This window comes from Psammomys obesus, unplaced genomic scaffold, assembly GCF_907164565.1.
Source record: "Psammomys obesus unplaced genomic scaffold, mPsaObe1.curated_primary_1811, whole genome shotgun sequence".
Taxonomy (NCBI): domain Eukaryota; kingdom Metazoa; phylum Chordata; class Mammalia; order Rodentia; family Muridae; genus Psammomys; species Psammomys obesus.
In genome coordinates this window covers 16,895,562-16,966,456 of record NW_026596149.1, presented here as the reverse complement: position 1 = coordinate 16,966,456, position 70,895 = coordinate 16,895,562, and the positions used below count along the sequence as shown (strand labels likewise).

Below are 70,895 nucleotides of genomic sequence, written 5' to 3'. Positions count from 1 at the left end.
ATATGATATGATATGATATGATATGATATGATATGATATGATATGATGCCGGAGACTGAGAGGGAGATGCCAGAGGCTGACCACTCCAGTAAAATTCCTATGACTCGAACTCCCCTCTTCCTGGCCTTGGGTAATTGTCTAACAAATGGCCTTCAAGATAAATTGTCTCCTTGGAGAGAGACAGGCTGGAACTTCCCGAGAGAAACTGCAAGATGTTCCTTTTCCAGGCCTGTTGAGGCTGACTCCCCCTGCCCTGCTTGCTTGCTTCCTGATAAGACTGCCTTAAAAAGAAGTAGCTTTCTTTCAATAAACGAGACCTTGATAAGACTTAGCTTGGTCTCACTCTTCTTTCTCGCCCGTTTTGCCTTTCAGGTGAGGGCCTTCTTGAATCCCCCACGAATAACTAGTCCCGCGGGCGGGACAATATGATATGATATGATATGATATGATATGATATGATATGATATGATATGATATGATATAACAAAAACTAACATATTGGATTTGGACAAAACAGAAAGAAAGAAGAGAGGCCAAGAGAAGACACAAGAATCATAGACCCACTCATTCGCACACCCAGGAATCCCATAAAAACCTAACTAGAATAAATTATATATATATATATATATATATATATGACGTAGACTCATATAGGCTCTGCTCATGCTGCTTCAGCCTCTATGACTTCACATGTGCTTTGATCATGTTGATTTTAGAAGGCCTTGTTTTCTTGGTGTCCTGCATCGCCTCTGGCTCTTACACTCTTTCCACCTTCTCTTCCATGGGGTTCCCAGAGCCTTGAAAGAAGGGATTTGATGGATATATCCCATTTAGGGCTGTGTATTCCAAGGTCTCTCATTCTTTGCATAATGTCTGGCTGTGAATCTCTGTTTGTTTCCAGGTGCTGCAAGAGGAAGCTTCTCTGATGATGGCTGATCTGAGTGGAGCAGGAATGTCATCAGGAGTTGTTTCATTGCTACATTTTTCGTGTTGCTGTTTTGTTTTGTCTTGTTTTAGAACAGCAGTATTTGGTTTTACCCTAGGTCCCTGGGCAATCTAGTCTTAGATTCTTGGTTACCCAAAAAGTGTTGGGCATGGCTTCCATCTCATGGGGTAGGTATGAAGTCAAAGCAGACACTGGTTGATTACTCCCACGAGCTTTGTGCCACCATTGAACTAGTATACCCTGCAGGCAGGACAGCATTGTCTACCTAAGATTTTGTGGCTGAATTGGTATTTATTTTTGGTAGCATGAAGAATACCTTCCCTGTACCAAAGATGCTAGAACATAGTGGTAAAAGACTCTATGTAGGCAGCAGTTCAACTTCTCCGTGTTCAATGAATTGTGTCGGTGTTGTCTTCAATGATGGGGCCTTGACGTTAGTCTGTGGAGAGCAACCTGTATTCTTGGCCTCAGCCTAGATTGTTTGGAGATTCCCAGGGAACCCATTTGGCCAAAAATTAAATAGATGTAACCCAGTCCTGGTACTGGATGCTTCATTTGGTGACAAGAGATCGCTAGTTAAAGCTCTGTCTCCCCCATTATTTGGTGATTTCCATTAGATCATTTCACATATGCATATATTAAAGAAAGAGTCTACTGTGTTGTTTCCATACTACCCCTCAAATGGCCCTTAATTTTAACAGTCTCTCCCCATATTCCCTCCCTGGCCCCTTACCATCTCCATTTGATTCTCCTGTAGCTCTCCTCCTCAATTCATCCATAACTACATATTCTATTTACCTTTTCTTAGATCTATCTGTCCCTCCTAGTCCCTTACTCTATATATAACCTTTGTAGTTACATTGATTGTAGCGTGGCTATCACTGACTCAACAGCTAATGTCAACATATAAGCAAATACATATCATATTTCTCCTCCCCTTGCTCCATATCCTCACCAGCCTGAGATGTCACTTGTTTTACTGATCTTAGCCTTTCTGACAGGTGTAAGATGGAATTTCAAAGTAGTTTTGAATTTCATTTTCCCTGTTGGCTAAGGGTGTTGAACAATTAAGTATTTCTCAGCCATTTTGAGTTTTTTTTTTAAATTTTTTATTTAACTTTTTTTTTAATTCTCATTAGTTACATTTTGTTAATTCTGTATCCCAGCTGTATCCCTCATTCCCTCCCCAATCCCACCCTCCCTCCTTAATTTCCTCCCTGCCCCTTTCCAAGTCCACTGATAAGGGAGGACCTCCTCCCCTTTTATATGACTCCGTTTTGTCAGGTATTTTCAGTACTGGCTGCAAAGTCCTCCTCTGTGGCCTAACAGTACTGCTCCTCCCTTGGGAGGTGGGGAGGTCAAAGAGCCAGTCATTGAGTTCCTGTTAGAAATAGTCATTGTTCCCCTTACTATGGGAAACCAATTGATTACTGAGCTATCATGGGTCACATCCGAGCAGAGGTTCTAGGTTTTATCCTCTCATGATCTTTGGTTGAGTGTCCATCTCAGAAAAGACCCTGTGCCCAGATATGTTTGGTCCTTGTGGAGCTCCTATCCTTTCCACATCAAACTCCCCTTCTTTCATATGATTCCCTGCACTCTGCTGAAGGTCATTTTGAGTTTTCTCTTTTAAGAATTCTCTGTTTAGGTCTGCATCCCATTTTAAAATTGGGTTATTATTATTTTTTTTTTACTAGTTCTTAAGTTCTTTGTGTGTTTGAATATCAGACTTCTAATGGGTTCTAAAAAATCTTTGCCATGAAGCTTTTCAGCTCCATGAGGTCCCATTTATTAATTGTTAATATTAGTGCCTCTGCTATCTGTGTTCTGATCAGAAAGTTGTCTCCTGTGTCAATCCATTCAAGTCTATTTCCCACTTTCTCTTCTATCAAGTTCAGAGTATCCGGTTTTATGTTGATGTCTTTGATCCATTTGGACTTGAGTTTTGAGCAGGGTGATAAGTATGGATCTATATGGATTCTCCTATATTCAGACATCCAGTTTGACCAGCAACATTTGTTGAAGAAGGTCTTTTTTCCAGTAGTTTTTCTGGGCTCAAGTGTCCATATATGTGTGCATTTATATCTGGGTCTTCATTGATTAGTGTCTCTTATTGTGTGAATACATGCTGTTTTTTTTTATTATTATTATTGTAGCTTTGAAGTAGCACAGATACTTCCAGCAGTTTTATTTTTATTCAGGATTGGTTTTGCTATCCTGTTGTTGCTTTTGGTGTGTGTGTTTTTCCACATGAAGCTGAAAATTCCATATGAAGTGAAGAAGTGTGTTGGAATTTTGATGGGGATTGCATTGAATCTGTAGATTGCTTTTGGCAGAATGACGATTTATACTATATTAATCCTACAGATCTATGACTTGGGGAGATCTTTCAATGTCCTGATATCATTTTCAGTGTCTTAAAATTTTTATTATACAAGTCTTTCACTTTTTTAGTTAGAGTTACCCCAAGATAGTTTATATTATTTGAAGCTATTGTGAAGAGTGGTGTTTTCCTGATTTCTTTCTCAGTCCATTTGTTATTTGTATATATGAGGTCTACTGATTTTTGAGAGGTAATTTTGTATCCAGCTACTTTGCTGAATGTGTTTATCAGCTTTAGGAGATTCCCAGTAGAATTTTTTGAGTCAGTTATGTATACTATCATATATCAGCAGCAAATAAAGATAACTTGTCTCCTTCCCTTCCAATTTGTAACCCCTTGATCTCCTTCCGTTATCTTGTTGCTCTAGCTAAGACTTCAAGTACTCTATTAAATAGGTATAGTGAGAGTGGATGTTGCCTTGTTCCTGATTTTATTGAAATTGCTTTGAGTCTCTCTCCATTTAAGTTAATTTTGGCTATGGGTTTGCTGTAAATGGCCTTTATTACTTTGAAATATGTTCCTTGCATCCACAATATATCCAGGATTTTTACCATGAAGGGGTATTAGATTTTTGTCAAAAAAAACTTGTTTTTGTATCTAATGAGATGGTTTCAGTTTGTTTATATGATCTAGGATTACACTTATCCGTTTACACATGTTGAACTGTCTGTGCATCCCTGGGATGAAGCCTACTTGGTCATGGTAGATGATACTTTAATGTGTTTCTGGATTCAGTTTACAAGTATTTTACTGAGAATTTTGAATTAATGTTCATAGGGGGAATTGGTCTGTAATTTTTTTTTTTTTTGATGCAGGAAAAGACTGAGCCTGGGTGTAAAGGACTGTCTTCCTCCCTCCCTCTCTCCCTTCTTCCCTCCTTCTCTCCTTTCTTTCCTTCCTCCGTCTCTTCTTTCCTCCACCTCCCTCCCTCCTTTCCTTCCCATCTTTCTCCCTTTCTTCCCCCGCCCCTTTTTTTGTTTCATGATAGGTTCTCATGTAGATAGGTTACCCTTGAACTTGCTATTTTATAGCTGCAGATAACCCTGAATTCTTGATCCTCTTGTCTCTACTTCCTGAGAGCTGGGATTATAGGTGTGCACCATCACATTCAGCTCAGAAAAGATACATTTTTTTTTTAAAGGCAGAGTTTCTTGGTGTAACAGAGCCCTAGCTGTCCTGGAATTTGCTTTGTAGACCAGGCTGGCCTTGAACTCACAGAGGTACACCCACCTCTGCCTCTCTAGTGCTGCAATTATGCCACCAAACCAGGCTGAAAGAATACATTTTTAATTATTGTCTCACCTATCTGCCGTTTGCTGAACACAATCTCTGTTTTCATGATCTACATTTTCCCCATGTTGTCGATAGGCCTACCTGTTTTATATAGAATATTTTCTGCTTAGTTTTGGACCCTTGTGACCCCCTTAATCTTTATGAAGTAGCTACTATGTGCCAGGTTCATGTTAAGCACTGGCAAAACAGGAGGAAAATCCATATAGAACCCTTGCTATTATCATCACGGCGCTTCAGTGGGGGTGGGGCTCACAAACAAGAAGCAATCTTCCATGGTGTGTCACACAGAAAGTGATGAAAGTAGGCAAACCTTGCCAGGGATAGAGTGGAGAGGATGCCCTTCCAAGTGGGAAATGTGATTCAGGGAAGGTGCCATTTGTGTGGAAATGAGAGATGTCAATGCTTGCTATGCTGAAGTGGAGTAGAAGCTGGTCTGGGTTTATGAGAAAGACATACAACCAAGAATTCTGCTTTTGATATTGACACTTGGCGATTCTGGACGGGGGACATAACTACGTGGACAGAGTGCTCCTGTCACATGCACAAAGCCCTGGACTCCATCCCCAGCAGTTCATAAAACTAGGCATGGTAGCACAATCCTGTAATTCCAGAAATCTGGATGTAGGGGCAGGAGGGCCAGAAACACTTTGAGAGAGAACTGAGTAAAAGCTGGCGTAGGTATGAGATTGGGGGCGGGGTGAGGCAGACCCAGTCATCCTCAGCTGCATAGTGAGATCAAGACCAGCCTGGGATACATGAGACCCCACGTAAAAACGAAACGGAGACACTGTGTGTGTGCTGGATAAACAGCTCATTGGAGAAGTTGTGCTCTGACAGAACAGTGAACATCCCTCTCCAAGGGGAGAGCACCTCTGAGCTAAAGGGTTCAGTGTAACCAATGTCACAAGAGCAATACATGGGCTAGCGGGGTAGAGAAGCCAGGCACATGGGTGAGAGATGAAAGATGAGAATTTTCGCAGGACTAAATTGTTTCAAGGCTAGCAGGCAGGTCAGGTGTGGCATTTTAGTCTGTCCTGGGAAGCTGCAGGTAGAAGAAAACTGATGAAGAATACACTCAAGCTGTTGCAGTTGCCCAGATGCTATAGGGGTCACGTACAGTCTGACAGAGCTGGGAGATGTTGCGTGGTGGCTGTTTGAGGCTCCGTTTTAAAAGCATAGCAATTGCTGGGGTGTAGGTCAGTGTCGGAGTGATTGCCTCGTATCTGTGAGGCCCACAGTCTAAACTCAGCACCCCCAGAACCACCGCCCTCAACTCTCTCTCTCTCCATTCCACAGTACTTGCTTCATTGATCAGACTGGGTAAGAAAAAGAGAAGAATCGATCTGCCACCCCTGGTCTTCATGGGCACCAACACTCAAGTGCACATCCCACATGCATTACACACATGTACACATAGTTAAAATATTTTTTTTCATTTTTCATGTGTATGGGTGTTTTTCCTATGTGTATGCTGTTACAGTTATTGTTATATAGCTGTGATTTTTCTCTTAGTTTCTCTCTTAACCTAGCTATCACACAAATAATTGAGACTCTATTATGTTTGTCTAATAATAAGTGTCAGAGCACAAGAACTGAACAGTTATTACTCTATTCTTAACCCTCTAAACTGATCTGGTTCTCTTCCGTCAACCATTCCAAAGATACTTGCAATTTGTAGCTTTTCTGATCCAGCACTTTCCCTTGATGTTTCTCGGACCTCTCCCGTGGCTCAATCCCCCTACTTCCTCCTCCTCTGGCTGACAGGAAGCCCTATTCTCTCCCCTGCTTAGCTGTAAACTGTAAACTGCTTTACTGACATATCAGGGAACAATTGGGAAGCAGTGTTTACACAAGCTTGAGATGAGAGCTTCTCAGAACAAGGATTGCAACTAGATATGGGGTTACAGAAATCGGGAATTTGAATTACACAATAACCTTATGGCTACATATGTCTCTATACCACACGCCTTCAGAGACCAGAGAGGTTGTTGGATTCCCTGGAACTAGAGTTACAGATGGTTAGGAGGTGCCAAGCAGGTGCTGGGAGTAGAACCCGTGTCCTTTAGAAGAGCAGTCCGTGCTCTGAACTTTGAAGCTATCTCCCCAGCTCATGATGATTGCTTTTTAAAAGATGCTGCTGCTTCCTGAGCAGGAGCTGAGTAGGAGCTGGTGTGTGATGATGAGGGAAATGTTTGGGGCCACAGCAGCTGGCATCTAAATGAAGATGCTGTATGTTCTGAGACACAGTGGAGACATTGTGTTCTAAAGTGGGACAGAGAATATGCAAACAAGAATGGAAGGAGTTGGGGGACTTGCCAGTCTTAAAAAAAAAAAAAAAAAAGATCATATAGTTGTACAGGCCTTTAAACCAAACACTCCGGAAGGCAGAGGCAGGTGGATCTCTGTGAGTTTGAAGTCAGCCTGGTCTACAAAGCAAGTCCAGGACAGCCAGGACTACACAGAGAAACCCTGTCTCAAAAAAAAAAAGTTTATTTTTCAGAGTAGATTTGGGGGAACAGCAAAGTTGAGCAGATGGTACAGACTTCACATCCATCTTTTGTGTATGTATCACACATTCACAGCCTCCCCCATCAGAGTGGGGCATCTTCTGAACTGAGGAGAGCGCATTGCCACATCATTATGTTTCTGAGTTTAATTCTTTTTTTTTTTTTTTTTTTTTTTGAAGTTGAAGTCATTGGCAGGCAAGGTACATGGCAAGAATGAACTCGGCTTTCTGTTATTGAGCACACCCGAGGAACAAGATGTGTCACATGCTAGTGTCCTTCGATCCTGGGTGATCCTTAGACTTTTCTGGGTAACCTTAGCATCTTCTTATACCAAGCTCTGTGCATGGAGTTTCAGACTCAGTCTTCAAGACCCAGGGCGGAGGCATCATCGAGTCCTCAAATACAGATGATTTTAAAGGGAACTCTCCATGGGCAGGATGGCTTAAGTCTTCATTGGCCACTGATATTTGAGATTAGGAAGTGAGAGGAGAGAGAGACAACTCAGGTGGTAACATGCTTGCTGCACAGGCGTGAAGACCTGAGCTGGGTCCCCAGAGCCCACATGACCAGCTAATCTAGCCTCCTTGGTGAGCCTCGGGTCAATGAGAGACCCTGTATTAAAAAACAAGCGCATGACACATCCCGGAAAATGACACATAAGATTGTCTCTGGCCTCTACAGGCACACACACACACACACACACATACATACACACACATACACGCTCACACATATACAGACACACACAGACACATATATACAGAGAGACACACACATAGAGATACACATCGAGACACATACACAGACACACACATACACACACCAGAATGTGAAAGTAACGAGGAACATATGGTTGACTTTTAAAATAACAAATAGGAGCTACCTAGCCTTCTCAAAAGCAGGGCGTTTTAAATTATGTAGTTCTATCTAACACAAATCTACTTAGAGGAGGGGGGAATTTGTGGAAGAATATAGGTGTTTTCCACAAGAACCAAGGAAATATTGGGCTAAGGTAGCTTAGAGGAGTTGAAGGAAAAGAAGTAGAGGCTTTTAATGAATAAACAGTCAGTGGCTCTGTCCATAAGACCCAGTTTTATTCATTCCCATTCTCAATGAGCATGTGGTTGGCGGTAAACAACCAATGAATTTGAATTTCCCCAAGCCAGGGCCCCGTTCCTGATACTTTCTGATGTAGTCAAATCTACCAACATACCATCCTGAATATGCCCACTGTCCTCTCCAGCAGCCAGCAGTGCCAAGGGCTTTAGTCACATAGCCTCATTATGGTTACAGGAAAGTGTGTGGGGGGGGGGGGGGGCGCGCGCGCGTGCACAGTGGGGATAGGCAATTCTTAAGGACTGTGATTCTGGGCTGAGTAAGTACACAAAGAGAATAAAATTAACTAAAAATGTATAAGTCAGGGGGCTAGAGAATTGGCTCTGTGGTTAAGAGCACTGTCCTCTCTTCCAGAGGACCCAGGTTCAATTCCCAGTACCCACATGGCAGCTCACAGTCATCTATAGCTCTAATTCCTGGGGACTGAAGTCCTCTTATGACCTCCAAGGGCATTGTACACACACAGTACACAGATTTATATGCAGGCAAAACACCTATACTCGTTAAAAATAATAAAATAATCTTTAAAGATATTGACATAAAAATCAGACTGTATTTGAAGAATGAAACTATGCATGTTTCTGTATGCCCATAATCCTAGCACCCAAGTCAGGAAGGTCATAGCAACTTAAAACCTAGCCTAGTCTTACATAGTGAGGTTCAGGTTCCTTGGAGAGACTATTTCTCAACCCTCTCCAAATACCAAGGAAAAGAAAAATCAATTAGAATATGTGGCTGCTCCTCCGCAGCTTTGGTTGAAGGAGGGTCATGAGCGGAAGACCAAGCTGATCTTAAACTCAAGATCCCTTCTGCCTCAGCTTTTCCAATTCTAGAATTGCAAGCATGGGCCTATTCCCAAACTGGGTATAAAACTTATGGCCTTGTAAATGCTTGGCAATGCTACCACTGAGCCACATCCACAGCCCTCAACAACTCCTAGTTCTATTTTTGATGAATTGTTTGTAACAATTTTATAATCTCAACTTCTTTAAGCACAATTCTTTAAATCCATATCCCTAGCTGTCAATTATTTTGAGCAAGATATATAAATCCAGTTGTAGACAGCATCTGCATGTTGAATCCTAGCTGCTGGGAGTTTTGATAGACATTTTCATCTTCTTTACTCTCTCCCTACTCTTCCTCCAAGAAGAAGCAGTTAAGCCTAGAAGGCATTCGTCTATATTTCTTCTCTGAAGTGTACAAAGGGTTGTCTAGGCTCTCTGCTCTAAAAGTGGTCGAGACAAACCTCTTCCTCTATAGAGTAGTTGCAAAAGAGTTCTTTCCAGCCATTCAACTCTCCACATATAAGTCTCCAGCCTACAGTTATTTATGCTTCAAATCCACCGTGCATGCCAATCTAGATTTACCACCAGTATAGATGATACTTTAATCTCCATGTTCTTGTTCAGTAGTCAGAAATGAGTGATATGAAATTAATTGCCTTCTTGTCTTCTTTCATTTTCTGTTGCTATAGCCACAAACCTGAGAACATAATAGAGATTAAGCTAGGTGTCATGGTGCATGCCTGTTATTCTAGCACTTAGGAGGCATAGGCAGAAGACTAACCTTTCCTACATGAGACTCTATCTCAACAACCTCCTGATTTACCAGCCCAAAATGAAGATAGTAGAAACTGTCTTTCTAGACTCTATGATTTGGGAGTCTGGAAAATCTAAGACCATGGCTCCAGAGTGTTCTGAGCTTCTTGTGAATGCTTTGACTCATGGGGATAAATGGAAGGGTAAGAGCTGACAAAATAGGGCAACCTACTTCATGACAACCTGCTCCCACGAGAATGGCATTAGTCACAGCTAACGGTCTAACCACCTCTTAAAGGTTCCCATCTCCCAGAACTTCCACCACAATGTCAACCAAACTTCAACATGAGTTTTGGAGAGGACAAACCACATTAAAGTACAGCACAGCCAAGTTCCAGCACTGTGGGTATAATAGAAACAATCTCACACTGACTAAGATGGTGAGGTCTACAGCTGCTTTCCAACTTAACTCTGTGACTCTGTGGAGGCTGCTTCATTCCATCCCCCAATTCTCAATGGTGCAGTCAAGCCGCCTCGTGGTTTCTGACAGACTCCATGGGAGTGTGAAGAAGACAATTCAGATTTGCTTTCTGGAACAATGTTCATGTCTACATAAACAAAATTTCCTCTCTGGAGCACAGAAAACCAATACTCTAAGAGACAGAAACATTAAATTCTGATTTTCAACTTATTTTTTTGTAATAGAAATGACATTTGTTTTAGTTCGAGGAAAATGTCTAAATAGAAAGGAAGTGAAAGAAAGGAAGGAAAGAAGGGGAAAGAAAATGTCTGTTAAGGGGAAAAGTCAAGAAATTTACCCATGCTCACTGTTTCTCTGAAGGTCACACTGACAGATGTTTTGATAAAGACATCCTCTCTAGTGCATGATGGGTAGAAGGTTCTGTGAGTCACAGCATCTCTATCCTACCTTAAACTTCACTGGAAAGTGTCGGGGGGGGGTGAGAGAAACCAAGACACCTTTTATCTGGACTCCATGCTCTTCATCTTGATCCTCAGGCTCCTGCTATGGAGCAATCCGGTTTAATGAAATGCTTTAAAGCCTGTGGCTAGGGAGGTAACAGACCCTGGTGTGGAAGCTCCTTCTCCTTCTCTGCTAAGTGGACATCAAGCTGACTTCTAAATGTTATGTTTGTGCCCACAGACTGGTGCTGATGTCAGCTTTGCTCGGAAACGAGCCGTTGCCCCTCTGCAGTGGGCAGTGCTAACTTCAGAGACTCAGCCTGCAACAGTGCTGAGAGTGACTGTCGGGTACCCAGCCATAAGTGGAATGGCTATGTCACTCTCTCTAAAGCACAGGAAAAAAAATCACAGAAAATGGGTCAGGAAGAATAGAAGAGACGGAAGAAAGGGTGGAGGGTTGTGGAATTCTGCCTTCCAGGCATGGCATTAGCTGTTATATTCTTGAACCCACAGCAGCTATGTTTTCCTGTGTAAGTTTAGGATAGAAAATATCCTGTCATGCATGGGAGAGGGGCCTTTGGGGTAGGGCTCTCCATGGGCATCTATAGTTGCTGGGGAACTGAGAAGCACTTTCTTCAGTAGTGTAAGATGTCTGTGCTCCCGTGACTGGCTCTTCACCCATGCTCCTGTAAGCATCCTAATAAAACACTTTGCATCACCCACAAAAAGGATATGAAAATAGAAATGGGCTTGGAGGGAAGACAAAAGGTGTTAGCCTGCGTGGACTAGGAAGTAAGGTTAAAATACATATGTATACATGAACATATAATGAAGTCTGTTATATATATAATTACTGTGGTTTAAAAAAACTGTTATTCTAAATCTAAACTGGAACCTTTTTGAAAATGTGTTTTTAAATATGAAAGCGGACTGCAAGGCATGGTTATTTGGTCTTAAACTAGACAAAACGAAAAACAAAAAAAAGCCCTAAAATTCCATCCTGTATTCCAATGAGATCACAAAAATCTCTCAATAGATCAGAGACCCACAGGTGAATTTATAATTTGGTATATGACAAATAATAAGAGGTGACTTAAGCAAGTCTGTTGTACATAAGATATTTTTGTCAGACTCTAAATACCATGCACAGGTCCAGCACACAGAATTCTAAACCTTGGACATAAATGACCTTCAAAAATGAAAATTCACAGCGGAAAATGAGGTCCCCGACAGGCCAAATAAGACATGTTTAATATTGTCACTAGTGCTACGGGATATCTTGGAATACATGTCCAATAAAGATGATGCGTGTGTCAATAAAGGCCACAGCTTTGATACTAGAAGTTCAATCCCACGAGGAAGGAAAGAAAGCAAGGCTAAATTTTCTGAAAGGCATCTCAAGATCAAGTCATCTGTCCAAGGGAGAGGATGCTCTCCCCATCCAACGTGATCTCTCCATCATTTTTGTTGCTGAATGAGGCTTGATTCAAAGGTCTAATGGTTAGTGCAAGATAACTTGATCCCTGATTGGCTTTGCCTTATCATTTGCCTAGGGGCCAAATGATTCTCTTCTAAACACTCCTTTTTCATTCCTTTGAAAATCAGGAGAACAAAGGTAGACAGAATCTTCAGTAATCTAGTCCATGATGAAAGGGTCTATCCTAAACCATGTACAGGTCTTTGTCAGGATTGGTGAATGTGGCAAATTTTAGTCACAACGGTCCCAGCATTTGCCAGTTTCACAAATTTGGATAAAGTTATGTTCAATCAAGGAAACGGAGGAGGAGTGGGGGATAAAGAAAGAGTGGATCTGGGGGAGAGGAGAGGTGGAGGAGGAACTGGGAGAAAAAGGAGGGGAAACTGCTGTCAGAATATAAACTATGAGGAAAACAAAACTTTTGCACAACCTATGTTCATATGTTCATTCTTAATGATCTTCATACAGCGATTCATTTGAGAAAAAAGGAAGAAAAATTGCAGCTGATGGCCATCCCTAAAGCTATGCATGGTGTAAGCTTTGGTGTCTCTCAGTGTGCTATACATACCCACTTCAATCACCCATCTGACCTCTTTGGGGTTCCTGCAGCCCACAGAGCCCTTTGTGAGCCTTGTGCCCATTTGCATAGACCATTTCTGTGAAAAAAGAAAAAAGACAAAAACAGCAATTTGGAGACTTGTATCTGACTACCAGGCTAATGCAAAGAGAAGAGCCCCCACCTCTCTTCCATTCAGCTCTAAATATTTCCCAAACCTCTACCATTGGAAAAAAAAAAAAAAAGTCTTGGGGAAGGGGGCTGGGTTTGTGGCTCAGTTAGGAAAGTGTCTGCATAAGCTTGGAGACCTGAGTTTGGATCCCAGCTTTTGATGTGTAAGCCCAGTGCTAAGGAAGCAGAGATAGGTGGATCCCTAGAAGTTATGGGACAGCCAGGCGGGCTGACTCAGGAAGGTCCCGATTAAGTGAGAGACCCCGTGCCAAAGGGTAAGGTAAAGAGAAACTGAGGAAGCCACCTGATGCAGATCTCTGACCTACACGGTTATACACGCACACTCCACATAATAACTCAATAAACACATGTGGTATTTTGAAGTGTCATGCTTCTAATAGTCGACAGCACAGAAAAGGGAGGAATGAGGTAGATCAAGGAGTGGTTGGCTAAAGCAAGACTGCAACCCATAGGCAGATACCCAACCCCAAAGCTCCATGTTTAGCCTCTAGAATTGGCTAGCCATGCCCCTGTGCCCTGCCCCCTGTAGCACACACAAGACAATACTCTGGAGCTTCACTTCTGAGTGGGACTTTTAGTGACAGTGTTTGGCAAACTCTTCTAGTTCTCTTTGGCCAGGAGCTGCTAAGTGGTGTAGGATGAGATGTGATCAGCCTAGGTAGAGGGAAATATGTGTCCCTGGGCTCCTGGACAGCCTCCATGTCTGCTATGCTGGACATTTCACTCAGTGACTACATGCCAGCATTTTGGTGATCCATAACCATGGGTGACTGATGACAGCTAACTCACCATGGCATTTTCTGCTGAATCGTTTTTGCGCCTTTACTGTGGTGGAAGCTTGCTGGAATCAAAGACATGATCCACAGAGATATTCATGCTTCGTGTCCACAAGATCTCTCACCCATCTTCCAATACAATGGCTTTCATCTCCCCAACCAGCCAGTCAAGCTTTCCACACCAATGAGTAGGAATCTGTTCTGTCCTCAAGCCAGGCCTCCTTTCCACACAAAGTACAGCTTCCATCAACCTGCCCATCTGAGGGACTTTCTTCATTGTCCTTCAAGGCCATCCTGGGTGCAACTGTAATACTTCTGCTGTCTACTTCCAACAAGCATCTATATGATAAGCTTGCTTCTCTGAAAGAAGCTGTCTTTTCCTCCTCTGAAGTGGATGTAAAGGGTCCCTCGCTTGCCTATAGGTAAGAGTGGAAGGAGGACTTCATTAGTTCATTTTCCTGTCACTGTGACAAAATACCGGAGAGAAGCAACTTAAAGGTAAAAAAGGTTTATTTTGGCGTATGATTTCAAATAGTCTAGACAATTATCTGGGCATGATGGTGCACACCTTTAATCCCAGCACTTGGTAGGCAGAGGCAGGTGGATCTCTGTGAGTTCAAAGCCAGCCTGGTCTATATAGTAAATAGCCATGACTACATAGAGAGACCCTATGTCAAAAACAAACAAACAAACAAACAATCATCTTAGATAATTGCAAAGCTTTGGATATGATAGTCAATGATAAACCAAGTTCTTAATTTCTGAGCTTCTAAGAAATTGGACTTCAGAATTCTAAGACGAAATTCAATAAAAATCTAAGAAGTCATTCCTGTTTTGCTTGGATGTATGTGTCATGTATGTGCATGTGAGTACATGTGATTGCATTGGGGTGACATGTGTGTGTATGCAGATGCCAGAAGTTGACAGTGAGTGTATTATTTGATTGTATCCCACTTTATTAAGGCCGAGTTTTTAACTGAACCTAGAACTAAGCCCTCCAACACTGTGACGCAAAGCCAGCTTTCTGTCTTTCTGAGACTGTTATCTCAGGTATTTGTTTACAGTGTTAGAAAGCTGATAAATCGCTGTTCATTGGTGGAAAATGGAGTCAAATCCAGGATCTGTGCATTAAGATATTTATGAACTTTGGCAGAAAAAAAAAAAACCTTCCCATTTCTGCATTTGCAAATGGGTATGTAACAGCTAGCTTATATCATTTAAAAGGAATAAATTAGAGTAAATATGGAATTTACTCCTTGTGGTGTTTGGTGTGTATGGAGGGCTTGATAGACAGCATTTTTTATTACAATGGAGATAAGGAGAGAGTTTCAGTAAGACTCTAAACTGGAAACTAAACTGTGCAGGGTCAGAAATACTCTTGGTGGAGGGTTGACTGCTGATCAGTATAGTCAAGGTATCTGGCCTGTCGCAGCGGCTCCTCTGTGACCTCCCGAGTGCAGGGCTTTAGTCAGGCCACCGCACCCACTGAACTTTTACATGGGTGCTGGGGATTTGAACTGTGGTCACTGTGCTTTCCTGGCAAGTGCTGTATCTTTCCAGCCCTCATTCTCCTTATTACATCGTCTTCCCATAAGGCTGCTGAATGTACAAAAAAAAAAAAAAAAAAAAAAAAAAAAAAGACAGCTTCTGCTAGGCAGACCTCAGTTCTCATTACAACTCAGTAACTCACCAGTTGTATAACCTCAGAAAATTGCCTAACTTTTGTGAGCCTCAGTTTTCCATTATGAGAAGTGGGCATAATTCCTGTCTGATCAGGAATAAATGCAGTGGCCGATGCTAACATTTCTATCTGCAATCCTCTTTTACCATCCTAAGCATGTTTTAATGTATGTGCTGAGCCACGTCACTTCGCATCATTTCTGCCCCAGAGAGTGAGAAGAGTGTGACTCGAAAGGGTTACTAATCCCTCGAAACCCTCAGATCACAGATAAACTCATTTCCCAATCGTGCCCCACCTTGACTTACATGGCTTTGATGACCTGATCACACACCCTGGGGACCACATGAAGGTTGCCACTCAGAGCTGTACTCCCCATCAAAGACTTGCTTCTGCTCATGTACTCTGGGGATGAGCTAAAGGAAACAATGGGAAGAACAAACAGCTTTCCAAGCAGACATCGCCAAGACCACGCACTTTCTTTCACTGCTTGAGGTGTGAGGAGCTCACGACTGAAAGGATAAAGACTTTTATCATGTTACTTTATGTGTGTGCATACAGAAACTTGGTATTAAAAATAGCCACGTAGGAGGCACAGAACTTGTGGGAGTGATCAACCAATAGCTGCTCCAACTTGAGGCACAAGAGGGAGCCCATGCCTGACACTGCCTGGAGGGTCAGGAACCGGAGGCTGGACGGCCCAGAAACCAAAGATACAACCAAACACAGCTGGGGGGAAAAGTCAATGAAATGGTTCCTAATGCTATTCTGCTCTACTTGTGCACCCAAGCCTAGCATAACGGTCTTCGGAGAGGCTTCTTCCAGCAACTGATGGGAGTAGCTGCAGAGACCCAGAGCCAAACATTAGGGGAATCTTAGGGGAATTCCATGAAAGACAGGGAGGAAGGGTTGTAAGAGCCAGTAGGGTCCAGGACACCACAAGATGATAGATAGTGCACAGAATCAACTATGCAGGACCCATAGGGGCTCACAGAGACTAAAGCAACAATCAGGGAGTCTGTACACATCTTAGGAGTCTTAGGTCCTTGGAATACATGTTATGGTTGTGCAGCTTGGTGTTCTTATAGGACTTCTAACAGTGGGAGTTGACTCTGACTCTTTTGCCTGCTTTTGGGACCCTTTTTCTCCTACTGGGTGGCCTCATCCAGCCTTATTGTGAGGTTAAGTGCTCAGTCTTACTGCAACTTGCTATACAGTTGTTATCCCTGGGATGCCTGCTTTTTTCTGAAAGGAAACAAGAGTGAATCTGGGGCAGAGGGGAGGTCGGGAGACAGTGACTAGGAGTGGAAGGAGGGGAAACTGGGGTTAGGATATATGGGAAAAATAAATAAAAAATTAGAAAGGAAAGAAATAAGAGGAAGAGGAGGAGGAGGAGGAGGAGAGCCACAGGAAAGCCATCAACCATGCACAGAAATTACATTTTTGTTACAGTGTTTCAGATAAGATCCAGGGACTGACTCATACTAAGCAGGTGTACTGTCACTGAGGGATACCATACACAAGTCCTGGGCTAGTGGTATAGGTAGGGCGTGGTTAAAACCATGAGCTCCAGGCTCAGTGGGAAACCCTGTTTCAAAATAAAAAGCAGGATGAGCAAGGGCTTCTCCTCATGGCAGACCCTAGAGATAAGGTGCTTCCGGACTATCACAAGAAGCTGTCAGAGCACAAGCTGATCGATGACTGTCTTTAAGGAGCTAAGGAAACACTTGGAACTTACCAAGCAGCATCAAAACTATCATAACACACTACAAAGTGTTGGGCAGATTGTGGGTGAAGTGCTCAAACAGTTAACAGAAGAAAATTTCATTGTTAAAGCAACAAATAGACCAAGAGATGCCGTAGGTTGTTAAAGGCAGCTTGATACTAAGCAAGCTGAAGCCAGGAAGAAGAGTTGCTTTGGGTGTGACTACACTAACCATTATGAGGTATTTGTCAAGAGGTGGAGCCATTGGTTTACAATATGCCACACAAGGATCCAGGAAACGTTGCTTATTCTGAGATTGGAGGGCTGTCAGAACAGATTCAGTAATTAAGAGAGGGAATAAAATTAGCTCTTATAAACCCAGGTATTAGTCCAGTGTGTAGGAATAATACTCCAAAGGCTGTTTGCTATATGGACCACCAGGCACTGGGAAAACATTCTTGGAATGAGTTGTTGCCAGACAGCTGGACTGCAACTTCTTAAAGGTTGTATCTCTGTGAGTTTGAGACCAGCCTGGTCCGCAGAGTGAGATCCACCTGCCTCTGCCTCCCTGAGTGCTGGGAAGGGGAGCATTTTTTTAATTTTAATTTTATTTTAATTACACTTTATTTACTTTGTATCCCCCCTAAGGGGAGCATTGCTTATGACTTATTTTATATTTTTCCTCATCCTAAAACAATGGAATAAAATCTGTCTTAGTTGTCCTATAAAAAAAAACACAAAAAGCAGACAGATAAAAATATGCCACACGTATAAAAATCATATACTCCAAGAAACCAAAAAAAATATTACCCTTTATAACATTAGTAGTATCACTAGCTGGACATGATGGCACATGCCTTTAATCCCAGCCTTTGGAAGGCAAGAGGCAGGAGAATTTCTGTGAGTTAAAGCCAGTCTGGTCTACATAGTGAGTTCCAGGGCAACCAGGACTACATAAAGAGACCCTGTCTCAAAACAATAACAAAAGTATCATTATAAACACTACACACAGTTATACTCAAGTTACACATGTATGAAGATTGTCACCTTCACTAAACTGCTTTCCTCTGAGAGCACCTTCCCTCTTCACACCAGCCCCCAGTTTCTGCCCATTTTTATTTTTATGCCGGGGCATTTGATCTACTCATTTTCCTTCTGGCCCCAAATGCCCTTTGATCTTGCTTTCTTCTGGAGCATCTGTCCTGCTAATATTTTGTTTCCAATTAACTAATGTCCTATTGTTTTTAATTAATGCTACCATTTGCTTTCTCCTGTCCCCACTCCAGGATGCTGAACACTGCTGGATAAATCCACAGGACTTGTTTGTGTTGGGATTCCTATGTATGCTTGCTTTGCAGCTCTCCTGTCTCATAGTGTTCCTCTTTCCAGTGGGAAGAAGAGAATTCTCATTTAAAAATGTTGTGTTCGTTGAAGGTTTAGAATAAGTCCTTTGAGCTAAGAGGTTATGTAAGAAGCTATGAATAGAACAAAATAAAAATTTTTAAAAAGCCTGGCATGGTGGCACATGCCTTTATTACAGTATTCAAGAAGCAGAGAGAGGCAGGCAGATCTCTGCGTTTGAGGTCAGCCTGGTCTACAGAGTGAGTTACGAGATGACTAGGGCTACATAGAGAAACCCTGTCTTTAAAAACAGAAACAAAACAAAACAAAAAAACAAACAGCCCCTCCCCCAAAAAAACCAGTTACAACAGAACCCTAGAAGGAAGCCTTTATAAGAGATCTACCAAATTAATTTTATTTTAAAACCTCAATCTCCTTTAATAATGAGTTTGGGCGTAGTGAGAATTCTGGAAATTTGGTTTCTTTTAAAAACACAGAAATATTCTAAGAGTGTGTTTCTGTTTTAATCCCAGGTGTGGGGGCATGGGGCTGCTTCAGACTGTCTGCAGCAGCTTGTGTTCTACAGAGGCGGCGTGCTTTTGCCAGCTGCAGATGGCTTCTGTGATTGTGTGGTGTTGGCAATTCTGAAAATGTTTCAGAGGGTATATAAATGCTAGAGCCCTGTTTAGGTGGATCAGTGGCTGTTGGTCATTCAGGGGGGTTGGTTGGATTTGTTAATAGTCGTGGTCAAGGAAGAAACAAAAGAAAGAAATTCGATTCAAGGGTCTCGGTCTTTCTCTGTCTCTTCCCCCTCTATCCTTCTTTCTTTCCTATCTAGTGATGGGGGTAAAACTGGGGAATAAGCTGAGTCCAGTGGTTCACACCAGTAACCCTAGCATTCTGGGAGGCAGAGACAGGCAAATCTCTGTGAGTTCTAGGCCAGCCTAGTCTGCAAAGTAAGTCCAGGACAAGCCAAGGCTACACAGAGAAACTCTGTCTTGAAAAAAATATAAAACAAAAAACAAAACAACAAAAAAGAAAACTGGGGGAATAAAGGGTGGGAAAAAGAAGAACCCACAAAGTAGCAAAGACCAGCTACATATGGGTGTTTGGTCTGAGTGTAAGTCTGTACACCACCAGTGTTGTTGTGTGCCTGTTGCTCTCAGAGGCCATTGGATCCCCTGGGACTGGAGTTGCCAATGGTTGTGAGCTGTCATGTGGGTGCTGGATATTGAACCACGGTTCTCTGGAAGGGCAGTCAGTGATCTTAACTGCTCTGTCCAGCCACACAAAACCAAAATCTCAACTAGTGTGTGTTTGTGTGTGTGTATGTGTGTGTGTGTGTGTGTGTGTGTGAGAGAGAGAGAGAGAGAGAGAGAGAGAGAAAGAGAGTGTGTATATGTGTGTATTAATTTGTTATCCTTATTTATTAGTTCCTCTATAGTGTTTGCTATACATAATGTGATTGTGGTATTTGGTGCATCCTAATTTTCCTAATTGTCTCCTTCATTAGAAATAGTATGTGTTATAAAATATCATGTAAAACCTTTGTCCAGAATTCAAACTGCACATGGTGTTGCTATCTGACCTCTTATATTTACCTGCTATACTGGCACATCTTTTCCAGTATTTCATTTTCAAACTTTCAGAATTACTTGAGCACTTTCTCGTAAATAAGATTTTAGTTGACTGTGAACTAATGAACAAATGATGTGTTCATTTGTGCTGAGGTCCATCTGATCTTCTACAGTTTTTTTTTTTAATTTTCCACAGTTTTATTAGCTTGAAATAATTTTTCTTTTCTCTCTGTCTCTGTTTCTCTCTCTCTCTCTCATTTGTTTGTTTTGTTTTTGTTTTCAAGACAAGGTTTCTCTGTGTAGTCTTGGCTGTCCTGGAACTCACTGTGTAGACAAGGCTGACCTGGAATGCAGAGATCTATCTGCCTCTGCCTCCCCAGTGCTAAGATTAAAGGTGTGTGTCACCACCTCCCAGCTATAGCTTGAATGAAATATTTTTATTAATTTATTCATTTTATATTAGTCCCCTCCCTCATCTCTTCCCGGTCCCACCTTCACATCCTCTTCCCCCATCCCCATCTCCTTGTCCTCAGAAAGTCCTCCCTTACCAACTGACCCCAGACTATCTGGACCCCAGACTTCAGGACTGTCCGCATCCTCTTTTACTGTGCACTTGCAAGGCCGCCTAGCCGGGAGGGGGGGCGTGATGGAAGAGCAGGTAACAGAGTTCATGTCAGAGACAGCCCCTGCTCCCCTTACTAGGTAACCTACATGGAGACTGAGCTGTCTTTCGACTACATCTGAGCAGGGGCCCTGGGTCCTCTCCATGCATGATGCTTGGTTGGTGCATGCTTGAAATAATTTTTTCACGTAACTAAAGATGTGAAAAACATGTTTACACAAAGCCCAGGTTTCTCTGACCTTTCTTTTGTCTCTAGCTTCATTTTTTTTTTTAAAGTGGGCATGCTTTATAGATTTTTACATTTTTCTCTGAAGACCTATCTCACCGTGTTTTGTTGTTTTATTTGTTTGTTTGTTTGTTTCGAGTGTGTAGCACTGGATGTCCTGCACTCGCTTTGCAGACCAGGCTAGTCAGTGTGTTTTTCAATGCTATTCTGCAACATCTCGCCTGCAGAGATTTATTTCCAGCTTCTAGTTTATAAAGGAGTGATTGGGAATAAATAATTAGAGCCTCGTAGGGCATTCTCATCGATTCTACTCAAAAAAAAAAAAAAAAAAAATGCCACAAGGAATTTCGAAACCTTGCACCAATGGCGCCATCTCTTGGTGAAGTAAGAGGCGGGCAGAGGGAAGGTGCAATGCAGTCCTCCCGTCAGCAGGGTGCAGTGCGAGTCGGGCAGTGCTGCTTAGCTTCCGCGATCACACGCAGGCGCAGACGTGTACTCCCGGCAGCCTCCGCGCTCTCACCCCGCGCGGCGGATCACCCTGCGGGCTCGGCGGAGGGTAGTCGCCGCGGCGGGCTCGGGCTGTCGGCGGGCTTCCGCGCAGGGCGGCCGGGCTCCGCGCTGCCGCCGCCGTGGCCCATGGGCAGAATCGTCTCGGAAGTCCGGGTGAGTGGCGCCGTGGCGGTCCCGGGCAGGCGGGCTGATCCGGAACGGGGACTCGGGTGAGCGCGCCTCCACGGATGCGCTGAACGCGAGGCCGCGGCTCTAGGCCGCGCCGTGAGGGGCGCGGGGATGCGGGCGCGGCACCCCGAGCTGCCAAGGGGGTGCTCAACCCTTCACGGCGGGCCCCTTCTGCTTGCCATGCTTGACCGGGCCACCGAGATCTTCCCTCCACCTGTCTTGATTGCCTTGACAGTAGAGAACGTACCTTTCTCCTGTTCATGGTCCATGTCCAGACCAAGTTGTTGGCTCGCTGGACTCCGGTAACCCAGAGTGCGTCAGGCCTCAGGGATGGAGCGACAAAAAAAAACCCCAAACTTGTTTCCTTCCAGGATTCCAGAAGTAAGGGTTGAGGGCGTTGTCTCACCTGGACAGGTAGAGGCAGTTGTAACCCCCAGTATGTTCAGCTCCGTGTGAAGGGGAGTTTTAGCGTTCGTGTCCAGCCCCTAGTTCTTGAGCTCCTTTTGCTTGGACTAGGTGTGTTATAAATGCGTGTTGCAAGTTCAGTGAGGTATTTCTTCAGAGGTTAGATCTTTAAGAAGCAGGTTTGGACATCCAGGCCCAGATTGATCTGAAGAGCCAGCATACAACCTGAAAAAACCTGGAAGAGCAGCTGTCGTTTATTAAGTTTAGAGGAACTTCATCAGAGGCGCAGAAGTGGGAATGCTGCAGTGATGATTATGTGGGAAGGCAACAGCAGTGAAGCACCGTAGGGCATTCTGTTGTTTAAGGCCTTGTGACAAGGGATGAGGAGAGATTTAGAGGGGTAATCAAATCTTGACCATCCGTTGGTAAGTCAAGAAGGGAGGACCATTGACCTATAAATTCTTCTTGGTAAGGGCACATGAGGAAGGGATGCATGATTTCCTAGATAATTCTGCTGTGCTCAGAGTAATCTCCCTGCAGCTTTTTTAAATCATTCAATACAGTGCGCACGTACTGGGATTAGCCGTAAGCCTTTCTAGATAAACGAATGTTAGTAAATATGAGTAACCTAGCCCAGGGTGATGGCATATGCCTGGAACTTCTGTACTTGGGAGGTGCAGGCAGGAACATTCAGGATTCAAGAACAAGCCACATGTAGAAATCAGAGGACAGCCTGTAGGAGTCAGAGTTCTCCTTCTACCATATGGACCCTCATTGACCCTGGTTTGTTATTACATAGTTTTCCCTGAGCATAAATTTTTCACACAGCCTTCCAGCAGAGAAAGTTTACAGTGTAGTAATTCTACAAGTGTTTCAGAACAGTAGGGAAACCTGCTCTGCTGGATACTTACATTTCAAATTATTTAGTTTGTTTTTGATAGGCTCAGGCCTGTGGTATTTTGATAATATCGATGGGAAATTTAAGCTGTCAGATAAGGCATAGCTACAGATAGAGGGAAATAAATGATTCTCTTAAAAAAAATTATCATTATATTCGAATATAAGATGTGATTGTATGTCAATCTAACAAAGGGATAGGCTTGTTATAGTTACTCTTGGTTGTCAACTTGGCTACAGCTAGAATTAACCAAAACCCAAATGGCTGGCCATACCTGTGAGAGATTGTTTTTGTTTTTCTGTGAGACAGGTTTCTTTTTGTAACAGCCCTGGCTGCCCTTGAACTCACTCTGTAGACCAGGCTGGCCTTCCACTTACAGAGGTGCACTTGCCTTTGGAGTACTGGAAATAAGGGTGTGCTCCACCAGTCAGCTCAGGGATTTTTTTTTTTTTTTCCAATCATTTTGGAAAGACCTCCTTCTATTTGGATCTTAGAGTTGGGAATATACTTTTTTAATCTGGGCCACACTTTCTGCTGACAGCCTTTATAAAAGACATGGAAGAAGGAAGTTTGCTCTTTGCTTGCTTGTTCTTGCTCTCGTTAGCAAGTCCTTCCCTTCACTGACCATAGAGCCTACTTCTTGGGGATTCCAGAGTATACTGAGGATCAACGGAGACACCCAGCCTCATGGACTGAACAACTGCTGGATTCTTGGACCTCCTGTTTGTAGGTAGCCATTGTTAGATGAGCTGGACCACAGCCTCTAAGCCATTCAAATAAATCCCCACATATATATGAAATTTTGTAAGTTCTATTCATCTAGAGTCTCGAGAACCCTGACTAATAAAATTAGGTGATCTGACCAAAGGGTAACATTGCCATAAAAAATAAACTAAGGGCTGGGGGAGGGAGGTTAGGTTAGGTTAGTGGATTGCTGACAGGTAAACATTAGGCCTTAAGTTGATCCTGACACCCATGTAAAACTTTCTACACAGAGGTGCATACCTATAACCCCAGCTCTAGGGAGGTCAAGAAAGGAGGGCCTCTGGGGCATACTGGCTAGCTTGTCTTGCCAAGTCAGTGAGTTCTGTATTTGATAAAAGACCCTGTCTCAAAAAAAAATAAGGTGGATGGAGAGTGTCCATGGCTTCTGCATGCATATACATATACATACAATCCAGTTCTATGAACAGAAAGGTCAGTGAAAAGCAGAAAATTAAAATAACATTTTTACTAATAACATGTCTACTGAGGTGTAAAAGTGATTTCATGATCTGTTATAAAAAACTACCAAATGCTGGAGCGATGACATGAGTTTCTGATACTTAAAAAAAGTGTTGGTTTTTTTTTTTTTTAACATTTTAAAGAGAAAAAAAGAGCTAGTCGGATCACATGGAATTGTCAACTGACCATCTTCAATTTAGAAATGAAATAAAATCACAGAAGTGTCGTGCATTAATTCAGCAGTAAAGATTGAATTAGCCTTGAGTGGTGGTACGTACCTTTTATCGAAGCACTTAGGAGGCAGAGGAGCTGAGTTTGAGGCCAGCTTGGTCTATGAATCAAGTTCTTGGTCAGCTAGAGCCACACAGACCCTGTCTCAAGAGAAAAGTGGTGTATTAAATAGGAATTTTCAGGTGGAAGGGCTCTGTTGGAAGCTGAGATTCTCTCAGTGTTTGATTTTATTTTTAAACCTAAAGGTTATGAAAACACATCTGTCAGAGTTAATACTTTTTCGTAAGGCAGTACACCACTGTTTGCTAATATTAGCTGCCTCTTTAACTTTTTATTCTTAGATTTATACATGGTACAGGCTGACTTGGAACTCTTGTTTCTCAGCCTCCTGGTGAGCTTATCCTGTGGTAAACAAACATAACACAGTTACACCATTTTAGGTATTTATAAGTGTACATTTATATGGCAGTATGCTGGTTAGTTGTGTTGTTTTTTTTTTGTCACCTCAACACAGCTAGAGTCATCTGGGAAGAGGGAAACTTAGCTGAAAATTGTCTCCCATCAATTGGCCTGTAGGCAAGTCTGTACATTTTCTTGATGTGGGTGGGCCCAGGCTGTTGTGGATGGTTCCTCCCTTTGCAGGTGGTCCTGCATTATATACGAAGCAAGCAGAGCCAGCCAGTAAGTAGTACGCCATGGTCTCTGCTTCAGTTTCTGCCTCTAGATTTCTGTCCTGCTTGACTTCCTGCCTTGACTTTCCCTTAGTGATGGACTATGATGGGACATGTAAGCCCAGTAAATCCTCCCAGATTGTTCTAGGTCATGGTGATTGTTACAACAATAGAAAGCAGACCAAAGGCAAGTGATAAATATACTCAAAATTGCTCAACTTTTTGCCTTTTTTAAGGAAAAAAATGTTGAGATAGGATTTCATGTAGCCCAAGCTGGCCTAGAACTCACTGTTTAGTCAAGGGTGACTGTGAATTTCTGATCCTCCTGCTGCATACAATCAGACCCAGGGCTACGAGTGTGCTCTGCACTCTACTACCTGAGCTCTATTCAAAGCCCCACAGGTCAGTGTTGATAAACAGGAGAATTTAACAGACAGTTCATTCATTACTCTTCCCTCAGTAGTCATGTTTTGTAAAACTACAGAATCATTCTTAACATCTTTTTTTTCCTGTGAAGTTATGTAATTAGGCTCTCATGTCCTAGGCCAGTCTCAGACTCCTTGTGTAGCTTGATGGCCTCATGCTCTACATTGTCTAGTGTCCACTTCCCAAGCTGAGATAACAAGCACATGCCCCACAGCGGGTGGGTTTACGTGGTTTCTTATCAAAGAACAGCTGCCTGTGCTGATCCAGCCTACCAACTGCTGCTGTCAAAAGACTTCCACTTTCTGCCACTGAGATGAACAGTAAACTGGATCTTATAGTTAATAATGCCCCAAATGGAGAGCTTCCATCTTACCTCATTATCTGTTCTAGAACTGAAGGATTTTACTCGTGAATCACTTCACCACAGTCTTGTAGATTGAGAAGTTAATTCTAGGCTGGGCATAGTGACATATGCCAGGGCTTAGGAGAATAGGAAAGAGAATCACAAATTCAAAGCCAACCTCATTATTGTGATGAGTTCAGGGCTGGCCTGAGCTACATGAGAACCAGTCTTAAAAGAAAAATGAATTCTAGAGAACTGTTTTTAAAATGGTGCGTGGGTGTAGTTTTGCATATTAGAAAGAACCTTGCATTTGTGACAGCAGGGGTCCCTGGAGCCGATTTAACAGAGACGATCAAAACTTGCTTGTGTTTCACATTATTTCATCTCTGCTTTTGCTTGTCTTTCAGCTTTAATTTAAAAAGAAGATGTCCCTATATGATGATCTGGGAGTGGAGACCAGTGACTCAAAAACTGAAGGCTGGTCTAAAAACTTCAAACTTCTGCAGTCCCAGCTTCAGGTGAAGAAGGCAGCTCTTACTCAAGCAAAGGTAAGAATAGGCCCAGAACAGGAATGGGAAAGCCCACAAGGAACTAAGTGAGTTCCTTGAGAATAGTTTCGTTTAAGCTTGTTCCTTTGCCTCCTTGATGGGTACACATAAACTAGTGAGCGGGAAGAAGGATGGAGAGTTGAGATTACTGTACTGCTTCTGGCTGTAGTGAACAACTGGACCATTTCATGGCATAGGAATGAAAAAAAAAAGCACTATTCTCAACTCCTAGTTGAGTTAGGAGGCTGGCTGTAGACTTCAGCATGTTGGAGACTGACTGACAACTGTTTTCAGATGCTGCTTTTGTAGCTGTAGTCATGATATTCTGGTAGTTCTGCTCTAGGCTGGCCCCAGCGATATACATTCCTAAGTAATATCCTGCTTGTTTATATAGGAAGCTTGGAAGCAGCTTTGCAGAATAATCAGAGCCACAGTATGGATGACAATAATTGTGAATATGTCTGCATGTAGAAATTTCTCTCGTCTGTGTTGTATACCCATACATGGGCACTGTCTTTGAAATATGGCAACTTTTTCTTTGTTTTTGTTTTTGAGGTGGTACTCAATACGTAGTCTAGAGCTGGCTGTGTAGACCAGGCTGGCCTCAAATTCACAGAGATCCACCTGCCTCTGCCTCTCAAGTTCTGGGATTAAAGGCGTGTGCCACCACAACATTTAAAGTATGGAAGGTGTAATAAGAATGAAAGTACTTTGCTTGCTGTTTGATGTTCCTTAGGTTTTAGAGCTTGTGTCCTCAGTGGAGGCTTTAGCCCTCAGATGGAACTAGTATTGTTTTTAGGGAACAAAAAAATCTTGTTCTTGTATGAAGCACAGATAGAGACAATGTATGCTGTATCTGTACTGTGCTCCTTAAAGAAGAAAATTATAAAGGTTGACCGTGGTGGCACAACCCTTGTAATCTCAGCACTTGAGAGGCTGAGGCAGGAGTATTGCTCATAATTTGAGGCCAGTTTGGAATACAGCATGAGATCTTCTCTTTAAAGGGGGTGGGAAGGGGATTAGAAAATCTACTTTGGAAATAGACACTGAAAAGTTGCTAATACAAGGATTTCATTGGTGGCTGGAGAGATGTTCATCAGTTAAGAGCATTTATTGCATTTGTAGAGGACCTTAGTTCAGACTCCAGCACCCACATTAAACATTTTACAACTACCTCTAACTCCAGCTCCAGGGAGTCTGATACGTGTTCTGACCTCTGTAGGCATGCGTGTGGTACATAGACATACATATAAGCAAAACACTAAAACATTAAACTCATGTATGTATACACACACATATATCTGTTTCTAAGCTGAGGTATACATATAGCTCAGTGGTAGAGTACTTGCCTAGCTTATGTGAGTCTCAGGTTCAATCCCTAGAATCCCCCTCCTCCAAAATAGTCTTAACAGATAAAAACACCTACATGTACTTTTAATCCCAGCACTTTTGAGCTGGAGGCACAAGGCATGCTCAGAAATTTGAGACAAGCCTGTGCTACACTGTAAGACCCTGCCTTCAAAAAATAAGCCAACTTTGTAGATTATGTATAACTGAGTTTTTAAAACCCATGTCTAATTTGTAATTTTCTATATCTGGCCAGTTCATAAATCTCTTCATAAGCTAAAGGTTCAGACATATAGTTTTGAAACCAGCTTATATATTAGCTTGGAAGAGGAGGGGGTTTGGTATGAATGGGAGAAGGGAGAATGTAATGCTGGATGAATATGATGGAATACATTATATACATGTTTGAAATGTCATAAAATCTGGTATTATATGTAACTTATAAACACTAGTACATTCTTAGTGGCTTGTTTGTTTGTTGTTTTTTAGACAGGATCTCATTATGTAGACCAGCCTGTCCTCTTAACTCATAGAGATCTTCCTTTCTCTGCCTCCCAAGTGCTCGGATTAAAGGTGTGTGCCACCATGCTAGCCACTACTATATTTTAAACCAGCTTATACAAAGTAGAATTGAGAAAGTCTTTTTAATAATAAGTACATTAAAAACTATAATATAATTCCTGGGACATGTTAGGTTTTTTTCTTTTTTAATAACTGTGTGTGTGTGTGTGTGTGTGTGTGTGTGTGTGTGTGTGTGTGTGTGTGTGAAAAATAAAGTTAGTTTTAAAAAAGTTGCTTAGGAGCAAGGAAATAGTATTTTCTTAAGAAATTTAGGCTCTTGGTGGCTCTCTACCTCAGTCTTTATGCTTCTTTTCTTTTCTTTTTTTTGCTTATTTTCTTTTTTCTTTTCTTTCTCTCTCCACACACACACACACACACACACACACACACACACACACGTTTTTTGCCAGTCATGGCTGTCCTAGAACGCAGGGATCCATCTATTTTTGCCTTCAAAGTGCTGGGATCAAAGGTGCACACCACCACTCCCAGCTATCCAGATATTTAATGTAGCTGTTAGCAAATATCTTGAAATTGCATATAGATTTGAGTCAGTCAAAATAGAACATTACTTTAGAAAAACCATCTGTGCTAACCTGACATGAATTTCAAAGATTCTCTATGTGGTTGATTTCTTAGGAAGACATGAAGATGCACTGTATTGTTTCTCTTGTGCTCTTTGGTGAATTTCTCAGAGTACTAACCAAACTTGTAAAAATATTTGGTAGAAAATTTTACCTGTATCTGAAAGATGAAGTGTAAAAAGAACTTTTATTTGCCTGATGTAATTGTTGTATAGAAGGCTTACTGCCTCCATCTGCTAACCTAGGCCTAATCCTGGAAGCGTCTAGCCTCTGTACAATTTAATCTAGACCTAGAATGTTTTCCATCTCTGAGCTCCTAGCTGACTGGTTCAACTCAGCTGTTCTGGCTCAAACTCAAACCCAGCTGACTTGTTCAATCTGGCTTTTCTCTTAGCCTCTATATTGCTCTGCTTGGTCCCAAACTAATTCCAGCAATCTGCTCTAATTTTGTGGCTTCTTCTCATTCTCTGGCTCATTCTGTTTTCCCCTGTATCTAGTTTGTTTTCTCAATCAACCTCTCTTCATAAAACTGTACAGGTGAAACTGCCTCCTCTCTCTGCATTGCCCTTTAAGTAGCTTCCCTTTCCTCTCTCTTCTTGTGAGAGTTGGGGGCGTATCTTATTCTAGCAACTCTTTCTCTGTTTGGTCACGTTTTGTACCACTCAATTAGACATCACAATTTGATGATGATCACCCATCATCAAACATGGGTTCTTTCTTCTGCAAACTAACTTTACCATCATTGTTTGGGATTAAAGGCGTGTACTAAGCCTGTACCTAAGCTTTTCTACCTGATACTTGCTCTATAGACCAGGCTGGCCTTAAACTCAGATCTGCTTGCTTCTGTCTCCTGGATTAAAGGCTATTCCAGCTGGATCACATAGACCTAGAATGTCTTTGGATATGATCTCTTTCCAGAGCAGCCATGTTTTGAATTAAAATTTCTCTGCAATGAAGCTATGGCTTCATATTAAATTTAAAAACGAGCAAGTAAATGATTATCATAATCCCCATTGTAGAAACCTTAGGGTTTATGTTGTGGTTTTGTATTTGATACCTGAATATATGTTGTTTGCTTGTAGCACTGTCCAGAGAGCTCAGATTAAAAGAATGAAAGTTTATACCACTTTTTTTATAGTAAAACTGAGAAGTTAAACATTCATGATTACTATCATTCCATGTGATTGATCAGCCATGGCATCTTAGCAATCTGAGAACTTGATGTAGTTCAGCAGCTCATGGTGAGAACATTCTTGCCTTCAAGCTTTACCCTCAATCTGACCAGGTTTTAGAAATGGTAGAATGTAGAAGTATAAGTTAATGAGACTTGGGTAGAATAAGCATTAGTAAGAGCGGTGTCCCAGGGGAAAAACAAAGAAGACGGTGATAATGTCAAGGAAGAGGGACTGCTAAAAGTCTGAGACACAGATGACAAGTATATTTTGGAAACTGGCAGGGTCTTTGCTTAAAAACAAAAAAACAAAGACCAGCTATTTAAAATGCACTTTGAAGCTGGTGGCACACACCTGTAATACCAGCACTTGGGGAGGCAGAGGCAGGTAGATCTCTATGAGTTTGAGGATCAGCCTGGTCTACAAAGCAAGTCCAGGACAGCCAAGGCTACACAGAGAGACCCTGTCTCAAAAAACAAAGAAAAAGAAAATGCACTTTGAGGATGGTGAGATGGCTGCGTGAGTCAGCCTGATGGCATGAGTTTGATCTCTAGATCCCCTATGGTGGAAAGAGATCCCAGTCCCTCCGGTTCAGGCACTGTGGTACTTGCATGCCAATACACCTGTGTGTACACACCAAAGTACACAAAACAATAAGTAATTTTTAATTGGTTGGGGTAAGGTCATACTAAAAGAAGTAGGGTAGGGTTTCCTCTGGAGGCAGAAGTGGATCTTTGTGATTTTTAAGGGTAGCCATAAAGTGGTAGCATTTACTATAAACTTTATAGAAAAGTGGAGGAAATCTGTGCTTTTAAAAAGACCTAAAAAAGGGAGGGGATGAAGATATAGTTTAGTTGATAGAGTGTTTGCCTGGTTTTAAGAAGTCTGTGTTAAATCCCCTGTGTATAACTAGGTGTGGTGATAAACCAACACTCAGCAATGTGGAGGCAGTAGGATCAGGAGTCCCAAGTTAATCATCAGCTATGTAGGGAGCTGGAGACAGCCTGGGTTACATGAGACCCTACATCGGAAAACACTTAGCACTGATTGTGTGCTATTGTTTTAAGACTATGATTTTATCACAGCCAAGGGCTTGTTACAGAGACCAGAAAAAAGTGTCTTTGTGGCAAGTAGCATAAATTTTAATTTGGAACTTTGTATATTTTTCTTGTTTCTGATGTCAGAGCCAACGGACAAAACAAAGTACAGTCCTCGCCCCAGTCATCGACCTGAAGCGAGGAGGCTCCTCAGATGACCGGCAGATTGTAGACACACCACCTCATGTAGCAGCTGGGCTGAAGGTAAGCCTACACCTGCCTATGGCTTTGAAGCATTTTCCACTTTTCTTTATTTACTCGAATGTTCGTGTGTGTGTGTGTGTGTGTGTGTGTGTGTGTGTGTGTGTGTTTGTACATATGTGTATGTGCACCCATGGAGGCCAGAAGGGCACATTAGATCTTTTGGGGCTGGAGTTAGCCATTTTTGAATTACCTGATAGGGTGCTGAGAACAAAACTCTGGTTGAATGTACTCTTAACTACTGACCATCCCCAGCCCTGCACAAGGCCAGTAAAAAGCTAGTATTATTTCAACTCGAGTTTTACTTCATCACCATCAAAACCTTTATTACCTAAAATAGTTTATTATGGAAACATCAGGAATGAAAGATGGGTAAAAAGAACAGCAGATATATTTTTAGTCATACCCTCCAAACATTAAAAATGACATAATTTTAGAATATCTTTCTTGTATGTGTTCTCTGCCTTCTGCTCTAGTTTGTGTTTAGTGAGTGTTCATCCATCTTTGTCAAAAAATGTGATCATTTAAAAATATTTTTATGTGTATGAGTGTTTTTGCTTGCATGTGTCAGTGCACTTCATGTGTGCCTGTTGCCTGTGAGGATGCGTCCCCTAGGACTGGAGTTGGAAACAGTTGTGAGCCACCATGTGGGTGATGGGAATCAAATTTGGTCCTCTGAAAGAACAGTCAGTGCAGCTAAGTACAAGGGCATATCTTTAGCCCCTGTATGGTCATTTTTAATGGTTTCAGTGTGTTGCCTTGTATGGATTACCTGTAATTTAATTCTTCTAATGTAAACTATATGGTTGTTTCTAATTAGCTAGTAGCAGCTTATTTTAGAGAAAGGTGTAAAACGTAAAAAGTTGGGCAGAGTGCTGCCTGTTATTAATAGGACAGGGCTTCAGGGAAGCAGGAGTCTTAGAAGTTGTTCAAGTTATCCTTGGACATAAGTCTCGTTTGTGGCTCAGAAATGCAGAGGGAACAAGGGAAGTCTGGAAAATGATACTTCATTGTCACATGTTTTTTTCTACAGATGTTATTCAAATGATGACTGTGGTAGTTTAAACTTCCACTGAAGAGATGCTGTGTTCATGGATTTAGTCTTTAAGTTCATCAGTGCTTTTCTGTAAATAAGCTTTTGCTCAATTGCGTGGTTGTCCTACCACCTGGTGAGGTTCAGCCTTCTAAGCAGTTGTTCATGCACCTAGGAAATAGATCTGGAAAGCCTCTCTTAGCTCATCCTTTCACCTTGATTCTGTGATAACCCTGTAAGATATGAAGATACGACTCACTTGGATGTTCTTACTTCGTCAGGACCCAGTGCCCAGTGGGTTTTCTGCTGGGGAAGTTCTGATTCCCTTAGCTGATGAATACGATCCTATGTTTCCTAATGATTATGAGAAAGTAGTGAAGCGTCAGAGAGAAGAGCGACAGAGGCAGCGGGAGCTGGAAAGACAGAAGGAAATAGAAGAAAGAGAAAAGTAAGCTTCATCTTGATTTGGGAATACATGTCTTACAGTTATGGTTTCAATCAACAGGAGTTTACTTATTTCTAAGAATTTATATTTATTCCAACCCACTGTGATGGCACACTTAAGAAAATTTATTTATAGACTCTGAAAATGTTAAGTATGGACTTTGCACAAGTTAGAAAAATAACTTAGAAACCCAATTTGTAGCAAGTGTGGTACATGCCTGTAATCCTACATACATAGCCCTGTCTGAAAACTAAAACACAACAGAGACCCATGCTGAAATGTTTGTCAGGGTGGTGACTGCTAGAATAACAACTATATACAGTATTTACTTTTACTGTTTTGTTGTTGTTGTTTGTTTTGATTTTTGTTTTTAAGACAGGATTTTTCTGTGTAGCTCTGGCTTTGCTGGAACTCTAGACCAGGTTGGCCTTGAACTCACTGAAATCTGTCCGCCTCTGCCTCCAGAGTGCTGGAATCAAAGGTGTGTACCACTGAGCGTGGCTTCTTTTCCTATTTTTAAGCCAGGTGAAATTTGCATTTTTCCATTTACTTCTTAAAACTATAGGTAATAGAATTTATTTCTTAATTTTTTATTTTGATTTATTCTTCTCTCATATATTACATCCTGACTGCAGTTTTTTCCCCTCCTACCCTCCCAGTCCCTGAAATCATATGCCTTAAAATCAAAAGTTAGATGTCACAATTTTTTTTCTATGGATTACACCCATGTATCTGTTAAACTTGTTCACTTTTTCTTTTGAGTTTTTCTGTTGTATTTGTCCCCAGCATGTGTTTGTGTATACAAATTAACTTTATACTCAAAAGAACATTTTTCTTTCTTTTTGTTTTGTTTTGCTAAGAGGAAGTCACACTGACATTTAAGCTTCATGTTCTATATTAATTTATCTGTGATGAGCATTCACTGCCTTGTCATTACAGGAGGCGTAAAGACAGGCATGAAGCCAGTGGGTTTTCAAGACGACCAGACCCAGATTCTGATGAAGATGAAGATTATGAGCGAGAGCGGAGAAAAAGAAGTAAGGCATAATCAGAGCTAAAGTATGCTTTAGACTTAGCACTTTCCCAGACTTTTCCTTTCATCGAGATGTAGTTTGTTCACATTGGGTTAGGTAATGGGGGCAGTTCTCTAGGTTCCGCCAGTCCACATTCATAGCAGCTTTGGTTAATGTTGTTTACTTACATACTCCGCTCTGAACTCTCTAAACACTTTGAGACATCTGTTGTACATTTTGAAAATAGCATTAGTTCTACTTGTGTGCTTTTCCTTATTTGCCTTGTGAGGTCATCTTTTTCCTCCTCTCAAACCTGGTGCATTTCCAGTCAGCACAGGGTGGAGAGGAAGACACCATATCTAAAGCACATTTGTCACTGACTCGACTGGATTTGAAAGTCCATCATGCTTCTTTGCATGGTCACCTGCTTCCTGAGAGAGCAGGGAGATGAAAACCTGTACTGGGTCTTTGGACCACTCCTTCTGTCTACAGTTTTGTGAGAAGAGGCTTATTTGTGTTTAAAATAAATTCTTAGCAGCAGTTATAAGCATTTGCTAATGGCACTTGAAAGAACAGAATACAGAGTAATCTTTTGACTTCATGGTGGTATGCTTGCTGGACTTTTATTTGGCTGGCTTAGTTGGCAGATCCTCTTCTTGTCAGGTGCTGCTTTAGCGTCTCAGTCCTTCACAACTCTGAGCAGGTTCTGTGAGTTGAGTCTTGGGGGGCTCAGTACATTCTGGATATTGTAAGCCCACTTTTGGTCTTAACCTTTCATTTTTATTTGCCTGAAGCCCTCATTGTAATTTGCTGTCCTGAATACAAGACCTAAAGATGATGTGTCATGATACTTGATAACTTCTGTATATGTAATTTTGTTTTATGACAGGACTGATCTTCCTAGATATATGCTGAAGCCTGTTGTAGAGTATAATTTAAATTTTTAAAATACCTGCTAAGTGGAAAATAACAAGTTTATGATTTAAAAATTTTAGTATTTAGATGGATGTGTGAGTTAAATATAGTAGTATTGGGTTTTGTGGGTTTGAGTTTGGTGGTGGAATTGGTAGTGGTGGTGTTTGAGACAGTCTTACTATAGATTCCTGAAACTGTGACCCAGTTATACCTTAAACCCAGACCCACCCTCCTGCCTCAGCCCCCAGAGTGCTAAGATTCTAAATGCTCACTAACAGAGTTCAGTTGCTTTTCTTAGAATAATGTTAATGTTTATTGAATGCACCCTGTGTCTGGTAGTGTGTGCACCTGATACTCAGTATCAACCACTGTTTCATTTTTATTAACATGTTTTGTGTGTTGAATACTTGTAAGTCTTATCTTTCCACCCATAAAGTGACTGCTATCTTTTTATAAGGTATAATTTCTGTATATTAAGAAAATTCCCTTTCTTAAATAATAACAGGAACTATGCAGCTTCCAGTGAGGAGGTTTGCATTTAGACTTGGAGATGACAGAGAAATAACAGCATTCTGTCTGTGATGTACACAGTAATTCCACCTTCTCTCAATGGCTTTAAACTTTTCAGTGTTTCCATTGCCTACAGTCTACTAAAATCTGAAAATACGGAATAGTCCAATAGAATATTCTGAGACGAGCCACATTCACAGTTTTTATTGGTATATTGTTAATGATTGTTGTCATTCTTTTACTGTACTGATAAAGTAGACTCTCATCAGTGGGCACAGTGGTGCATGCCTGTAATCACAGCACTTTGTAAGTGGAAACAAGAGCACAGGCTCAAGGCCAGTCTGGACAAACAAAACAGAAAGTGATTTTTAAAAATGTCCAAAAATCTCTTAAGAAATAAAAGGTTTTTATGTGGGCTCATATTTCTTGTTAGTTACGTCACCTAGTCTGTTAATCATAATGCATCTCTCTACTGGCTTTTGTAACCAATTTCAGTTGCTCTTTTGTTATTCTTACTATTTCACTAATGAAGTTACAATATATCTGGGTGGGGGCTTGAGACAGGGTGTCCTTCTGGCGCTGAAAGTCACAGTCTCTCCAACCTTCCAGAGTACTAATGCTAGAGATGTGGCCAGGACACTGTGTATTTTGGGATTCATATAATGAATTTCTCACAGTCTCTATTTGCAGTATCCCAGTTATTTTTTTCTTTTGGTTGGTGTCCACATTGTCCAGTAGACACAAGCAGGAGTGGTGGTGCTGCCTGACAGATTCCTAAGAGCTGGGATTCATGCTCCCAGGAGATGTCAGGAGCATGCTTGATGGAGCAGTGGCTTTGGCATCACAGGAAGCTGGATTTATTCCATTTCTTCAGATTTATTCTGATTGTTTTTTTCATTTGGAAACAGGAAGCTGTAATCACTTTTAAAAGTTTATGAAGCCAGGCTAAGGCCATAAATACACAGGTGCCAAGTTGGTGTGCTAATTCTAAGGGTTTTCGCTTTCTTCTTCTCCCCCACCTCCCCCCATCAAGAGGCGGTTTCTCTGTGTAGCCTTGGCTGTCCTAGACTTGTTTGGCTGGCCTCACCTGTCTCCCTAAGGGCTGGAATTACAGGCATGAGCCATTGCACCCAGCTTTTGCTTTTTTTTCCCTCAAAATGTACTTGGTAACTATATTCTGTGGCCCTTAAATGCCTTCTATAAAAATAATTTTGCTTAGGTATTGTCTATATTTTCTAATGTATGTTTATTCTTTGAGAATTTCATATATAAATACAATGTAATTTGGTCATATTTGCTTCTCCCACATTAACCCCTACTCCCCTACCCTCTTCCAACTTTGGCATGTCTTCCTTTATTTAAAAAAAAAAAAAAAAAAAAACCATCAAGTCCAATATATGCTATCCATACACTCTTGGGTATGAGCCCTTCCAGTGGCGTATGGACGACCTACCAGGGTCATATTCTTAAAACATTCTCTTAGCTGGTCGGTGGGGTGCATGCCTTTAATCCCAGCACTGGGAAGGCAGAGGCAGGTGGATCTCTGTGGGTTTGAGGCCAGCCTGATCTACAGAGTAAGTTCCAGGACAGCCAAGGCTACAAGGTTACAGAGAAACCCTGTTTTCAAAACACTCGCACACAAAAGGAGAGGGACAGAGAGAGAAACACTCAGCTGTTAGTTGTTAATAGCTACTCAGTCAGGGGTTGGAGCTCGTAAGCCCCTACTTTTTACATTTAAGGGTTAAGGGGTAGGTGTGTGTGTTTGTCTTTGTTTTTGGGTTTGCTGTTGTTTTTGTAGAGATACAACAGATTGGCAAGTACTGAACAGCAGTCCTTGTGAGTGTGTTGTCTTTTAATCACAGTGCTTGTGTTTTTACAGGTATGGGAGGAGCTGCCATCGCCCCACCTACTTCTCTTGTAGAGAAAGACAAGGAGTGTATGTACATCTCTTTCTTCTTTTAGGAGATCCTAAGCTTGAATCTCTAGTTTTCTGAGTTTAGAGCAAATAAACCTGGTTCTCCCCCCTGAAATCATAGTGGCCCTTGCTACCTGCCACACATGGGGTGCTTTTCTTTGTCTTGTTTGTTTTGTAGCAAGGTCTTAACTCCATAGTACTGGCTGCCCTGGAACTATGTTGACTTGCCTCTGCCTTCTAAATGCTGAGATTAAAAAACACGTATCACCATGTCCAACCCTACACTTGGGAGTTTATAATACCAGGCCCAGAAGTATAGAGATTTCCTTCTTGGGGGGAGGGCTTTCTGTGTAACCCTGGCTGTCCTGGTACTCACTTTGTAGAGCAAGCTGGCCTTGAACTCAGAGGTCTGCCTGCCTTTGCCTTCTGGAGGCTGGGATTAAGTGCCTAGCCTGAAGTGGAGGTTTTTATACAGGAAGATAAATTGATTTGTGTTATTATTTTTATCAAGATTTCATGTTTGTGTTAGGTTCATTTGAAGTTAATAAAGCAGCAGTAGCTCATGCCCCTTAACTAGCATGAAGGACAAAGGCAGGAAGTACTCAAATTCAAAGCTAGTATGTGCTATATAGTGAGTTTCCAGGCTAGCTTGTACTGTAGGAATACATGCAGGGTAAACATCCATAAGACAGAAATAAAATAAATGAAACAAAATTAAAAGCTATCAATAATCTTTTAAAAATATTTAGTGTTCTAATTTTATATGTATGTTTTGCCTGCCTCAAAAATCTGAACTAGCTAACAGATTTTGTAACTCAGGGGTTTAGAGCCTGTTGTATTTTGTGACCTTTCACAAGAAGGCCTTTCTTGGCTTAAATTTTTGTTACTGAGCAGTGTTTGTCTACTTACATTCTAAAACATGCCCACCCACCTGTGATTCTCCCCTGGAGTCTGGAAGTTGTGGTTGGATTTTGTCCCATGCTTTGTGCTGAGCCATGCCTAAACTTACTAGTAAAAATAATGGCCAGGCCTACAGCGATGGCTCAGCACTTATGAGTACTGGCTGCTATTTCAGAGGATCCAGGTTTAATTCCTAACACTCACACTAGTGGCAAACAGTCATCTGTAGCTCCAGTTCCAGGGCATCTGACACTTTCTTCTGTCCTTCATGGGCGTCAGACATGAATGCACATAGTATACAGGGATACATGCAGGCCAAACACTCATAACATAAAAATAAAAATTGAAAAGTTGTCAGTAATCTTTTAACAATATTATTTATTCTAATTTTAAGTATATGAGTGTTTTGCATTATACCTGGCACCTGTGGTGGTTAGAATAGGGTATTGTGTCCCCTGGAACTGGAGATTTAAAGGTTGTGAGCCACCATGTGATGTTGGGAAACAAACCTGGGCCCTCTGTAAGGCAACCAGTGCTTTTAACCACTGAGCCACCATTCCAGCCCCAATAGTCTTTAATATGCATTACACTATTTATTATGTTTTAAAGGAAGATAATTTAGGAAGATGATTAAATATATATTGTTTAGACAAAACACCTGATAAACAATAAAATCCAATGAAAACCAGTTTCTGAGAGGAGGGCCCATGTATCTGATATCTTTAGAGCTTCCTGTTGATGCTAATGTGTAACTACATATGGTCCTGATCGCAAGAAAAAAATTTTAATGGTCCATGCAGCTAGTTAAGTTAGAGTCTAGAGCAGGTGCTCTGATGTTGTGGGACTCTTGGGAGTTACAGCTCATCTCCTTGCAGCACACAGAAGTCTTAGTCAAGCAAGAGTGTCATTTAATGGTGAGCAGCATTTCGGTAAGATGTAAAAAAGGCACCTGGGGGGATTTGAGCAGTAGAACTGTAAGTGCCCTTCCACTTCTGTTTTTAAAAATCTATACAGATCCTGTAAACCAAAAACATTAGAAGGACAGAAGAGTACCAAAGCCCGGGTATACAAATAATGTAGCCCACTGTTCTGAATGTTAATTATATAATTTTTATTATTTAAGTGTGAAGAGATGGATGGCTCACCAGTTAAGAGTGCTTCCTACTTCCCAGAGGCCATGGGTTAGTAGGTTCCCAGCATCAGCCACCTGCCCATGCGTACACTCTGGTATACACATAAGATAAATGAATGATTCTAAAAACGTAATCTCAACAATTTATACAGCCTTGTGAAGACTGCTGAAATAGGGACAGTGCTTTTTAGGGAAAAACAGAACATAACAAAAAAGTAGGTTCAGTCAGTTCAAAGTTGACAGTTAAAGCTAGTGAGGCCTCTGGTATTTTGTGTAGAGCTGTGGTGATCCTACTTTACTTTTCTCCAACAGTACCCCGAGATTTTCCTTATGAAGAGGATTCAAGACCTCGATCACAGTCTTCCAAAGCTGCTATTCCTCCCCCAGTGTATGAGGAGCCGGATAGACCAAGATCTCCAACGGGCCCCAGCAACTCCTTCCTTGCTAACATGGGGTAATGCTTCAATTGTCCTATCAAGCTAAGAAAAACATCGAGGTGGCTTAAGACTCTGTTTGGGGGTATGGCTCAGTCCTGCACTCCCAGAACTTTGAACATAGAGGCAGAAGGATCTGAATTTCAGGCTAGCCTGGGCTACACAGTGAGACTGAAATACAATGTGAAGTGCTTGCTGTTTTTTCTTTCCATAAGCGGAACTCATTTGAAAGTAAAGCCACTTGAATTTCTAGAGAAATACTTGTATTTGATCACATGTTTCTCTATAAAGGATTAGTGTTCAAATCAGGTTGAATTTTTTTCCTATCCACTGAAGGTTTGTAAAAAGCATCCATCTAGTGCAAGTCATGGATGATTTAGACACATTTCTTTACATAGACGTTTCTGATAATTACATCATTTTTGTTGTTTTTTGTTTTAAAAGCTCTTTGGGGGGTTCTTTTTTTATTTATTTATTTTTATGTGCATTGGTGTTTTGCCTGCATGTATGACTGTGGGTGTCAGATCCTGGAGTTAGAGATAGTTGTGAGCCACCATGTGAGTGCTGGGAATTGAACCTGGGTCCTCTGGAAGAGCAGTCAGTGCTCTTAACCACTGAGCCATCTCTCTAGCAATTACATTGTTTTTTATAGCATGCAAATAGAATGGCTCATAGGAATTAGACATGGTTCAGGTTATCTCCAAAGGGTGAGGGACTGGATTTTCCTGAAGAAATGTGTCATTTTGTCTTAGATTGTGGTCGTACACCTTTGGTGTTAAGAAGCTGCTTATGCTGGGGAGGCAGCTCAGTGGTGGAAGGCTTGTCTGTGGTGCACTAGCCCTGAGCTTTGTACCTAACCACTCCTCTCAAAACAAAAAGCACCTCTTGTCATTCTAACTATAGAGATGAGTATTTATCATAGAATGGAAAAAAAAAACAATTTTAAGATTAACATTTGAGTAAGACAGGTGGGTTTTATTTGTTCTGAGATAGTATCTCCTGAGAGCCCAGCGGGGCCTCAGACTCACCATTCTCCTGCTACCTGCCCCAGTTTTTCTAGAGTGCTGAAGTTAGGATTACAGGTGTGTGCCACTGTATTTTATCTTTGCACTGATGCTATGAAAGGCTGCTCAAGTGGCATTGCCTTAAATGTTTTGTTCCATGCTGTTAAACGGTATGCTGTTTGCAGTAGAAATGCTGCTAGTGAGACAGCTGAGGGCCCTTAGGAAGTACTAATGGAAAAGCTGGAGTAGATAGCTGGCCTCCTGCATAGCAGGACTTCTCAAATACTGAAAATTCTTCAGTCACACTAGTCTAAACTGCTGTTGACCACATGCTGTGGTGGAGACCACAGTTAGGGCATTTCCAGCACCACTGTCTACCCAGACACTGGACAGCACAGTGCTGGAGGGCGAGGAAGTGCTTCTCGTTCTTGTCCTTCCTGCTTACCATAAAAATCATCGCTTTGTTTGATTTTCACTTAAACAAGAATTGGACTTTTAATTTCACTTAAGAAGGATCCAACATGGTTTAGTTCAGTCTTTGTAGTAGTTTGCTTTGCCCTGGAATAGCTTGTTCAAAAGAAAATATGAGAGGAATTACAGAACATGAGAAGGTACAGCTATAGTGGAAGCTGGGCTTTGTAATCCAAAGCCAAGCAGATGGTGTCACTAGGGGCACTCTTGAGATCCTTAGACACCAGGAGAGAATTGATGCCTTCTTGCAGAAAGTAGCAGACTAAGAATCCAATTCCATTTGTGCCCTTAACACCTGAAAAAGGTGTTACAAATGTTTTTTTGTTTTGCAATTACCCTTAAGCTAGCCATTCAATATCAACCTTGTTTTACTTCCCATCTGTTGATTAGGCGCTTCCTGAGGTTTTTTTCATTGAGTTTCTGCTATGCCATGAGAAAAATACAGTCTTTATTATCTGAAACCTCATACTTAGAATTTGACAGGCTGCCATTTCCAGCTGGTCTTAACCCAGGTAGTGGTGCAGATAGGGAGCTAACAGAGGAAGTTGTTGTTTGTTTGTTTGTTTTTGTTTTTTTGTTTTTTTTTTTTCTCTTATACAACAAAGGTGTCATCAAAAAAGCTACCATTCACTGAATGGTGATGCCACATGCCTTTACTCCTAGCACCTGGAAGGCAGAGGCAGGTGGACCTCTATGAGTTTAAGGCCAGCCTGCTCTACATAACGAGTTCCAGGACAGCCAGGGCTGCACAGAGAAATTCTCTCTCGAAAACCAAAACAACAAAAAAAGAAGGAGCTGTCATTCCCCACAGAAATACTCAGGCTATCTTGGGTTGTAGTTACCAACATTTGGGGGGGGGGGGTGAGACAGGGTTTCTCTATATAGCCTTGGCTGTCCTGAAACTCAATCGTAGACTAGGCTGGCATTGAACCCAGAGCTCCACCTCCCTTTGTCTCCCAGGTGTTGGAATTAAAGGTGTGTGCCCCCACCACCCAGTTGTTATCAACTTTTTATATTTCTTCTATCCTGTGCATCCTCAAAGCTTCCATCTAGAAGCATCTGTTAATTACTTGTCTTCATTAGGACTTACGCTGTGACCAGGGCATTGCTCCATAGATCCAGTGTGTTCTGATATCAGTGGCATCAACTGTAAGGATCCTTTCTCTTTCCTCCTAGTGGCACAGTGGCTCATAAAATCATGCAGAAGTATGGCTTCCGGGAAGGACAGGGACTGGGGAAGCATGAGCAAGGGCTGAGTACTGCATTGTCAGTAGAGAAGACCAGCAAGCGGGGCGGCAAAATCATTGTGGGTGACGCAACGGAGAAGGGCGAGTCTCAGGGTAAGTTCACAGAGCATTGTGGATGTTTAGCCCAGAAGGAAGGTGCACCCTCCTTTCTGGAAGCAGTAATTTCTAGTGATGACATGTTTTCCACTTCTGTCTTATGAAACCAGGGAGCCTTGAGACTCATTTTATTTTTCTAGAACCAAGACAGATAAAATATGCTTGTAGGAGCCAAAATTTTTCAACTGCTTTGATTAGGCAAAGAATCTTCATAACTTGGTAAAATATCTAGTGATTATGTCTGCTTTATCCACATCTTGAGTGGGTCTCTCAGGGGTTTTTTTTTTGCCCTTTCAGTATAGATGAGGATTTTGGTTCATTTACTGATCATTTGGTGAGGTCTAGTGCTGCTCTGTAGTGCCTGGTTGCTATTTTATTTTCATTTGATTTTTATAACCTGTTCTGTATGTAGGGAAAATAGGAATGAGGCATATCTTAACCTTTTAAATAGAAAAAAAAAATGGTTTAATTGTAAGTCAGCTTATCTGAATTCCCTTCCCTAAATTACTTTAACAACTCAACTGTCAGCCCTCCCTGTTAATGCACAGTCTCAGCAACAGCCAGCTGCCTGAATTCTGAGTGCTGGTTACAAAAACAATTAGCAGTTTTCCCAGTTTACAGTCGTATTTAAAGTCAACTTAACTAGTGGCTAGACAATTGTCTGGGCCAGCAACTTAAACTGTCATTCCAAGACAAGGATCATCAGTTAATGTTATAAACTGTTTGCTCTGCCAGCCCTTCAGGAAATGAAATGAGCAAAAGATGGTAGGTAATGGTGGAAGCGAGAAACTTTCAAAAAGTACCATAAAATCATGTATCAAAGAAAAACATGTTTTTATTTCAGGGACTGGTTTTACAGATGCCTCTAGGACACAAACGATGACATTGCTATTGTAATTGAATTAGGCATGTGGTGGTGCTCAGGTCTATAACACTTCTGTCTTGCTTTCATTTCCTGTTGCTGACAAAAGCAACTCATGAGAGGAAGGCTTTATTTGGCTCAATTCCAGGTACAGTCCAATACTGAGGGGCAGTCAGGGCAGAAGGAACTTGAAGCAGCTCATCAGGTAACATGTAGTAGGGAGCAGAGAAAGTGAATGAATGCATGATAACTAGTTCTTAGTTAACTTTCCCCAACCTTGTATAGTCTAGGCCTTCAGATTGCAGGGGTCCTCCCATTTCCATTATGTAACTAAGATAATATCTCACAGACAGTCTCAGAGACCTGTCTAGGTGGTTCTAGATTGTGTCTGGATTTAATTGTGACAGTTAAAACTAACCATCGCAGTGTCTGATATGTTTTGATACAGATGCATCCAAGAAGTCGGATTCAAATCCATTAACTGAAATACTTAAGTGCCCTACTAAAGTGGTCCTGCTGAGGGTAAGAAGTAAAACCTGTGCCCTTGATTCTGTGTTACCCCAATCTTTACCTGTCTCTGAGGCTTTCACAAAGACTCACTGATATCCTCAAAGTTAAGAATACTAAAAATAATGGGCTGGAGCAATGGTCCAGTGGTTAAGAGCATGGGATGCTGTTGTAGAGGACCAGGTTTGTTTCACAGCATCCACATGATGGTTCACAACCCTCTATAACTGCAGTTCAGGGGAGCCACCCTCTTCTAGCCCCTGAGGGCACTAGGCACTCATATGGTACACAGTCCTTACATTCAAGCAAAACATTCCTACATACAAAAAAATCAATACTTTTTTTTTTTTTTTTTTAAAGAATAGTGAAAATGATACTTTTGCAATAATTCCTTTGGGTAGATGCTTATAGAAGGGTTTTACGTTACTCTCAGTGAAGTGTTACATTGAGACTGCAGTGACTACTTAGTTGGAAATTTCTGGAACATTCTCTTAGGTGTTGTAATACTATTCAAAGTTTCCCATGTGTTTACAGAAACCACTGTGTCTTGGAATTAGAACACATTCCACGTCTGAGATGTGGCTCAGTATTGGAGCATTTCCTAGTGTGTGCAAGGTTCTAGTACTGGTGGGATTGAGGGGAGAGAACGTTTGTCATTATGAAAGAAAATAATATTCTGAAACCCTTACACATTTGAAATTATGCTCGGTGCTTAATTGTTTCCCTGTATAGAACATGGTGGGTGCAGGAGAGGTCGATGAAGACTTGGAAGTTGAAACCAAGGAAGAATGTGAAAAATATGGCAAAGTTGGAAAGTGTGTGATATTTGAGGTAGGAAGATTTTCTTTTGATATAATTTTTAATTGGCAGATTATAAATCCCCCTCCATAGGTAGCACTGGCATTGATCCAGTAACATTGTCTTACTATAGACACCAATGCATGTTAGTTACACTTCTCATATGTGCTAGGTTGTTGTTACGTAATGGGTTTTGTTTGTTTAAGACAAGGTCTCACTTTGTAAATAGGCTGTCCTTGAGCGAATAGAGATCTGCCAGCACTTGCTTCCCAAATGCCAGGATTAAAGGCATGAATATTCACTTCCAGCTTTGTGTTAGGGGTTTTTGTTGTTGTTGTTGTTTGTTTTTTTCTGGAAGACAGGGTTTCTCTGTAGCCTTGGCTGACCTGGACTTGCTTTGTAGACCCCACTGGCCTTGAACTCAGAGATGTGCCTGCCTCCGTCTCCCCGAGTGCTGGGATTACAGGCGTGCACCACTGCACGCAGTGCTAAGTGTTAGTTTTAAATGTAAAAACAAAAGTAGATTTTATTTGGTAATATAATACAAATGTTTTATTACGTTATTTTGCAAGTATTTAGTGCCTCTTATGGAGCCCATTCTGTATTGAATATTTAAGGTATCAGCAACGTTTGTTTTCAGGGTATGTTCAGTTGAAGAGACAGCACATCAAGAGCCAGGAAGTATAAAATAGAAGGCCTATAGTGTTGGCTGTGAGGTCTTGAGAAAGATGTCAGCATAAACAAATGAAGAAGGCCTTATGACAGTGTCACATGTGAACTGAGCTTTGCATAGGGAGTGGCAGAGGAAGGATATTTAGACTGAGTGAGGACTCCTTACGGAAGAAGTTGGAATTGTGCTTTACATACGTTACATGAAGCTATATTGTGGAAGGTTTGGACAGACTGCTAAACAAAGCTAGTCAAAGTGCAGACCGATGTGAAGACAACTGGAGTAGGAGTATGTAGCCGGTTCTGCTTTCACAGCTGTTCCTGCTGCTGCTGCCCCTTTATCCTGTTGTTAGCTAACTGTATAATCACTTGATTGCATGCTAGTTGCCATGGGCAGCTTCCTCCCAGCAAGACTGCATTGCTTAGCTTTAGTTATATGTTTCCAGCCCCAACATAGTTCCATCAAAAACCATTAGCAATTTATATTTATTTCCTTGATGGTTGGCCACTTTTGTCATATGTATGTGCACACGCAAATATATGTGTATGATTATAATTAGAGTATGTGCACAGACACAAACTTTACTCCTACGTTTCTTGCCATTTTAGATTCCTGGTGCCCCTGATGATGAAGCAGTACGGATATTTTTAGAATTTGAGAGAGTTGAATCAGCAATTAAAGGTATGCTGTACTATTAAAGAATTTAACAAATATTAAAGTTGCTGTTTGGTTGTCTTTCAGGACACCTGTATTAACTGTCTTTTTGTTTGCTTTTTAGCTGTTGTTGATCTGAACGGGCGGTATTTTGGTGGACGGGTGGTTAAAGCATGTTTCTACAATTTGGATAAATTCAGGGTCCTGGATCTGGCAGAACAAGTTTGATTGTAACCTAAAGTCACCTCCATGATCCTTACATGAGCTGCAGACTGAGCAAGGAAATAGAGATCAGCCTCCATGGCTGTTGGACACTGAGACTCTTGGATGGACTTCTGAGATATATGTTGACGGATCCCTTTTTTATTTTGTGTTTTTTTTTTAATATAGTATAAAAACCCTTTAAAAAAATTTGTGTGCTTCTCTGGTTGTTTTCTCACTACTGCCTCTGTTGATTGATTCTGCTGGGATTTCATGCCATGCAATGAATCAGGCACTGAAGAGTAAGTCATCCTTTTCCTCCTTCCTTAATAAAGCCTTCCAGTTATGGAGCTGTAGCTTTATACATACATAATAAACCTGTATTTAGCCAGTATTAAGATTGAGGAATCAAGAGCTCATGTGATTTGATGGATTGAGTTACCTGGTATTTAAGCTAAGCCAGACTGCAAGGGTTGTGATGGGTTTATGGAGTATCTGGGTATAGAAATTGTTTAGGGTGGATTAGAAATGTCAGGTTAACTTAAAGCCTAGAAGGTGCTTTATAAGTGTGTGCCCAGCTATGTTTGGGAATAGCTGGAGTTATGTATACTGACAAAAATCTGAAACTGTTAGTGCTCGTATGTGTAGTCTTAAAAATTCACAAAATTTAGCAAGTGTTAGCTACCTTAACTATATTGCCAATTAATGTAATTGTGGAATTGTTGGAAATTATACTCTTGAAGTACAGTAGTGTAAGTTGCTTAAAAAGCATTAGCTGGACTACAAGAAAAAGAAAACAAAAATGTTTAGTACTGAGTTCATTGTCAAGGAAGTACTTATGTCTGAGTTCTTTCAGGGTAATTAATACCTAAAGGACATGAACCTGTGTTCTGTGTCAGATTATGACCTGGGAGGAAATAACTCATCTGCACACACACACACTATATATATACATATTATATCCATGAGAACACATAAGGATCTGTTTTAAATTTTTTTTCTTGTAGAATGGGATTTTATGTTTTAGAGTAGTTCATTTAAAAAAGTGAATTAAAGTGTGGGGAGATGGCTCAGTCAGTAAAGTGCTTGCTGGCAAGCGTGAAGACCTGCGTTAAGTCTGTAAAACATATGTAAAAAGCCTAGATTTATGTGCCCCTCTAATCCCAGCCTGGGGGAGTGGAGACAAGAGGATCTGTGGGGCTCACTGGCTAGCCAGTGCAGCCTTATCAATGAGCTCCAGGTTCCTTGAGAGATATGATCTCAAACATATGACAGAGAGCAAATGAGGAAGACACTGAGTCAACCTTTAGCTTCTACACCTATGTGCACATTAGTGCACACACAAGTGAATGTAAGAATGTATACAAAATAATAAAACTGAACTAAGATGAGTTTTATGATCAGAGTATATACTATATAAGTTTAAATAGTAAAGTGAAAGAATTTTGTATTTGGGACATTTTATAAGGTAGTAAGTGAGCAGCTGTGAAGTTTATGCCAGCTTTCCCTGTGGAATCAGGCAGGTGAATATTAATGTAAACAGCTCTGAAGCCTCCAAGTACCTAGCTGCTGAAGGATGGCTAGTTCATGTCGTCTCTAATGTGTGGGAGGTACACACTCCAGTCTGCTTTGGTTTTTGAGACAGGGTTTCTCTGTAGCCTTGCCTGCCCTGGAGCTTGCTCTGTAGACCAGGCTGACCTCAAACTTAATAGAGATCCACCTGCCTCTGTCTCCCACCACCACTGCCTGTCTGCAAACTCCAGTCTTGAGTGCTTATCTTGTGCACTAGTGCCTTCCAACACTGAAAATCTGGTGACCCCAGTTACTTGGTAAAACATTTAGCCAAACTTAATTCGAGTTCAGAACAGTGGTGTTGGGGAAATGAGAATAGAATGTTGGTGTGTGTTGAACTGCCAGGTTCAAATCTGCCTTACCCGAAAATGGAAATGATAGCGGTGTCCATTTAAAATTATTAGGAAAATTCAGTAAATGATGTATTACAATAATCTGTTCTAACAATTTGTAAAGGTTTTTGTTTTTTTGTTTTTTATTTCCTCATGGTTCTAGAGGTTGGAATATAAGGACAGTTTGTTATCTGTGCCCCTTCCCCCCACACTTTCTTCATCAGTGGCTTCTTCGCACATGTGTAAAATATTAACATTTGTATTTCACACTCTCCCTTCCATCTTGGGATTCTCCAGCCTTCATTCACTCACATTGAAGTGCATTGGATGTCCTGTGAAGATCTAATGGGTACCAACAAATGTTCAATTTTGTGTATTCATCGTAATACACAGAATCATTTCAGTACCCTAAAAATGTCTCTACTTCACCTGCTTGTTCAATCCTGGTAATGACTGAGGGCTTTGCCATTAATAGTTTTGCATTTTCCAGGGCAGCATATAATTGGAGCCATATAGCATATACCTTTTTTTTTCAGACTAGTTTCCTAGCATTGTAAGGGCTTGGCGCATGTCAGTAATCCCATCACTGCATTTAAGAACAGCCTGGACTATGTAGTGAGATTCTGTTTGTAAAGATTCATCCATATCTTTTGTGGCTTGATAGCTTGTTTGTGACAGTCTAATGTAACCGAGACAGGAGTTGTTTCCATGCCCAGAGCTAATTTATCATGAGCAGTATTCCTTTCTGTAGCCTTTGCTGTACTCACCTGTTGAAAGACATTTTGATTATTTCTAGTTGTTGGCAATTAGCAAAAGCTGTAGGTTTTTAGGGCTGTGGTTGTCAGGCAGTATAGTTAAGACTGGTTCTCTTTTATCTGTTTTTACTACAGGTATGTTAACATACTCATTTAGGGGGAAACTCTTGAATTTTTAGCTTTTTTTTTTTTTTTAGTGTTTTCTCAGAATCATCTATTCCCTGTCTCTTCATTTTTTTTTTTATTGCTCTTCTGTTGTATTTAATTACAAATTAACTCTTCTTCTAGGCCCCCTGAATTGCTGTTGAAAATTAGTATGACCCCTGTCTAATGGAGCCCATTCACTTTAGACAGTTTATGGTGATTGATACTCTTGGCTACTCCTCCCTGGAGGTGACCTCTATTCCTGTTACTGTGTGTGTTACCATTCACCCCCTTTCCAGTGCTTGGACCTACTCTCCTAACCTTCAGACTCATTTATCCAGTCCTCCCTATAAAAGGTCTCATTGCATAGTAGACTTCAACCCCTTATTAACTGTATACTTCATGCCTCGCACTTGGCTAAGCATTTTCTTTATAAGCTTTCGGATAAACTCTAATTTAGAGAAAAGCATCCCACACTTCTGAGAAACCTAGGAATCTTCCTAACCGCCCCCCGCCTTTATCCCATTTGTCTCAGAAGATCAGTCTGCACTCAGTCCTTCATTTCCGTTCATGCTTCCACCTGCTACAGCCCAAAGTAAATCCAGAAAGGACATTGACTCAAGAAATAGAAAAGGTAATCCCCAGCATTATGACCAAGTTAATTTGTTCATTCCAGAAAATGATCTATGAGTGCTGAACTTTTTGAATTAGTGAATTTGTTAAGTATCTACTAGGCCAAAGTAAAAGAATAAATGACAAGTAGTAGAGAGAGAGCAGACAGCAAAACATCAAATTGGGTACTCAAAACTACCTGGTAGAACGTTCCAGTAGAGCCCTAGGCAGAGAAAGGCAGGAGATTTCATGATCCACAACAGAGACAATGTGTTTTCCAAGATGCCCTGTGAAAGGAAATAAATAAATTGTGCTCATTTGGAGCCAGATGATGCCTTCCTAGAGAACGCCCATCTAGGATGTCAAGCACAGTGAGTTCTGTTTACTTGGGAACAAAATGATATCTAAACTTAAGTTCGTGGCAGCCCCTGCCCACTCTTGGACCACCTCTCTTGAGTTTTACCTGGAAAATGCTTTACTTTTCCCAAGAGAGTAGTGTTGCACTCTAGCTGCTGCTCAGGCCATATCTGTATCAGTCTTTCCCTTTCATGGAGAACCACAGGCACGCGTTCCTGAGTCCCTGGCTCACAGACTTTGCAGTGCCAACATGTCTCATTGGCAAGTGAATTTACATCCAAGTGGGTATTGGTGATCACCCTCCTCCCTCCCCCCTCACCTGCCTCCTGCAGGGAATCAGCCTGTCTGTAGGCTTGTGCCATAACACCTACTTCTGCCTTGGTGCCCTGACTCCTTTCCTCATAGGGCCCCATGCTCTGTCTATCCATGGTGTTAATAACTTATTTGAGACAGGATCTCACTTTGTAGCTCTGGCTGGCCTGGAACTTAGATCAAGTGCCTCTGCTTCCTAAATGCTGAGATTAAAGGTGTGTGCTACCATACCCCACTGATTAGCAAAGCTTCAATAAATTTACCTCCAGCAATCTTATTCCCAACAATCTGCCTGGTATTCTCCTTGAACACTCCCCACTGCTTTCCCAGCATCTAAAGCCTTTCACATTTTTTTTTTTTAAACCTTGTTACAAATTATATTCTTGAGCTGGAGAGGAGACTCTGGTTAAGAATGCTTGTTCTTGCAGAGGTCCCAGGTTCGGTTCCTACTGGCACCCACACAGTGGCTCACAACCATATGTAACTCCAGTTCTAAGTAATCCAGCACCCTCTATTGACATACACAAGCAATACAGATACGGGTAGTGCACATATGTGCATGTAGTCAAGACATTCAAACACATAAATCGTTTTTTAAAGACTCCTTGTCAGACAGAGGCAGGCAGATCTCTGAGTTTGAAGTCAGCCTGGTCTACATAGTAAGTTTCAGGACCTTGTCTCATAAAACCCAATAAATAAATAAACACATTTTTTTGGACCAGGTTGGAGGGAAGGGAGGTGATTTCTTAGCCTTTAGAGAGATAAGCGCCCCCAACAGCCCATATGTATCCACCTATGGAAACCTAGCTATGATTCCTTTTATCCTGTCAGGTGGTTTTACTCTCTGTTAAAACGCCTTTTTTCAGTAAACCTAACTTGGCTTCATATTGGCCTCATTCTGAAATTCATTTCTTTCCCACAAACCTAAGTTTTGCCTGGAAAAGAAAAGAGCTCTTCAGGTAGGTTGGATGTGGTGGCATTTAATCCTAGCACTCAGAGGCAGGAGGATCTCCTTGAGTTTCAGGCCAGCTTGGTCTGACAGTGAGTTCCAGGCCAGCCAAGGCTACATAATAAGACCCTGTTTTTTGTTTTGTTTAAAAAAAAAAAAAAAAAAAGCTCAGGCAACTGCCTATGTGCTTTGGAGCCGTGAGCCTTGCTGGTGACATAACCTAAAATTTGTTTTAACCGGAGAAGGGAAAGATTAGAGAAATCTTTTGTGTGTAGGATACCTTGGTCAGAGTTCTTTTCCTTTATTAATTAAAGAGCCAAAAGGCAGGCCAGAAGGCAAAGCAAGGGATACAAAAACTCCTTGAGCCAGGAGGGCTTCAGACTTCAAATCTACTGACTGTAATGGGGGATCTGGGTTTTTCTTGGGTTTAAGTTCCCACTCCTGATGACCTACTGGTCCAAAGGTGTTCTGACCCCCCTCTGGCACGGGGATTGTGCCCCCTGATTGTGGCTGTTTAGCTGCTGATATAGCCCCCATCTTGGTGCATGAGTGCAAACAGCTCTGGTTGGTTGGGTTTGATACCAATCAGGGTGGGCCTCCAACCCCCTTTTTCTTTGTGGTATAAAGGGAAAAGAAATTTGCTGCAAGCTAAAGGAAATGACCCACTTTCCCTTCCCCTCCTTTCCCTGGGGCCTGCTGCCTCAGAGTCATGCTTATTATAACTGAAAGACTATTATACATCCTTTTAAAAGTTACATGAGCTGTGATACTTTTAATATGTTTTTAGAGTACAGGAACTTCTGGATTTGATAGTTTTTTTTTTCCCCTTTTTTCTGTTCTTACACAGTGTTTGGAATACCTCTTAATAAATTCTGTTTTCCTGTTCTCGTCCTATTGTGTTTGTCTCAGATACTTAAGTTTCCTTTCGAAACAAAGAACATGTGTCGATTTAAAGTCTCTGAAAAGCTAAGATAGTATCCACCTCTCTAAGATAGGTCTGTGGTAAAGCTTCCTGGGTCCGTGGCTTGCCAAAACCTGATCTTACCTGAGAATTAAGCTATTAAGACTGGAGTCTGTAAGCTATGTGCATTGCTGCTTTCTCTAAGAAAACAAAGGAACAAATGTAATTAAGTTCTGATACTTGCCCCTTTTCCCTGGAAGAAAACTAAACTAGCAAAGACATACTTCATAGTAACTTGCAATCCCACAGGCAGAGTCAGGAACCAGGAAACAAAATCATGATGACATTAAAAGTCATTTCAGAAGTAAACGGATGACAGTTCAGGCATTGAAACCTCTTCCTCAGCACCTGTAGAAACCGGGACTGCAGGAGCATGCCTCCACTCAGCAATACACCTTTGTTTAATATTTAAATTTCAATACATAGTCCAAGTTGAACTTGTGATCCTCCTGACTCAGACTCTGTTATCTGTGATTATACGTATATACTATCATAATGGATTTACTTAAAGAGATAAATAATTTTTATTTTAACAGTTTCAGGTGGTGTCTCAGCACTCAAGGCAGAGACCAAAGGACCTTGAGCTCAAGGCCAGCCTGGGATAGTCATGAGACCCTGTCTCAACTCTTCCCATAAGAAGGGTCTCAGGTTCCCTGTGGTCCTCATTCTGGAGAGATGCTTGTGATGCTCAGTTCACATGCTGTGTGATTTGCACTTGCGCTACAGTTTACCAGCCATACTATTTCTCTAACAATGACTGCAGCAAGAGGCAACACTTCCCACTGAACACTTGGACAAAGCGTGCGTTTTAAACCGAAGTAAGTCTTCATCCTCACGTCCTTTCCCGCTTCCCACCAGTCACCCACACAGCCTCTTATTCAGCCTCTTATTCTGCACAGCATTAGCATTCATTCTTGCTAATGACAGCCGTCAGGGCAACCCAGATCTTGCATCCAAAGACTGAAATAGCATTTCTAATTGAGCAATATCACCACATTTGCTGTGTTGTTTAAGGGCCCAGAGCAAGCTTAGGTATGCTGAAATATTTCATCTTTGCAGGATACAAAGGGGAAGAAGAAGTTGCCATAAGACACCAAATCAGTTTTTAAACAAACTTGAAAATATTGGGTCTGTAATTTGCTTTATCTAATGTTAGCAGATGCAGAACTGAGGACATATTTCAATTGTAGAATTCCTGCCTAGCATGTATGTAGTCCTGGGTTCAAAACTCTAGGAAGGGAGGGGGAAAACAAAAAGAGAAGCTAAAGACTATAATTTTGGTGCAGAGTGAGTAGAAGCACTTGCTATAAAATAATGAGGTCCTGAGTTTGAATCCCTAGCACCCAAGTAAAAAGCCTGGCAAGGCCACACATGTGTGAACACCTGTAACCCTGACAGGGAAGGTAAAGGGATGAACACTAGTTCCTGCCACCTGCCAGTCTAGCTTTAGCTTCAGTGAGGGACCCAAGGGAAGAAGGTGGAGAGTGACAGATGGGACACTTGAATGCGCGCATGCACATACACCACACAGACAGACAGACAGACGGATGGCGTCGTCAGCCTGTCTATGAAATGAGTTCAAGGTCATCCTCAATTATATAGTGAGTTTAAGGCCAACCTAGGCTATCTGAAATTTTCTCAAAACACCAATAAACAATGCAAAAACAAAAGAACAAAAAAGGCAAAAAAATAAAATTGAAGAAATGAGTTTAGAAAGAGAATTGAGTTGGGTGTTTCACAACCGTGTCTCTATCTACCTCTTGGTATAGAACATTGTTTCTCCCACTGTGGAAAAAACAGAATCCAGTGCTCAGCTTGTTAAAAGCACTGGCTGTTCTTCCGAAGGAGCCAGGTTCAAGTCCCAGCACTCACACTGAGGCTCCTAACTTTCTACAGCTCCAGCTCCAGGGGCCCAGCATTCTCTTCTAGCCTCCTTGGGTATCAGCCATGCATCCATACACAGTTTTAAAAAGTCTCAGCACATGCTCCCACTCAAAATCCTGCCTGTCCAGGGTCTGTGCCAGCTTCTCCTGTAAGCCCTCACGATCCAGCCAGTCACAGGTGAGAGGCTGTCTGTCCCCATCACAACAAATAGAGAATGATGATCTATCATCCGCTCTGCTCAACTTGCTCCATATAGGACATTTCAAGTGGCTTTTCTCACTGCTTGCAAGTCTCCATATCAGTTGGATTGCAGACCACCAGCAAATACTTACTGAATCAACCAGGAAGCTTGGTGGTACACAACCGGATGCCAGCACGTGGGAGCTGATGTAGGATTGCTGTGCATTGAAGGCTAGCCTGGGCTATATTGCAAGGCCCTGTCTCGAAAATAAGTAATAAAATAACCATGCATGTACATTTTTCCTATTTTTATAGGAAAACTGTAATGCCTTTGACGTCCTGGTCTTTTAGGAAATGATAATATAAATAATTGTTTACCATCGAGTTCCCAGGGTCCCTGATTTTCCAGTTGACTGCCTCCACTCTACCTCCTCTACAAAGTCAATTCCACACTTTAGAGTCTGTTCTCTGGAGCCACTCATTTACTACATGTATTCATTTTGCTTTTTTTGCAGGTGTGTATACCTGTGTGCTGTGGTGTGCATGTGGAGGTCAAGGACAGCCTGAGTGAGTCTGTTCTTTTCTTCCACCATATGGGTCCTGAGGACTGAACTCAGGTAATCAGGCTTGGCAGGCAAGCACCTCTACCAACCTGTAGGCCTCCACTCCTTTTTCGATACCGGAGTTCTATTACCAGCTAAGGAGGTAACCAAATCCCCGTTTCCTGTTACCTAACAAAAAGGAGGTTGTTTTTCTTGCACAGGAAGTCCAAACTGGGCGTGGTGGTGCATGCCTGTAGTCCCAGCTTTTTAGGAGCCTGAGATACAGGGTGACACGTTCAAGGGCAGTCTGGGCAACAACACAGTGAGACGCTGTCTGGAAATCAGTAAGTTCAAGGCAAGCAGACCAGAGCTGGTGCAGGGGCTTGGCAATGGTCTAGCCCACCGCAGTGCCAAACCACTAGCTACCGAGAGTTTGAGACCACTGCTATAGGGAGTGCAGCTGGCTGGTGAGGAGGGACAGTCAGGAAGATGGCAGGCAGGAACCCTGCATCTTGCTAGAGGAACTTGTGGGTACTACATAGCCACTTTGACCGAGAAGGAATGTTCTAGCACCTGATACTGTACAGGAGGGTGGGGGAGATGTCTTATTTCTTTACTCTTTTCTCTTTTTCTTTTCTTTCTTCTTTCCTGCTAAACCTGCTGTTTCTTGGAGGAAAAAAAGCCAGTTTCTTGGCCTAGATCATGAATTTCAAGATTACAAGAGGTATGAAGGGCACTCATTCAGTCCCTTGCACACTTCATAGCCCTAGTCTTCATGCTTAACGTCATCTCCTTTTACTGCCTAACCCCTGTCTTCTTACACTGTAGACATACAAGGCCTGTGTAACTGAATGTAAGAAGTGCAAAAAATATCGGAGATAAATGGCTGCTGAACATGCAACAACCAAAAAATGTATTCAAAGTCAAACTTGTAAGGAATCCAATGGGCTTCTAGCAGGCTCACTGGTGCCACACAGCTGCGCTGCAGGCTTGATTCTGAACACGCAGTGTGCTCAGTTTGCACAGCATATGCCCTGACACCATGCAAGCCAGCCAGGGCTGCCTCAAACACTGTAGCTTAGAGACTGTTGTATGTTATGAATTGTGGTGTTTACTGTACATGGGAAAATTCCAGCTCTTACAGTAACATAATCACTACATTACAGCTGGGTCATCTTCAGGAGCAGACAGTACTCTTGACCTCTGTGCCTCCTCTCCCAGCCCTCTAACCATTTCCGAAATGGCCCTAAGCTTTCTTCTGACCTTTTGTACTACACATTCATGCAAAGTAGTTTTCTTAACATGTCTAATTATCAAGTCAGAATATTAACTCTAAGAGTCTTTGAGGATGCTCTGCTTCCTACAATATAAAATGTTCAGATAATATTTCAGTCTTCATGTGAAATTAAGTTGAAACTAGCACACTGGTCTCATTGGAATGCAAATTTACTCTCATTTTTAAAATAAATGATGGAATTATATATATATATACACAGTGTTTTATAAGTGTTTTAAAATAAATCTCTTATGATTTATTATCAGTAAATATTTGATTTAATGTCCATTTTTTTTAATAAACCTATATAGTTGCAGTTGTGTGAAGATTTCTCAGGTGAAAGGGGTTGTGAGTGGGAAAGCTTAAGCGGCCTTACAGTGCAGTACAGTCAGTGGAGAAGGGTACTCTCCTAATTCCTGATTAAAACACAAGAATATTTAGACAGAACTCAGCTTGCCTAGAATTTTGGCAGTGTCTTAATTATGCCAGACTTTATTACAGGTCTGTGGCTACTGGAGAAAGGTGATTGATGTGCACCAAAAAAATAGCCGTGGCAAGCAGGGTTCAATGTGAGCCTTCTGTGCTCTCCAGAGAGTTGCTGTCAACAGTTCATTGCTTGTAGCCTGACACAGCCCACACTGGCTCAGACCTGACCTAGTGCCTGGTGAAGTCAGCCAGCCTCAGGACATGGATGAAGGGCAGGAGGCCTTGAACTCTCAGTATGTAGGGTGACTTGCCTGTACCTCCAGAATGCTGCCATGTGGCACCACACCTGCTTTTCTTCTTGTTGTTCTTTTTCTTCCTCCTCCTCCTCCTCCTCCTCCTCCTCCTCCTCCTCCTCCTCCTCTTTCTCTTTCTTTTAATGTACGAATGAAGATTGAATCCAGGGCTTAGTGCATTCTAGCCACAGGTTCTACCAGTGAGCTACATCTCTATTTCAGATTTGTTTCTTTATTGGGTCAGGAGTTGCTTTTGACCCTGGAAACATTTTCTTTAGTGGAAGAATGTGAATGTGAAGGAAACTCACAGGTTTGGGGTTTATTTTGTTGTTGTTGTTGTTTTGTTTTTGTTTGGTTGGTTTGGATTCTCAAAACAGGGTTTTTTTCTGTGTAACAGAGCCCTGGCTGTCTTAGACTCAGTTTGTAGACCAGACTGGCCTCAAACTCACAGAGATCCACCTGCCTCTGCCTCCCAAGTGCTGAGATTAAATGCGTTCACCGCCACACCCAGCTGGAAACTCATAGTTTTGATATTTGGGGGCTAAATTTAAATATCCCCCCTCTGTGTCTGTGTTTAGCATTTTAAGAGGTTTTAATTTTAGCCAGGCATATTTGTTCATACTTGGAGGCTGAGGCAGGAGGATTGCCATAGATTTGAGGCTAGCATGGGCTACAGAGTGAGACCTTATTTGAGAGACAGAGAACTTTAGTATGCAATGGAAGGCCTTGTAACTGATGTAGATTCTCAATAAAGCTGGAAAGTTCTGATAAACAGTGTGGAAAAATAAGGAGTTAGACTTCCCTGTAAATATTTCAGAATGCTTTGAGAAAAAATATTTTGAAAAATCAAGTTTATAAATGTGGATTAAAATTTTAAAGGAAGCTTGTTGACTAGTCATCTGTCTATCTATCTATCTGTCTATCTATCTATCTATCTATCTATCTATCTATCTATCTATCTATCTATCTATCTATCGTCCCATGTAGCCCAGACTCATATGAACTTGCTTTGTAGCTAAGGCTGAACTTGAACTCCTGATCCCCCTGCCTCCACCTGCTGAGTGCTGAGGCTCTCTCTCTCTCTTCCTCTTCCCTCCTTCCCTCCTTTTTCTTTTCTTGCTTTTGTGATGGGGTCTCCTGTCGCCCAGGCTGATCTGAACTTGCTGTGTAGCAGAGGATGACCTTGAACTCCTGATCGTTCCACAAGGTGGAACCTCAGGCATGCACTACCACCACACAGAACTAAATAACTACATTTGTGAATAGGACTAGTCACTAATGTTTCTCTTAACAGTGACTCTTAAAGTTGATTTAATGTCCTGGGAATTGAACCCTGGGCCTCACACATGCTTACTAAGCCTCTGAGTGATATCCCTTAACCCTAAAATTCTCCCTGTTTTCTAGTCAAGTTATAGATAGAAACATGGAATCTAAGTCAAATATAAAGGCTTAAAAATAATACTGCATTGAATTTGAATAAGATGAATGTTAATTGGATGGAAGTAATCCTGAGCAATCTTGTCTACATAAAAGCCACCCTCCATTATAATGAAAATTGTAAGTTGACCTATTTTAGTGTTTTAAAAATAACCTGCTCATGACAGGTGGCCAGTGACAAATACTCTCTGCATCTGACAAGGAAGAAAACGCTGGAAAACTTAGGAAGAAGTGACCACAGCAGTGGTTCCAGCAGTACCCCTAAAGCAGTAATTCTCCACCTTCCTATGGCTGTGATCCTTTAATACAGTTCCTCATACAAGTTGTGGTGACCCCAACCATAAAATTAATTTTGTTGCTACTTTAAAACTGTACTTTTGCTACTGTTATGAATCATAATGTAAATATCTATGTTTTCTGACGGTTAGGCAACCCCTGTGAATGGTTGTTGGACCTCAAAGAGTTAGTGACCCACAGCTTGAGAAGTGCTGCCCTAGGTTATGCTGGTCTTGTCACCAGAATGGGCTTGGTTACAGCACACACACACCACTTTGGTTCTTTTGTTTTCTTTCTGTTTTGTTTTGAAATGGTCTCATGTAGCCCAGGCTGACCTTGAACCCCTGATCCTTCTGATTCTACTTGCTGAGTGCTGGGATTACAGACATAAGCCACATGCCAGGCTATTCTAGTTTTCATCTGTGACTTAGTTTGGTCACTGCAGTATCTTTGTGGAGTGAAACTTCATCATGAAGAATTGTCTTTTCCTTCTGGAAGTGATACGGTGATAATGTGAAGCCTCCCATGAGGGTGGCATCACGTTCTAGGGAGCCATGCAGCAGAGAGGAGCAGCCACTCCACCGCAGAGATGGTGAGCCTGATTTCTGGGAAAAGGGCAGTCAGGCTCCTTAGCTGTAAATAGGTCATTAAGACTCAATTTGCTAAGGTTGAAGGCTCTGGGTTCCCAGGTGAACTAACCCCAAAGGACTGTGACGTCTGTACCTTAGCATGTGGCTGGAGGAGAGGACAAAGTGCCCCGGATGCTGTGGTAAGAGCAAACAAAGAGACCTACATGTGGGACTCTGCTCTGCCCTTGTCTGGCTGAATCTTCAGCTCAAGTCACTCCTCTAGCAGGGGCCAGCTCTGTTGTAAGTGAAAATAGGAGAGACAGAGGACCAGGAGTACAAAGCCTGCCTGAGTGACTTACCAAGTCTCTGCCTCAGAATTTAAAAAGGAAAAGAATGTAGAGGATGTATTCTAGCACTGCAGCTTGGGTCCTCAGCACCTTGGGACACACACAAATACACACACACACACACACACACACACACACACACACACATATACCACAACCACCACCACCAACAACAAAAACAATAATAATTTTAAGTTGTTGGAATTCTATGAGAGAAACTCTATGAAGTCTCTCTGCAACTTTGCACAACAAAGAAAACAGCCAAAAGAGAGGCTATGCAATGAGAGGAGGTATGTGCAAATGGCATCTCATCAGGAAGTAGGTATCTGAATATATAAGGAGCTCCAAAAATTCAACAGCAAAAACAAGCGAGCAAATAGTCAATCAACCAACACTGGATAATAGAGCTAAATAAACACTTCTCAAAAGACAACATACAGATGGTCCTCAAGTAGATGCAGTATGTTTATCACCTTAGGGAGATGAAATTCAAAGCCACTAGGAGGCACCATCTCACCCCAGTCTGAGTGGCTATTACCAGAAATGAACAATATGTGCCAGTGAAGACACAGCGAAAAGAAAACCCTGTATGCTGTTAGTGGAATTATGTGTCAGCCATTATGGCAAACAGTGTAGAGGGTCCTTAAAAACTAAGAGTAGAACCATTTGATCCACTATTCCCACTACCAGGTATATGAAAATGAAAGCAGTCTGTATGTACCACATATTATTTTATTTGTTGTTGCTGTCGCTGTTTTAGACAGGGAGGGATTCATGTAGCCCAGCCCGGCCTCAAATTCCTTATGTAGCTGAAGATGACTTGGAACTTCTGATCCTCCTGCCTCTACCTCCCAAATGTTGAGTATAAGCAGGTGCTACCATGTTCCATTTATGTGGTATTATTAGGGTTCAAACCCAAGGTCTTGTAAGCTAGATAAGCTAAGTTATATTTATTTTGAGACACTTACACTATGAAGTCCAAACTGGCCTGGAACTCCCTACACAGTCCAGGCTAACCTCACACTCCTCCTGATCTTTCTGCATCAGCTTTCAGAGTGTTGGGATCACATGTGTACTGTCCCTGTTGAAATCAGTATTATTTTTGATGTTGTTCTCTGTTGTTGGTGATTTTTTTTTTGTTGTTTTGGACAGAGTCCTACTCTGTAGCCCTGGCTGGTCTGGAATTCATTATGTAGACCAGGTCGGTCTTAAACTCACAAAGACCCATCTGTGTCTGCCTCCCAAGTGCAGGATTAAAGGCATGTACTAACACACCTGGATCTTAGTACTGTTTTTTTTTTTTTTTTTTTTTTTTTTTTCTTTTTGAGACAGGGTCTCATGTAGCCCAGACTAACCTCGGACTCAATAGGCAGCCAAGGACAGCCTTGAACTTTTTATTCTTCTGCCTCCACCTTCAGTGCTGTGGTTACAGGCACATGTCACTACAGCTAGTTGAAATGAATATTTTAATTTTTTAAAGAACTATTCATTTTATTTTTTGTATATTGTTTGCCTGCATCTATAAGTTACAGATGGTTGCGAGCTGTCATGTGGATGCTAGGAATTGAACTTGGGTTCTCTGGAGGAACAGCAAATACTCTTAACCACAGAGCCATCTTTTCCACTCTTCAGTATGTAGAAGAGATAACAGCTCTCACACTCCTGTGTTCTCTGCAGTCCCATCTCCTGTAGACATTAAATGGAAATAGCTTGTCGACTGATGAACTGATAATGAACATGTGGTACATTCTACAGCTGAATACTTCTTAGACGTAAGTGAAGGGATGGGGAAAGCTCATCAACAGGAAAATAATAGTTAGAAGCAAGGGGTTCTGGGCTGCAATCAGATCAGTGCAGTGACAGTGATGGACTTCCCATAATGCTCGAAGAAAGTTTTCACCACTAAAAAATGGTAAGTGGCTGGGCATACAAGCCCATGCCTTTAATCCCAGCAGGAAGGCAGGGGCAGGTAGATCTCTGTGAACTCAAGGTCAGCCTGTTCTACAAAGTGAGTTCCAGGCCAGCCCACAGTGCTAGTGGAACCCCAAAGAAAGAAAGGAAAGAAGGAGGAGGAAGAGGGGGAGGAGAAAGAAAAGGAAAAGGAGTAACCAAATGTGGAGGTGTATTTCTGTAATCCTAGCACTCGGAATGCCAAAGCAGAAGGATTGCCAGTTATTTCAAGATAGCTTTGGCTACATAGTGAAACATATTCTCCAAAAAAGAAAAACAAAGCCCCAAGGAACAGGCAAATGGGAAGGGAGACGTTCATGTTAAACCTGAGGTAAGCGTCACACACTGTCTATGCGGGTCAAAACGTCAGGTGACCCCATTAATACATGCAGTTTTTATGTGTCAGTTAAATGTTAATTCATGAATAAGGAAGAAAAAGAGAAAACTTGGTTACATTCTGACTAAGGCAGGTTTCCTAGGAATAGATGGAGTGCAGCGTGAGTCTTGTATGTTCTACTCCTCTCAGGGGCTCCATCTTTACAGTGCTCCATCCTTTGGTTTGGTGAAGGTCAGAGGTGCCACGGAGCCCTGTACAGAGTTCTCAAGAGCCTTCTGTACGTGCTCTTCCTTTCTGAAGCAAGGGTGCTGGTCAGGGGCACACATTCCCACCAGCACATAACACCAGGCAGGCTACACCCGCTTCCACAGGCTCCCTGCATGCACATTAAGTCATAGTGGACACACACCATACATATAAGTGAATAAATCTTCAAAAAAAAAAAAAAAAAAAAAGCTTGTCTCTAGAGACTAAATCCTAACTTCTTAAATTTCAGCAGAGTGGGGAGGCGGGAAGTGACAGGATCATTAATCACCTTCCACCAGTCAGGGATGTACATAAAAGTTGATATGGATGGCTGGATGGATGGATGGATGGATGGATGGCTATAATGAGGATGAATTGATTTACTGAGACAGAGTCTTAAAATGCTTCAATCAGACCTTGAACTTGCTGCTCTCAAATTCATGAGCCTCCTACCTGGCCTCCTGAATGCTGTCGTTACAGGTATGGCTGGGCTACAGCACCTGGCTCAGGGTTTGAGTTACACAGGAGGATTTGAGAGAAAAGGGATGTGCTCTCTGTGAAGCATTGTTAGGCCAGCTCAGGCTGACTGAGGACATAGAGAAGCCTACAAGCAGTCAGTACATAAGGCCCATTCCTTCCCAAAGTAAACCAGCTGCCAACTGATAGCTGATTTTTTTTTTTAATAAATCACTATCAGAAGACGGTAGAATTCTAATGATCATCACATTCCGAGCTCTTGCATACAGTTACCCAAATGAGCTAATCTAAAGAATCGTGAAGACGTAATTAAGGTACTAAGCAATTGACTTTATGATTGTCTGAGGCTGTATGCTAGTGAGATAAGAGAAAAACAATGTCTGACAGTAGACTGGGGATGTAGCTCAGTTGGTAGAGTGCTTGCCCAGCATGCACAAAGCCCTGGGTTCCCGCCCCAGCACTGCATAAGGTAGGCATAGTTGTCCACACCTGTAATCTCAGCACTTGGGAGGTAGAGGCAAGATCGGAAGTCAACCTTGGTACAGGAAGTAGAAATGAGTTGGAGGCCAGCCTGGGCTAGAGATGCCATCTCAAAAGAAGAAAAAAAAAAGTTGAGGGGAAGGCTGCTTCCCTTAAAGCAAATTTTCTCTAGAATTTAAAATGTGAAACACTGGATGACTTCTACACCTATCCCTTGCCACCAAAATTCTACGTGGCAAGCACCACAACTTCCAAGGTGGTGTCGGGCTGCTAGCAAGGAAAAAGAAGGGTAAGGGAAATGAGGGGCTCTCTAGTTTTGTTCACGTTTGGCCAAGCAAATCTCAGGGCTAGGATCTGTTGTGTGGATAAGTCCACCCAAGTGAGGATCATGAACCCATAGGTTTCCTTCAGTCTCTCGGTGTGGCCTAGAAACAGCCATGTCATAAGCTAGAACTGTGTTGGAAGGCCAGGAATGCAGATTCCTGGAGTGAGATCCAGCTAGCTACCTGTGTACCTGTTTAAGGGCGCTTTAGGGAGATAATACAAATGTCCACCCTGATTGCAACCCTTTATCCTAAGGGTCCTAAGTGTGGTTCAAGGGGTGGAGGCAAGCTAATTAGAAATTCAAGATCATCCTTGCTATATAGCAAGTTAGAGAAGCATGAACTATTTGAGACCCTGCCTCAAAACAAAACAGAAATTTACAGATGTCAGAGCACAAAATTATTTCGCCAAAGGTGACAATTCTGCAGTGATAGAAGGGTGGAGGAGGCCTGCAGCCCAGCCTTGTCTCCTCATGATCCCTAGCTATTTAGATTTTAAAACGCTGCTGTGATGAGCCAGGGTGCAGCTCAGGCTTCTGATCGATATGCATTAGAGAGGGCAAATGTGGCAGCAGCACAATTGAAAGCTCGGTGAGTAATGATGAAATTACATTTTCTGACTCATACTACATTGTCAATAAGCCCAAGAATACAGTCTCAATTAAACATGGCTTCAAATCTGTTCTCCCGTTCTGAAAAAAAATTGTCAGAGGCTATGTTCCATACCCTTGCTGACTTCCTCCAGGACTGACCGTGCTGAGCTGGTTCTCCAGCCCTGGATGGCTCAATAGACTCACCCCTCCTTGGCCCGTCCCATCATTGGGAGTTTTCCTCCCTCCTTTCCTCCCTCCTATCCTCTCTTTTCTTCCCTCCTCCTTGCTCTGTCTGTGTCTGTTTCTGGCTCAGTCTCACATAACCCAAGTTGCCCTTGAACTCACTGTGTAGCCAAGAATGACCTTCTGATCTTCCTCTTCTGATTGTGGAGGGCTGAGATTGTAGGCACTGCTTGTTATTTTGTTTTGTTTGTTTAGTGAGCTAACAATCCAACCCCCAGCTTTGTGTGTACAAGGCAAGTACTCTGCCAATAGAGTTCTATCCCAGCCATCTCCAAGTGTTTTACGAACCAACCTGTCCTAGCAGGTGTCTTGATACTTTCTTCAAGGACACACCAGAAACACTCTTTGAGTTATTAGACACTGCCAATAATCTCCATCAGAAAATTCCAATTGGTAGCAAAAGAACAAATGTTTTTTTGTAGTGGAAAGTTTTGGTATCTTTAAAAACTCAGTTCTGGGGCTGGAGAGATGGCTCAGAGGTTGAGAGCACTGGCTGCTCTTCCAAGGGTCCTGAATTCAATTCCCAGCAACCACATGGTGGCTCACAACCATCTATAGTGGGATCTGGTGCCCTCGTCTGGTCTGCAGGGGCACATGAAGGCAGGACACTATATACATAATAGATAAATAAATCTTAAAAAAAAAAAAAACAACTCAGTTCTGTAAACAGGCTTTTGTTTTATGGGGCTGATTCAGGTTGTTCACAGCAACAAACTATCTGCCTCATTCTGGCTCTGAGAGGGGCTCTTTGCCAGCTACAGATAGTTTAATTCTGAGGACTCTGGAGAAGGAATAAATGCCAGAGCCCAGAGAGAGAAAGGGGGCTCCAAGAAAAGAGAAGGAGGCTGCTGCTCCTGGTTGTTTAATGAGAAGAAGTTGGAGATATCCTGAAATGAAGACTGGATTTGCCCCAAAGAACCCAATGGCCCTAACCAGCAGGAAGTAGCTAAAGAGAACTCTGTCCTCTCTCCCCACAAACCTTTCTCTCCTACTTGGTATTGGGGTGTTGGAGGGATTGGGGGGGAGTAGGAAAGAAAAGGCATAAGAAACCCCAAATAACATAGAGTTTAAAACTAGTGCCTACATGTTTTCATGATCATTAAACAACAGCTAAAGTCTAAGGGTGCTGTCTGTTATTTGAACATGGAATGGAACAAAGCAGGCAGCTGCAGTGTCCTCTGTCTTCTGTTCCCAATTAAGCAACCAAAACAGAGAGACTAGAATGTGTCAGTCTGGCTTATAACTCCTCTGATACTAATTATGTGAGGTTTCCCTTCTCCTACAAACTCAGTCTCCAACACTCCAGATGCCAGCTGGGCATCTTATGATCCCATCCAATTCTGTTGCTACAAAAGTCACCATCTAAAGGGCTCAGTCCCATAGGACCCAAGAAGTACTAGGGAAAGGGGGTAGCTGGAAAGGTAGGTGGCTGGAGGTTAATAGCATTGGCTGCTCTTCAGGAGGACTGGTGTTCAACTACCAGAATCTACATGGTAGCTCACAACCAGCCTGCAATGTCAATCCCTGGGTAACTAATGTTCCTCTACTGGCCTAAGTGGACACTGTGCAGATGTGGTACATAGACATACCCACAGGCTGAACACCATACATATAAAATAATACAACTTTAAAGTAGTTGGAGCATTGGGAAGATGACTCAGTGGGTAAAGGCACTTGCTACTCTAGCCTGATGACTTGAATTTGATCCCTGGACCCCACATGGTGAAAAAAGAGAGCCAACTCCCACAAGCTGTCCTCTGACCTCCAAATGTCTGTGAAATGTGTTTGCTCACACACACGCACACTAACAGCAGTAAAATAAATGTAAAAAGGAAGGAAAGAAAAGGGTTGAGTACCTAACTTGTTCATCCCTCTGTCCAATGTGGCTAGAAATATCTAGCGTCTAAGACTTTTTTTTTTTTCCAGACAAGATTTCTTTGTGTAGCTCTGGCTGTCCTCACTCACTCTGTAGACCAGGCTGGCCTCGAACGCACAGGGATCTGCCTGCCTTCCCCTCCCTGAGTTGTGGGATTAAAGATGTGTGCCACCATGCCTGGCTTGTCCTAGGCCTTCGTTTCATGTTTGATTACTAGAATAACTCACAGAACTGGAGATGGCCATTTACTTGGTATCCAACCTTTTCTTTTTCTTTTTGTTTGTTTTTTGTTCTTTTGGTTTTTTCAAGACAGGGTTTCTCTGTGTAGCCTTGGCAGTCCTGGACTTGATCTGTAGATCATGCTGGCCCTGAACTCATAAAGATCTGCCTGCCTCTACCTCCCTAATTAGTATCAGAGTGCTGGGATTACAGGCCTGTGCCACCAGGCCTGTATTACAGCTTTTTTTATGAAAGGTTGGAGTCAGGAGTGGCCAGTCAGAGATGTATAAGGATAGCCAAGTGTGGGTGGGCCAAGGAGTTTCTTCGTCCTCTTGGCTTACCAAATGAGAAGCAAAATGAATTCCATCCTAAGGTGTTTAAGTGGACGCTTCCATGCATAGCAATGGTTGATTAAATGATTCATCATGGGTGACCAACTCTGCTCTCCCCACTGGTCCAGGGGCCTTATTTGAGGGTACCAAACCCCTAATGTCTTAGTCTTTCCAGCCACCAGTTTTTAGTTTGGAGCCTCAGTTCCCAGCCATCTCATTGGCATAGAAATTACCATCATCAGTCTGTAGGCTAAGAAACTGTAGGCTAAGAAGCTGAATAAAAGACCAAAGGTATGTCTTTCACTGTAGCAGTTGGCAGTGTATCCTATGAATGAATGAGGTCACTGGGTCAGAGGTGCCAATTAGAAGAAACAGTACATCTTAGCTGCCCCCTGCTCTGGCTCCACCACAGCAACTAGGGTGGCACACCTGATGTGCAGTCTGTGTAACAGGCCCCAGGCCTTAGCACAACTGACTCCACGATAGAAGCACCATTCAGGCTGTAAGCCTCAGCACATAGACAGCACCACCTGCCAAAGTGAAAACAAAGACCTAATCCATCACAGTCCATAGTTCTGGGAAAGTCTCTAAATGTACTAGCCTTGCATTTTTACTTCTGTAGTTCCACTTCTGGCTCTCTGTTCTTGTTAACTGAAGAATGTCAACCAAGGACACAGTTTTTGTGATTAAAAGATCACTCTGAGAAAGGCTTAGGACTATAGGGGGATCCTGAACACCCAGTGTAGTCACTGGCTGGCTAATGAAGATTTTCTATTGGCTTAAACCCATGTCTAAGAACTCATCTCTGGTGGATACCCCAGAACAGTCTGTCTGACATGCTCTTTTTAAAAACATTGTGTGTGTGTACACACAGAGAAGTCGGTCCTCTCCTTTTCTCACCTAGAACTTTATGATTTGAGTTGCCCATGCCTGTGGAGGTTCCACATCTTTATGTGGCAGAGATCCAACCTGGGTAGTCAGGATTGGCAGCCGGTGCGTTTACTCACAGCGCTATCTTGCTGACCCTTGACATGCTTTTTTATCTGGATCAATTAGCCTTAGATGAAGTTGTCTTCAATGATAACCAAGTCCATGAGGCTGTGTCCACATCCACATCACATCATAATCACAAAGGGTAAAGGTCAGAGGAACAGACTCATAGCACGGACTCTGGATCTCTTCCCATAAACGTCAGCTCCCTACTCTCGAGACAGACTGGAATCCATGTTACAACAGTGGTGTGAGAGCTCACCACCTGCGCAGGCAACATCCCCTTTGTTCAGAAAGCTCTATAACTGAATGCAATGGGTTAAAGACAGGCAAACGGGGGGAAAAAAGAGCAGAGAAAGAATCATTACCTGTAGCTGGCATTTTCTACATTGTGTGCTCTTCTTTCTTCCATCCTTTTAACCCCCTAATGCTAGATAGAAGAGAAAAAAGGGGAAAGAGGGCATTGTTATTTTTAGACTACTTCCTGCTGATTAGGGCTCTTGAGATCCTTGGGAGCACGTTTGATCTTTGCCATCAGGATATCTAATTTCTTCTTTTCCTTGTTTCTTTTTTGCATAAGACTACTTAACAAACCACAACCAACCGCATCCAACCACCAACCAGCCACCTATCAGGGCCCTCGTATTTATACAACCTCTGAAAAGTTCCCAAAATTCCAAACCTCACAGAGTCCAGGAAACTATCTGCAGCTGGTAAAATCACACTGCTACTAGAGGACAAGGCAAGCCACAGTCACCTATTGTAAAGCAGACCCATATCTCCACACCTGGGATCAAAATGGAAACATATTCTTATGATATTTTTGTTTTGGGATGAAACCAAAGTCAGAGGACAGCTTTTGGGAGTTTGTTTTCTCCTTCTGGAATGTGGGTCCTGGGGTTGAACTCAGGTCGTTAGGCTTGGCAGCAAGTGCCTTTACTCCGGGAGCCATCTCTGCCTAAGTTTATTATGCTTTATTGCTGCCTCAGTTTCCATATCAGCATGTGCTTTAGATCTAGTTCCCTGGGGAAGGACCTTCCATAAGACATTTTAGAGGGCCTGAGCTCGAGTTTCTCTTTGGGGGCAGCTTTCATGCAGGCAAGAATAAGAAATAAACATTTTAATCAGATTCCATGAGCTTTTTGGCACAGATTGGCCACTGTAACCTTAAGTGTACAGTTGGCTCTCTCAGTTTTGCTGGATGACTGAGGTCCCATGTTGTATGTCACTTCCATTTTACTCCTGGCATCTGGAAAATCCAACACAGTCTTTGAAATAAAACTGGGTCTGCTGTGTTTTAAAGTTCATCATTAACTCTTTGTGTGTGTGTGTTCTGCCTCTATCTACCCACATGGGCTGGGGAGGTGGCTCAATTGGTAAAGCGCTTGACACATACATGAAGAAGGCCCTGGGCTTGATCCCTACCATGATGTAAGCTAGGCATGATAGGACACATAGGACCTACCTATAATTCCAACACTTGGGAGGTGGAGGCAAGAAGGTCAGAGGTTCAAGATTACCCTCTGTCACATAGGGAGTTCAAGGCTAGCCTAGGCTGGAGATCCCCTCTGAAAAAGAAAAAGAATCCATAGATAGGAAGATATGTTAAATCTTCCTTGGACAGCTGGCATGACTAAAAACACCATTTGTCAAGTTCTTTCCAGGCAGCACGCCTTTGGCTTGCATTGGCTTTACCACAGGCACAGGTGGCCTCGCTGATGTTACTGTTCTAACAGTTTGGATGTGTGAGATTCACTCTGCTCCTCTTTAAATGTGTAGTCTTTATTACTCCAAGAAACTGGCTACACAGTGTGTCCTTTCTCTAAAATTGAACTATAAGCAAATCAGGCCAACGTTTCTAGCTTATCTTGCTCTTTTTGCCTCCACTCTATCTTCCTCTGTGTGGGGTGCAGCAAACTTATAGAGAGACAGAGGTGCGTCCAAGGCAGCTGGAGAATTTCTCCAGCCCAAGCTGTATGCTTAGAGGCATGGTCTCCAGTTATTTACAGTTTTCTTTATTCTTGAACAATGAAATATGATTACATCTAGTGTTATAGCCATCCTCCGAGTCCCCCTTCATCCCCTCTACAGTCCTCCTCCCAGTTCATGTCGTTTCTTTTTCTGATAATCCACCAAGTCCAGCTAAGGCTGCCCTCGCATAGCTGTAGGACTACCCCCGAAGCCTGGGAACCTACCAGTGACACATCCCCCAGAGAGAATGACCCTCCCTCCCCTAGCAACTTTCGGCTGCCAGTAGCTCTTCACTAAAGAGTGGGGCCTGAATATGGTCTCATCTACACCCGCTGTGCTGGGATTTGGGCCGGCTCGACCTTGGGCGGGTCTGGTGCAGGTAACCACAGCTGCTGTTCCTGGGTGTAACGGCCATGGTGTGTCCTGAAGGCAGCATTTCACAGTGCTCTTCCCATCCTTTATGCTTACATTCTTTCCACCCCCTTTTCCTCAATGTCCCCAAATCATAGGCCTCTTCTCTTATGATTTTTGAGTCTCTCCTCTGATGCCCCTGCAGTGTCCAACTGGTACTTCATGGTTATTTACTTCCTGGAGCAGTCTAAGGACCTCTTTTCCTTAATTAATTTCTTTCTGATGGAGCTAGGAAAATCCACCTCTTTCCAGATGTGCCATGTATAAACAGTTGTTGCCCTCTCTTTCCTTAATTCTAGAGCCAAAGTCAGATCTGTTATCCCAGCTGGACAGAAATTCTGTCAAATAGTGCACAAGCAGCTTGACATTTGCCTTTAGCTATGGAAGTGCTCTTGGCAGCATACCAAGAAGGGCCTTTTGGCTTGGGTGTGTCTGAATTACTAGCTCCAGGCAATCCTGCATTAGAAACTATCTCATCTAACATACAAGCTGCAGAGAATGACTAGGCTAAGTGTCTGGCAATGTGTTTAAAGTCAGATGACAACCTAGCCTGGCATTGTAGTGTTTACCTACTAGATGGCCATTTTTCTTTGGGAGATTGGGAGCCTGCTCTTGCTGTAATAGATCCATTCCTAAGAGGGGAATGGACAATTGGGACTATATAGGAATATTTTAGGGGATGAGAGTGCATGAAAGCCTGGGTTCAAGTTCCAGCTTTGCATGAACTGATCTTGGTGGGGCACTGCTGTGGGTTTGAAACCAGTGTGACCTACAAAGTGATTCCAGGCCAGCCGAGGGCACATAGTGAGAGCACCCCCCCCCCAGTCAAAACAAGCCAGAGGTGATAGATGACTTCAAAGAAGCGCAACAGGACAGATAAGCACACATGCACTCACAGAAACAGACAGCACACACAAGACTTCACATGCTCATGCTAAATAAAATCCCAGCCTGGAGAAATGAGTACAAAGCCCCACCCCTAGCCAAGAAGCTATTTGCAATTGGTGGAGAGCAGCTGGGAAAAGGACACTCTGTTTTCATCAAAAGAATGACACTGCGTATACCAAGCACACCCTAGGCAGACCCCAACAAAATTGAACTTCATGCTTTTTGTTCTTGTTGTTTGTTTGAGGTGTGTGTGTGTGTGTGTGTGTGTGTGTGTGTGTGTGTGTGTGT

At 42.2% G+C, this 70,895-nt stretch overlaps 1 protein-coding gene across 1 annotated transcript; it reads left to right on the top strand.

Annotated features, from left to right (window-relative positions):
* The first annotated feature begins 21,367 nt into the window (after window positions 1–21,367).
* On the top strand, window positions 21,368–46,412 carry Rbm17 (RNA binding motif protein 17). The gene is made up of 12 exons (XM_055593863.1): window positions 21,368–21,517; window positions 26,138–26,278; window positions 31,127–31,243; window positions 32,555–32,721; window positions 33,658–33,755; window positions 37,036–37,092; window positions 39,416–39,557; window positions 42,189–42,352; window positions 43,666–43,739; window positions 44,457–44,555; window positions 45,801–45,873; window positions 45,971–46,412. The coding sequence occupies exons 2-12, from the start codon at window positions 26,156–26,158 to the stop codon at window positions 46,072–46,074; spliced, it is 1,218 nt and encodes a 405-aa protein (XP_055449838.1). The 5' UTR covers window positions 21,368–21,517; window positions 26,138–26,155; the 3' UTR covers window positions 46,075–46,412.
* Window positions 46,413–70,895: the final 24,483 nt, after the last annotated feature.

What these genes read in the sequence shown, in the direction of transcription:
- Rbm17 (XM_055593863.1), top strand. Translation starts at nt 26,156, where the DNA reads ATGTCCCTATATGATGATCTGGGAGTGGAGACCAGTGACTCAAAAACT. An exon ending in GCGAGAGCGGAGAAAAAGAA is followed by an intron (nt 33,756 to 37,035) that starts GTAAGGCATAAT and finishes GTGTTTTTACAG; the next exon opens with GTATGGGAGGAGCTGCCATC. An exon ending in AGTTGAATCAGCAATTAAAG is followed by an intron (nt 45,874 to 45,970) that starts GTATGCTGTACT and finishes TTTGCTTTTTAG; the next exon opens with CTGTTGTTGATCTGAACGGG.